We start from the raw sequence: 56,544 nt of genomic DNA on the forward strand, positions 1-56,544 counted from the left end.
AAACTTCTACTTATTTAGCCTGATCCAGCAAAGCTGCATGGATTCACAACATCCTGGTATCATTCACTTTGTACTTGAAGTGGTTTGATCTAGGCCTTACATTTTCCTGTTTATCTTCCTTCTCCTTAAAAGATATTGGCATATTAATGTAATTTAATGCTCTAGACCAGTGGTTCTCAACCTTTTTAATGCTGCGACCCCCAACTGGTCGTAAGTCGAGGACTACTCAACCGGTTGTAAGTCGAGGACTACTCAACTGGTGCAGCACTGTTTGCAGAATGGGACTTTTGGCGGGCTCAGCAGGACAGAGACAGCCTGGACAATTCCTATTGGCTTTTGAAAGCCAATAGAATTAGACTCTATTCAAGAGAGTCTATTCTATTGGTTTCAAAAGCCAATAGAATAAAAGGGAGTAGCACAGCTAAGGAAAAGGGGGGAAAATGGCGGACTGCGTTGTTTGGCAACCCCCGTGAAATGGTCATTCGACCCCAAATGGGATCCCGATCCACAGATTGAGAACCACTGCTCTAGACTCACTAGTCTTATGACCTATTCAAGTAATGTTTGTTCCTTCTATTACTTCAGACTGTAGCAAGTCAGCCCTGCCATGGGTGAAAATTCTCCTGTGTATTTTAATTGGGTTCCCAAACTTCTGCTTATAGTAATAGTATCACTATTAAATTCCACTGGAAGTAGTAAGATTTTCTCTGCTATGGCACTAAAATGCCAGCATCCCTTCTTTTAAGGGATTTGTTTTATTATTCAATAGATTTTGATGTTTAATCTGGATGCAATTTGCATCTTACAATAAGATCTGCTTCTGATTTTTATTTGTACTTTTATATGATTAGCCACACTGTGTGGTAAAGAAAAGAGAGATATGCATTTTTAAATGAATTAAATCTCCAACGAAAGCATTGATATGCAGGGCTGAAACATATATGTAACCAAAAGTAGGAGAAGTTATGCATTCTTCTCTCCAGCATGATGCAACCCAATTCAACCTAATTTTGTGTTAGCAATTAACAGTAGAATTACAGTTAGAACCACAAGAAGCTATCTCATTCAAAGTCTATGATTGATCAATAGATCTGATCAATTAGAACTCCCATCATCCAAAATTGCATGGTAAATATACGTAAGCAGATTTCAAATTACAAAGCTCCACCTGCAATGAATTCTTATGAATGCTTATGCATTCTGATAATGAATTCTTCAAATGTTGGCAAAATTTCAGCCAAAAAACAAAGCCAGGATTAATGCTATTAAACTATTTCTAGAACTTGGAAAATGAAGCATTTCATGAAAGGGGAAGGGACAAGAGAGTGTCTATGAAGATTCTCAGTCATCCAAGTCATGATTGTCCCAAAGATGCTTTTTTTTGCGAGGCAACTGGACTTTCTTGTTTTTCTTTGAAGACATTTCATTTCTCATCCAGCTCTGACTGGATGGTGGGGAATGGCAGGATTTATACTCTCTTGCAGACAGCTGGTCGTTTGCATTCTTTTAGCAAGTTGTTGAAGCCCCTGGGGACTTATCGGTGTCATTAGGGTTACCTAAGTAGTGCAAATGAGTGTGGAGCCTTTTTGGAACTGTTGAAAGGACCATGTTGTAGACTGGAGATTGATGATGTCGTATCCCTCCCCCTCTGTTGAGAGAGGGCTGTTCAGTTTTGACATAGATGGCCTCTTTGACCCCTCTTTCAAACCAGCGGTTCTCTCTGGCCAAAATGTGGACTTTGCTGTCTTCAAAAGAGTGGCCTTTGCCTTTTAAGTGCAGATGAACTGCTGAATCTTGTCCTGATGGGTTTGTTCTCCTCTGTGCCATGCATTTATAAAGTGTTTTGTTTCCCCAATGTACAGATCTGCACATACAATGCAGTGAGCCATGTGCATGTCTGTACATTGGGAAAACAAACCAGCCACTTCATAAACACATGGCACAACATAGGAGAACAAACAAAAGACAAAGGCCAAAAGCAGAATTTAAGACCTTCCTGATCTTCAATGTAACAGGGACCTCTAGATTCAGTACCCAAACATCATTCCCTTTGAAATAACAATCTGCAGGCTAAAAGGACATCTACATTTGAGCCCTCTAGGATCAAGGGCCCTCAATAAGGAATAGTATCATGTGTGTAAGAGCACTGATGAAGTTGAAGGGTGAGAATGATTCAACTTTTAATAATGGCATATAAATACGCAGGAACTTGAGTGTCCTATTTGAGAAACACTGGTTTTGCTCTGTGCTTCCTAACCTCACTGGCACATGCTCCGATAACTTTGCAAAAGTAAAATCCGAAGGTAAAAACTGCACTGTCCAAATGTCAAGCTCCAATTTTATATTTTGCTTACATTCTTTGTTTCCCTTTTTTAATTGATTTGTTGGGATGGGGCAAGGAGAGTCCCATTTCTTGTGAAGCAATTTAAGTCACTTCCTCAGCCCAAAAGGTGCTTTAAATAATTTTTACATGATTTCTACAAAGTACTTCCAGCAATTGGTCTGTTAACATATTTAAATATTCTTAGTAGCCACATTAAGCCATGATTGTTTTTATTTTATAGCAGGCCAGAGTGAGCAATGAGTTAATATTTTTAGAGTCTTCTCTTTGACCTCCATATGCACAGAGAATTGTACCATTGACCCACTCAGAAATGCAATAGCTCTAGTAAGTAAGCCCTAGAAGGATCTATGAAACCAATTAAAGAAAAACAGGCAATGCAACTCTTGCCCAAGAGAGTATACTGAGCAGCTTTAATTTCCTTTAATCTTAGTTGTGCTATGCCTTTCCTAATTTGTACAACCATGAACAATTCATTTTCACTGCAAATGCTATTTTATTTTACATCAGGTCATCAGAAAAAGGGAGAGCATGAATAATTTACATGCTATAAAGTGCATAATGAAAAGACTCTCGCAAGCTCACTTATTTTTATACCAGCTGAAGGGCACTGCCTGCTGAAATGTGTGAATGCAGTGCCTATATACAATGTCCTCCAGCATAACCATCCTGCAAACACCTAAACATGCATGTCTATTGATGTAAAGGAAGAGTTAAGAATCGTGGATAACATGGAAATTGAAAAGAAAATTTGGGAGAGTTAGAGTAGAAGCCTATAGGACCAACACAAAGGACTAAGACTATGTATAGTTCTTTGAAGGGGTGTTTCACTTTAACAGAGATCAGCAAAGCAGCTATAAGCCCCACTGGTTAACCAGACTAGGAAATCAACTCCACAGGAAGATTAAAACAACTTTATTGAGACTGACTATTATAGCAGATTCTTGTAAATCTGATTGTGCTGTCTTCTGATAGAAGAATCAGGCCTGAGTTGTTTCTGAATGTTTCTGCAGCCCATTTGCCTAACAATACCTGCATATTTCCATCAAGGTCATCTTGATCATCTTCTTTATGCTTTGCAGCACCCCTTTGAAATATTCTCTGAAGCAGTTTTAATCAGTGGAACAGTCACTTTGATTCACTAGGCAACAGTGCCTTCATTCACAAGGCATATCAGCCAAAGAAAGCAGATCAGCTCTGCCTCAACTGTTCATCAAGGTGGACCAATGTACCTCTGCAAACATCCATGTCACAATCTACTGTACAAGAGATTTTGCTACCTGAGGTAAGGCAACAAATAATCTTTTGATCTCTCTAAATAAAGATTTATTAATAGCCAAGACCTAGATATTCAGGATTAGTTGTTTTTTATTTCTTAAAAGTTTGGGGAAGAAAAATTCAAGATCATCCCTTGAGGGCAGAAGTAAAACAATGAATTGAAGACTTCAATTTTATATATAGCTTTTTAGAATTCCCTGATTATCTTAAACCAGTTCTTTGGAAAGGTAACCCCACTCTGCCTAATGGTAGAATCAGCCCTGCTAATCACACAATAATCTAGGACAGACATGTCAAACTCGCGACGTCACGTGACGTTGCGCAACATATCGGAGCTTTTTTGCCATTGCCAGCAATGGGGCGGGCGCAGCTCCGGTATGATGAAACCAGCCCGCAGGCTGGCAGTTTAACACCCCTGATCTAGGAAGTAGTGACAAGTTCCCATGTTAAGGCAAGCTTCCAAACTGGCTCTACTGCCAGTGACTTCATTGACATACCCAAATGGTTTTCTTGGGAACAATACAGTACAGAAGTGGTTTGTCATACCATCTTTCAGGATTTAAAAAAAAAAAATTAAATTCCCAGAGTAGCCTGTAGCCCCAGGATTTTCTGATGTTCTTTCATCTATCCTGCTTAGATATTCAGGTTTAGCTAGTATCAACTACATGTTGAATCAATGCAAGAATCAAAATACAATTATATATTAATTTGCATGTCTCCATATTTTTAAAAATGGTTCTCCAATTTAATTATCTAACAAAAAACTATATACAAAACTATATGTAATCCACATATAAATATATTATGGAGAAAGACTTGCAAAAATATGTCTAACAAGAACATACATAGAAAATGTTTATATATATGTTTGTAAAGAATGTTAAAATTATCAATTGATGAAATGGATAAAATTAATTACAGTTAAAATGTATGACACTACACAAAACCAAAATCAAGTTTTAGCCATAGTTTTCTTTTATTTATATTCATTCATTCATTAGCCCCCAATTTTTGGCTTAAGAAAAAAAAAAGAAATGACCCTGATCATGAACATGCCAGATATACCAAACGTGCACTTTATATGGGGTACATGACAAATCTAAGGCAATGTTGGTGGGTTGTAGAGCCTATGCCTCTGTCCTGCAGAGGCCATTCTTCTGCACAAATGAATCCACCAGTATCATCTATCACATATCATTCTCCTCGATCCACACCATCCTGGTTTGTTCCTGGAAGATGTGGGCCCGTACCACCTTTACCAGGTCCTCTGAACTGCTCCAGGACTGAGGATCTACCCATACCCACAAACAGGGCAAGGTATGGAGAACCCATTCATCTCTTTGACATTTCTTTAGTACCTCAGATTCTCGCTGCCCCGGCTTCCCTAATAGGCTCCTAGAAAGAACACAGAAGAGAAATACACCATTAATCATGTACCTTTTCAGAGACTGATGACATATTTGTTGATGGAGGCTGAGTAAAGCATATTTTAAGTCTAATGTTCTAATCCCAAGAATGGATGGTGTGATGGAATGTCCAATACATCCCAGGAAAGTAAAGGAGAAAACAGAGCTTTTAAAGAAGAGATGCCTTAGGCCAGGATAAGGGGGAAGCAGGAAAAGGACATTCAGAACAACTCCAACTTAATTACATTAGTTAACAGTTGAAGGGGAGAATTGCTTTGACAGGCTTTTAGGATTATATTGCACTGCTCTAAAAAATAAAATATCTTTCCAGAAATCCCAGTAATTCTTGTTTCCTAAGTTTGCAATCCTTGCACCGCTTAACAGATGGGCCACCATACAAATTCTTTGGCTGCTGTTAGCACCAATCATTATACTAGTGCAGTATTACAAATTATAATAATCTCGTTATTCAACAATAATAGCTGAGACCAGACAGAAGCTTTGACAAGTCAAGTACTGAAAAATCCAGAGTGTATATTTTTTACTATTAATGAAACCGGGTCATTCATAATATATTTGGGGAGGTACTTGACTAAATAGAATATATGCCCCCATGCAAGAGTATTTAACTTTTGGGGAAATGCTAGCTAATGTTGCCAATACTAAGCAAGATGGATCAGTAGTCTAATTTAAAATAAAAATAATTTTTATTTCTTATGTATTTTTTTAACATAGAGATTAAAACATTTCCACATAATTGATATACAGAAAGAATCACAGGGAGAACTGGCAACAGGGGAGAGATATTCATATAAAGTCAATATTCATACATTCAGAGCTCTAGCTAAGCCAACTGTTTCTTAGTGCTCTTTGATGAAACTGTAAATAGATCATAGCAAATGCATATTATTGAGATGGTAATTTCTGGACAAAACAAGCAAGGGGAGTCATATACTATCCAAGGAAATTTAGCTGCTCTTACTCATTGGCTAGATTCATTCTTCATGCTAACTTATCAATTGCTTAACCACAATTTCTTGATTAAGCTACATTTCTGGATTTACACTCATTAAGCCAAAACCTCCAAGCGAAGTGCTTTTGTAGGCATTTTGTGCTGAACACAGAAATCAGAAGGTATTTTTCCTTGTCAGAAATATTTGGTTCACAGCTATTAGAATCCACGTTCCTGCCATCACAACACACATTGAAAATTCAACCTGTTGGCAGTAAGCTGCCTGAACATCTGAAAGTCTGTTGCTTGGTGAATCAGTCTAGATACTGTTTGTACATTTTCGTACATTTCATGCATATTATACTCTTTTTATTCATGCATAAAATGTCATAATGCCATTTGCTATTTAAAGGACCTTTCCACATTAGTGCATGAAATTGAAGGTTTACTATATCATAGACTGTAAATGCCAGAGTCAATCCCTTTCAATCAGAATAGAAAAGGGAGGGACCTTTCAGGTCTTCTAGTCCAGCCCCCTGCTCAAGCAGGAGACCCTATACCATTTCAGACAAGTGACTGTCCAGTCTCTTAAACACCTCCAGTGATGAAGCACCCAAAATTTCCGATGGCAAGCTGTTCCAATTGTCCTCACTGTTAGGAAGTTTCTCCTTAATTCCAAGTTGCTTCTCTCCTTGATTAGTTGCCATCCATTGTTTCTTGTCCTGCCCTCTGTGGTGCTTTGGAAAATAAACTGACCCCCTCCTCTTTGGGGCATCCTCTCAAATACTGGAATACTGCTATCATGTCATCCCTAGTCCTTCTTTTCTCTACACTAGCCAAATCCAAATCTTGCAACTGTTTTTTCATATGTTTTAGTCTTCAGGCCTTTAATCATCTTAGTTGCTCTTCTCTGAACTTTTTCCAAAGTCTCAACATCTGTGGTGACCAAAACTGGATACAGTATTCCAGATGTGGCCTAAGGCTTTATAAAGCGGTACTAATATTTCATGTGATTTTGAGTCTATGACTCTATTTATACAACCAAGGATTGTATTAGCTTTTTTGGGCTGCTGCCGTACACTGCTGGCTCATATTTAAGTGATTGGCCACTAGGACTCCAAGGTCCCCCCCCCCCATAGTTACTGTTTTTGAGTCAGGTTTTGCCTAATCTGTACTTGTACCTTTGGATTTTCTTGCCTAAGTGTAAAACCTTGCTTTTCTCCACATTAAATTTCATATTGTTGGTTAGAGCTCCTTGTTCAAGTCTGTCAAGATCTTTTTAGATCCTGAGCCTGTCTTCTGGGGTATTGGCTATTCTTGCCAACTTAGTGTCATCTGCAAATTTGATGAGATCTCCTTCTATTCCCTCATCTAAGTCATGTATGAAGATATTGAAGAGAACTGGGCCTAAGACGGAACCTTGTGGTACCCCACTGCTTACTTCCCCCCATATAGATGTAGTACCATTGAAGACAACTCATTGAGTATGGTTTGTCAGCCAGCTACAAATCCATCTGGCAATGATGTTGTCTATCCCACACTTTTCTAGCTTACCAAGAAGTAGGTTGTGGTCTACTTTGTCGAATGCCTTGAAGTCTAAGTATACTATATCCACAGCATTTCACTGGTCTACTAATTTAGTTACTTTGTCAAAGAATGAAATAAGATTGGTTTGGCATTATCTGTTTTTAATAAAACTATGCTGGCTTTTATTTTTATTTGTTTCTAGATGTTCACAGATCTGGTTTTTTTTTTTTTTATCTTTGTCTTTTGTTGCAAGTCTTTGTTCATTCTGAGCCTTTGCTTTCCTGACTTCATCTTTGCAGATTCAGGCAATCTGCTAATACTGTGCCTTAGCTATGTGTCCTTCTTTCCATTTTTTGTACCTGTCCTTTTTGTCTTTCAATTTATCAGAGAGATCTTTGTGCAACCATGCTGGTTTCTTCTTGGATTTTTTGTTTTTCTTTTTCAGTGGTATTGTGCTGGACTGGGCTTTTGTGATCATATTTTTCAGAGTTTCCCACACTTCTTGAGTTGTTTTCCTTTTAGGATTTTCATCCATGGAATTTTTCTTAGGCTCCTGAGTTTGTTAAAATCAGCTCTTTTAGAGTTTAAGACACTGGCTGGATTATGTTATATTGCCTGTATTCACATTATATTGAATTCCAATATGACGTGGTCACTCTCGCCCAGAGTTCTGGCAACTTCAACTCCCTCTATCACTTCTTCTCTACTAGTAAGTCTATGATAGGTAGTCAGTTCAGTAGTATTTTTTTTGTTCCCTTTAATTGTGTCCAGTTCTTGGAGACTGCCCTGAATGCCCTGCAGTTTTCTTGGTTTTTCAGAAGCAGTTTGCCATTGCTTCCTTCCTAGGGCTAAGAGTAGGTGACAGATGTAGAACTCATCTTCTGCTGATTTCTAGCCTGATGCCCTAACCAGTACATCACTGAATATCCTGAGAACTGTTTCTTTTCTGATCACTTCCAAATGTACTGGCTGCAGACCATGGAAGATCTCTTTGAATACATAGGGTTGAAAACTAGCATGGTATCAGTGTGCTATATTTTTAATTCATCATATTCATTGAGCACTTCTTTATCTTCAACCAATACAACAATCATCCAAATAAGTCCTATTTTGGGGGGGGGGATATTGATCTAAAACTCTGTTAGAGTTTTGATGATGTACAACATATTGATTGATATTTGGAAGTAATCAGAAAGGGGTATTATTTATTTATTTATATGGTAGAATGAATTTGGCATGCAGATTTTTTTTCCCTAGCATCCATCTAATATTCATCCTTTGTTCCAAAATCTTCTTAATGGATCTTATGGTATTAGTAAAAACAAAGTAGCTCCTGTAAGATTAAATTCTGCCCATTCATCCTATGATTCTTGTTTCATAGCAGTTTCTCTTCCAGTCCATATCTCTTCCTTATATTTGGGAAGACAGTAGTTCTTTCCACCCACATTCCAGTTCTGAGAAGGGCTTTTATTCATACCTGATTCCTTTGATCTTTTTCTCAGTGACTTTAACATAGATAATGATGGGGTATATTTCACTTTTAATTAGATCCTTTACCAGCTGGACCTCCAGCTCCAGCAGACAGTGTTGGTTCTGTGAAGAAATCCAACAGGTTTAGTGATTCAGATGGAAAAGAAATAACCTATTTCTGATTAGTTATCTAAATCAAATCCCATAGTATGAAACCTTATTGCTTTTCCAATAGTAATTCTATTAAAAGATGGAATTTACAACCAACTTACAAGGAAGAAAAAAGAACTGAAGGGTAGAGCCAGTTGATATAATAGACACAGTATTTTCTATTATATGTCTACATTGGATTCAGACTATTTCAGGGACAAAGTGTCTTCTGAGTTATCTGAAGACTAAATATTCCCACAGATATATATGTCCCATGAGCTCAGAAAAGGTCAGAGAATGTAAGAAAAAATTAACCAGATGAAATTATGATCTGAACAGTGCTGGTTCTCACACACAAATCAGTAATCAGGCACAACTTAAAAGGAATTCATTGAACTTCTGCAAAGTGGTTGCCCACATTCTTATGCTTGTTATTTAATTCCATGTATCAGCCACTCAATAGGAGGATTTTAAGCAGGATAAGTGTTCTCAATTGTCATCCAGAAGTCTGAGATAGCTTCATCCTAATAAATTTGGCTTGCTCTCAGAACCATAAGATCCCTGTCACAAATAGTTACCAATCCTTTTATTTGTTACCTTCATTCAATTTTATTGACTGAATGCTGTAAGGTTGTCCAAAACCGGACCACATTTCTCTCCTATTCACACACGAAAAAAATCCTCTTGGTTTTCTCTATTCTGACAAGCTTATACTAATCTTCCTTAACTGGCATCCTTCTAATGGCTGGTGGATTATGTGAACTGTCATCAGATCTGAAAAGCATACTTTGGGAAGGCTGCTTTATACCTTCCGTTGCTTATTTTGCTGATCTTGCATTTTTAATCTACCAGAGAAGGGCCTATGGGCCATCAGTCTCTTCATTACATTAAATTTGCAACATAGACATTATGCCTCCAGCTCTACAGATTTTTTAATAGCACTTAGCACAAGCAGTATTATAGCAAAAAGTGGCCCATTTGTTAAATTTATGTAGTTCCCACACTAAAGCAAGCCCATAGAAGACATCAAGCTTGTGGTCCAAGTGCTGCACTGGTTCTAATACACAAAGGCATGGGTGCGGGGGAAGTCATTCTCTCTCAAATCATCCTACCCCACAGGTTTCTTGTTCTGGATGGGAGGTGTGTACATTACCTTGAGTTCCATAACAAAGGGTGGATATAAATCTAACAAATAAATGGAGCTGGGATCCATTTTCTTACCTTTTTAATAGCTTCCTGGATCATGTGGATCATCCCACAGTCCCTCTGATTCTGGGAGAGCCTCTCAGCATTAACAACATTCTTGGAAGAAGCACAGAATGCTCTTTGTTTTGCAAGGTTATCTAGGAAAGGAGGCAACAACAAAAGATGGATAGTAAAACATATGGAGGGGGAAAAGAGCTAAGAAGCATGTGTTGAATGCCACAAAAAAGCTTCCAAATTATAAGTTAAGACAGTCAGCCTCAATCCTCCTATGCATCTTTAATCAGAATAAACCCCACTGAATTTAATATTATTTATTTTCCATTAAGTATTCAGAGGATTAAAACCTAATCCTGCAGTCTGGAGTGGAGTCCGTCGAACACTAGGACTAAGTAAGGATAAAAAAGATGGGTTTAGCCCAAAGACATTTTATTGTCTTGAAACAAAAGGCAAAATGGCATCTTCCCACACAAGGTCAATTGGACACATATTAAAATATACAATGCAGATGATGGGATAATATCCCATCATACAACACACAAAGCATTCCTCTAAGGAAACAGGGGGATTCAGAAGAAATAGTGAAGGGAGTGGCATTGTTACCATTACCTTTTCTGTGACTGCAAAGAAATAAACTGCAGATTAGTTTATTATTCAGTACTTTACTTTTTCTCTCAAAGGATGACTCCCTTTATTCTCCCACATTGTGATCAGGGAAAGAAAAAAGTTTGTGTTGAGAGTGACAGCAAAAAGATTGCAGCAGTAGAAGAAAGCTCTTAGAAAGACCAGAATTAATAGAACACAAAGTAGTCTAGAAAAAGAATTTCTACTACATTGTAATTTCCAATATTTTTTGTAAGATCTATGAAGAGAAAGCCATTTTTCTTCAAGACCTATCCAGGGATCCTGCTCTCAGAAGGAGTTTCCTATGTGTCCTATTGTACACACAGTCTGAATATTATCTCAGTTTTCCCTGATGGATTTCAACCTGCCATGCAAATAATTGTAGCATTAGCAGATGAAGCTCTCAGGACAGAACATTTTTTGCTGCAATCTTGCAGGGCATTCAGATGGGCTGGTTTGGGTTTTATTTTCTGTCGATGAATGCAGTATCTCAGAATTCAATTTTTCTGACCCAGATTGTTAACTTTTTTCACTGTGGAAACAGTAAGCACGGGCTGAAATACAAGAGGCCTCCTTTGAAGGTTTGTTCTGCTTCTCTTCAAGATGCAGAATGGGGAGACACTCTCAGAAAGAAAGAAACTGCTTTTGTGCTCCCTGATAAGAAAGGAAGGTTACACATAGCCCTTGACTTACAACAGTTTGCTTAGTGACTGTTCGAAGTTACAATGGCACTGAAAACAGTGACTTATGACCGTTTTCACACTTATGGCCATTGCAGCACCCCCATGGTCACATGATCAAAATTCAGATGCTTGGCAATTGACTCATATTTATGATGTCCCGGGGTCACTTTTTGCAGCCTTCTGACAAGCAAAGTCAATGGGCAAGCCAGATTCACTTAACAACTGTATTATTAACTTAACAACTACAGTGATACAGCTGTTGCCAGAAAGGTTGTAAAATGGGCCAAAACTCACTTAACAAATGTCTCACTTAGCAACAGAAATTTTGGGGTCAATTGTGGTCTTAAATTGAGGACTACCTGCATTTAACTCAGAAGTTCACACTCTGGAATGCCTCTGAGTTAGACATCCTGATCTAGGACATTCAATATGTTAGCTTACCCGCTGGGATAAAGCAGAAATCCTGACGTGAAGAAGGGAGGTCCAGAAGGTTCCTCAGGAGCAGAGGGGCTAAGCATCCAGGGGAAAGCATAACGGGGCGACGGGTCTGAACCATTACAGGGTGAACCAGACTGTATGGTTTTTCAACTCCAGCTGTATGTAAAAAGCAGTGAATAATGGGAGAGACTTTGCTAGTTTTATATATGCAAGTTTAGCAAGAGAAGAACTGTGAGAGATACCATATAAGGAAGATTCCTAGGTTTCTAATACAGGTAGTCCTTGACTTACAACTATTTGTTTAGTGACTATTCAAAGTTACAAAGGCACTGAAAAAAGTGGTTTTCACATTTACGGCTGTTGCAGCATTCCCATGGTCAGGTGATAAAAATTCAGATGCTTGGTAACTGGCATGTATTTATGAGAGTTGCACTGCCCAGGGATCCTGTAATCAACATTTGTAACCATCTCAGCTGGCTTCCAACGAGCAAAGTTAATGGGGGGAATCCAGATTCGCTTAATGACTACATGATTCATCTAACAATTGCAATGATTTGCTTAACAACTGTGGCAAAAAAAGCTTGCAAAATGGGGCAAAACTCACTTAACAACTGCTTTGCTTACCAAAGGAAATTTTGGGCTCAATTATGGTTGTAAGTCGAGGACTACCTCTAGTTGTATATCATATTTGCAAAGAAGGGGTACAGCTGTTTGGCTCATGTATTGCGTAAATCACTACTGTCTAATCACTACAAATTAAATTGGCCATGTTCTGAGATTAAAAACAAATAGGCACCAAGCTGTTCTACATGCATGAAGGAGTGTGTCATACCATGAAGCAAACATCTGCACTCTGGTAACCTCTAGATATATTGAAGTACACATCTATCATGCCCAGGGAGCAGGTCGAGAGTAACAAGATTGTCAGAACAGTATATTTGGAAGGCACCGGATCTGAGAAGCCTTTGAATATGCATATAAAGACAATGTAAATTGTTGCCCTGGGGAGTAGTGTGTTGCAGGAAAGATCCTAAACTCTCAATTACAGATAGTAATATATGTTTCCATTATTATCTCCACATGCATGAACACTCACAGACAAAGATACTATACACACTGGATTTAACAACATATTCTTATTTTGGATCTTCTTCTCCCCAGTCATTTCTGATAGTCATTAGGAGAAAGAATTCTTCATCACCTGAGCTATAATGGCTCTGAAAACACTTCCCAGGAAGATTCACCTGCCCCCTAATCCAATGTCTTCCTGGTGCCTGCTGATTTTGCTTTCTATTGCACCTTTAACTTATTTTAGTGCGTTTCATACAGTGCATTATTTATATGCTGATTTTAGAAGACTCCCTGGTTTTACATTTATTTGTATATGTTAATTATTTACCAAGCTTTGAATATTTTATTGTAAGCTGTCCTGACAGCATGATTCAAAGGCAAGCTAAGAATCTTAATAAGGCATCAATTTCTAATTTCTTATGAATGTGCAAAGGTATAATATCCCAACATACAGAGTACACCTCCTGGTCCCTCAGAAGCTACTAATCTAAAATGGAAGTATAGTGTTAAGCTTCTTCCATCTATATGTGGACTGAGACATAAGATAAATAACAATTCACCTGGGCAAGAGTCCAGCCAAGGGTTCTCATCCTGTTTCTTGAGTTTCACCAGGCGAAGCTGCTTCAAGGTCCGTTTCTTCAGCTAAAAAGACGAAAGGAAAGGGAGAAGAAAGGGAAAAGAGGAATCACAAGGAAGGCATTATTCAGATGCTGGCAAAAAATACACCCATATATTTATTATTGGAAGCTAAATTTTCAAGATTGTCGAGATGTAGCTCACTAAGAAAAGTAGAACATATCACTAGTTTAAGATAGAAGAATCTAAAGAAAAAAATGTAAATCTCTAAGGGAGATGGGTAGTTAAGAAATACAAAATATTGAATGGAAGATAAACATATCAGGACAATCATGGGGAATTGGAATAATAGGGAGACGATCTAATGAATACAAATGGGCTAGCCCTTCCAAAAAAATGGCAACTAAATGGTCTTATTTCAAATAATATATATAATAATAGAGGGAGATCTATTTGATGATTTAAAAGCACTGACATGGTAGACTAGTTGGCAAAGGAAGAAAGCCAGAATAAGGCTGAAGAAAATTGGGGTTTTGATTTATTAGAGGGGATTTCATATTACTAATTAGAGGGTTAAAGAGAGAAGTTGAGATAAGGGGAATTTTGGTCATTAAATTTAAAATATTTGGAAATAAGTTGAAAATAAGGATTCTATTTATTTAATATTTAAAAATTAGATCCAAAAGAAAAAAATTTATGAATATGTTTATTGATTAACCCAGACAATATATATAATGGTTTTGATTTATTAAAGGGGATACTGTATTATTAATTAGATGATTTAATATGGTGGGAAATAGATAACTTTTAGGAAATAGAACAAGACTATACTCAAATAGATAAGATGTGTATTTTGAATATTAGAATCTGTTATGAATTGAGATAAGGGAAACTTTGGTTACCTAAAACCTGAACATTATAAATATCAGATGTTAAATTTGAATATTGATGGGAAACTAAAAATTGGGAAAAATCAATAACAGGACATTGATTTGTCTATAAAGATTGAATGTAAAAGTAATTAAGATATGTATAAGCTAAAATTTTATTGATAAATATAATAATGATGTTTTTACTTAGTTGATATAATAAGAACTGTACTAGCTTAAATATGAGATAGTAGATATTAAGGGAAAAAGAGAGGAAATATTTGATGTTGTAACTTGAGATTTGTACTAAAGATTTTTGTATGTTATTGAACTATTGATTAACCCAGCCACCATGTTGCTTTCTAAATACCTAAATGTAAAATTAGAAAATTAATAAAATATTTTTTTAAAAAAAGAAATACAAAATAAAAATAAATAAAATAGAAAAAATGAATTTGTTTTCAGCTCCAGAAAGAAAATACACCATAGAAATAGCTACTGTACAGGGTTCTTACCCCTTGATAAAATATTTTTACTTTACCAATGTGGTAGGAAATCAGCTATCCAGTTCTTTACTCCTCAATTTTAGTATTTAACACAGATAACTAATTCTAACTAATTCTAAAAAGAGCCAAGGTGGCACAGTGGTTAAAATGCAGTATCACACACTAATTCTGCTGACAGCAAGCAGTTCAATTCTCACCAGCTCAAGGTTGACTCAGCCTTCCGAGGCCAGTAAAATGAGGACCAGATTGTTGGGAGCAATACGCTGACTCTGTAAACTGCTTAGAGGAGGCTGTATAGCACTGTGAAGCAGTATATAAATCTAAGTGCTATTGCCATTGCTAATTGGCCCTTGCACCAATTATCAGGCTGATTATGAAAATGAGTTTATTTCTGTAGGATAAAGACAAAGTTACAGTTTTGACTGAGATTTCATTTGTTATGATATAATAGATACAGGACTTAGAGTAAAGAAAATGGGTTCAAATCACCCACAGTTAAATAGTTTCTTGGATGAGCTTGTGCCATTCAATCTTTATCTCAGTTTAGCCAATCTCACAGAGTAGAATAAATTTAGATAATCACATTTATACCAGTTTGAGACCCTTAGATGAAAGAACAGATTCAATTATGGCTAAGAACAGTAAGACTTTGTGCTCTAATAATATGATGTAATAATAAGAAAAAAGTCCTTCTGAACTTGTATAAAACACTCTTCTCTCACTGTTCAGTATTCAAGCTACATTTATCTGGGTTAGTGGAAAGAAGAGCAATATTTGCAGTTCACCTTTGATGCAGAATATAGATGAGTAAAATTAACCTTCTCCACCTTGGTGGCCTCCAGATATGCTGGATGACAATTCCAATCAATGATGAACTATTAGTTCTTTCTAGGTAACCCATCCATTGTCCCCAGTCTCTCACTTCCAGCTCACCTTATTCCTGCAGCTTTTCTGCCACATTGCTATCTGTATCTTCAAGAGCTGGTAAGCCCTGAAAGAATGACATCAGTTGAAAATCAGACCCTTGGCAGCCTAAAATGAAACAAAACAAATGCCAAATACTATCTAGAGGTATCCCAAGACATACTAAAGTCAAAAAAGTATCATTTTTATAATCATTTGGTGATTAAAAGCCATAACTATAGCTCTCCATTTTATATAACAGTAGAACAGGAGGTTGTTACTAACCAACTCCCGTTTCTCATAATGATGAACTAGTTCCTATTATACCTTCTGAGAAAATGCCTCTTAATAAAGACTGAGATATCTTGTGTCTTCCATGTAATAGTATTCCACAACAGAACACCTTAAATTTTCATTTTCAAAACGTAAGCATTAACTTATATAGGAGACAGCAAAATAGTTTACTCGGCCCTCCCCTCCATTCTTAAAATGCTGCCATGCATGTCACAGAGCTGGAAGTCCTGGTCTTTTGCCAGCCTTTATCCTTTGTCCTTTAGATCATAATAGAAACCATTGAGAATCATGACTGCTTCCATTTGCATAGATCTGCCCTTCAGGTGAAAAGCTGCATTTTATGTTTTCCCATAATACAATGTAAGACTGCATTAAGATAAAGAGACAAAATCCCAAACGGGATTGGAGTAAGACAGTTACCAACAAAATGCATCTGACAGCAATTCCAGCTTGTATTTACACGACAGAAGGATGAAATCTGCTGGCAAACTGCCATTTTATCTCTGCCGTGACAGAATGGGAAGTATGACAGGGCCACTATGATTTCTTCCCACCAAATGATTACCATAGTAAGAAAATCACCACATTAATCCCAGAGTAAATATGAGTTAGATAAGATAAACTTTATTGTCTTTCTTACTGTGGGCACAACGGCACACATCAAAAATGAAATTTAATTGCATTAGCTGCCTAATCCAGGTATGCCTCACCCTAATATACCATGTTTTCCTCTCACAGGGATCGCAAAACAAAGTAGTCACAGAATTTATGTTAATCTGGATTCCACTCAGATGTATGAACTGATGAATTTCCTTTCTATTTATTTATTTTTGTGTTTAAAAGATTTGTATGGCTGCCCATTTTGTGGCACACAACTCTGGCCATGATAAAAACACAAGTAAGAAAACCAATGCGAAAGAAAAAAAGGGGAGGAGGGGAAATCAAGAAAAGCCAGGATCCCAAGCCAAAACTCTTTAACTTCATCTCTTCAATTCCCAGGCTACAACCTTAAGGTCCCAGCACCTGGGGGGAAAAGCCAGATATCCACACAGAAGGCTAAGAGGATGAGGGCTTGCAAGATCTCAAGGGAAAAGATGTTCCATAGCATAGGAGACTGCCATAGAAAAGACACATTTCCCAGGATCCACTAGATGGAAACATTTGAAGGAAGGGCCTGGAGCATGCCTACTCTACCCAATCTAGCGGAATCGGCAATCTCACAGGTAACCTGGCCCTATGCTGTGTAGGACTTTAAAGGTGATAACCAGCAGCTTGAAATTGTACCCAGAAAGAAACAAGCCAGTGCAGCTTGCACAACAATGTTATAAGGTGGGTAAAACCAAGAGGTACACAGAACTGTGTGAGCTGTTTTTTTGGATAGATTGTAACTCCTGGACAGATTTCAAGGGGCAGCCTCATATATTGTATATTACAATAGTCCATCTGGGAAGTGACCAAGGCATGAATAAACTTCTTAGTGCTGCCATTGAACATGCATATTACTGAGAATTCTGAGAGTGAACTTTACAAATCCAGACAATAGGAGAACTTATAGCCCCCTATTTTGCTGGTGAGGCATCATATGATTCTTGAGCCAACTTCAGGAAACTTCAGATTATAGACCAAATCAATTCACTGTTAAATTAAATATGCATAAAAGAATGTATAATTAAAATAATAACTCTAAAGAAAATATTTTTTTCAAAAGGGTATATATATGAGAACTCAGCATTTTTAAAGAAATGCCATTTCAAAAAACACAGTGCTGCCATCTGCATTGAGAATTAACTCTGCTAAGCTCAACTCAGAAATCTGCTGCCAACGCACAGGGTTTTTTAAAAATTTATCTTATAGTACGTAATAGATTATTAAATCAATGGTTTCTTTAATAAAATGCTTCCTCAATCTGATAAACTGGATGTTTATCTATCTATCTATCCATCTATCTTTCTTTCTTTCTTTATCTATCATTTCCATCAGCAAGCTGTATACAACAGAATATGTAATCCAACGTACCTGGAAGGTATTAGGTTAGAAGTGTTAAACCTATTTTTTTTATAAAAAAAATATTAATTTATATTTGTTTCAATCATCTTTACCCAGTTCTCATTTCTTTCTCCAAAGATATATTGGTGGAAATCTCAAAACAAAAATTTTGATCATGAAAATTCCTATGGATATTTCTGACTCACTAGCATTTGAACATGGGACTGGCAAATTAAAATCTCTCCACTGAGCACCCCACTTACTCCAGATTGCCAGTTCCAGCTCTGTTTACATGTATTTATTCATACTTATCAGCCCAGTCTTCTCTAAAATTCTGATAGCAAGAAAGTAAAAGCACAATACTTAATAAAATTCTTAATCCTGAAAACCCAAGTGCATCTACAGTTATTCTAATACTACTATTGAAATAGTACGAATTATTTTAAAAACTTTTAAAACTAACATTTTTCAGAACTGATGAGAAATCCAGCAGCCTAGAGTTTAACAGCATTTAGTAGGCAAAATGTATCTTAAGATCATCATTCATTCATTCATTCATTCTCCAAATTTTTGAATTTTGTAAATCAAAGGCACAGAACCTTTTGTAAATTAAACTGGGCTAGCAGAATCTCCTTTCCCCAACAAAAACTTGCTTTCCTACAAACCTTGCATCTACAATACCCACATATCATAGCGGTGCTTTGCTTTGTAGGTTACCACAATATTTCCATTACAATAAGTACAAAATTATATAATTTTGTTATATAGAGAATATAAAGCTGGCTTAAAGGTTCTATTAAAATATTGCATGCTCTGATTTCGAGTCATGTGCACATTTGCTTCTTTCTTTCTTTACATAACTGGGGATATTAGGGGTAGAATTTGCACTCATCACACATCTTCAATGACTGAGCTACGATCAGGTGAAGAAAATGGACTGGTCTACTTTTTTCCCCTTTTGAGGCATAGAAGAGTAATTCTAACACATGAACAAGGATGATTACCTGTTGTAGTTGGGTACTGTGCCCTTGTCCAAGTCTCGAAGTGTGAAGGGGTCCACACGAGCACAATACCATTCCAACTGCCCCTTGTACAAGGTATCGGTAACATGAAGGATCTCTCGACACTTCACACATAGAGCATAAGGGTTTGAAAGCTCCAAGAGGCTCAGGTTAGTACGCACATAAAATGAGTCACCAAGAATTTTCTTTCTTGAATCCGATGCTTCTTTGAGAGGCTGATAACCTAATAAAGAGAGTTCAGAAAAGGAAAGAGTTTTAAAGGGTCCATATAGACCAGCAGCTTGCCAGACAATCAGCTGCTCTTTAGAGATGAAAAATAAATGGTCAGGTATTCATTTCTATATATTTTAATATGGTCAGCACAGATGCAGAATATTTTCAATATGTCCAAATGAATTAAAGATAAATGAACACACCATGACACCTTCTGCTTAGCTACTTACCTCTCGCATCATGTGAGAATAGAAGAGCAGATGGGTCCTTCCAGTACAACAAGCTTAAGTGAGCAACCTCCAATGTGCAGTTCTCCAAAGATAGCCCTTCTCCATTTAGCTGTGCCTCCCTAAGCTGAGAGAGAGAGAAGGAGAGAGGGAGAGGGAGAGGGAGATTCAGAATAACATTTCTGGGCTTAAATATTTTTACCTTCTTTACAACTGTAACCTAAACAAGAAATCAAAAGATTATTGATGAATGCAAGCTGGATAGGAGGTTTCCTTAACAGATCTTTGAAACAAGCTGTTTCTGGGTTCTTAGATCTTCCTTTAAACAAAGAATGGAAGTCTTGTAAACTCTTAAAATAAATAACACCTCCCATAAAGATTCCCAAACAGGTTACAAGCTTTTGTTTACTGGTGGATGCTTGCCCCATGCTTGGTTATTTCTGACCAACGGCATCATTTGAGAAAACTACATACAGGAGAAACTTGTGTATGCAGGCTACATTAACAGCAGTTTTATTTATGGCCCAAAGGCCCAAAATGTTTTACAAAAACATTTTTAAAACCTTTTGGCTATAAATAAAATTGATGAACAGCAGTGACTAAGTCAGACACAAGGAATAATCTAACATCATAAACAATTCCACTTTTATTATTCTCCTATTGTGATAGAATAACAAACAGACCTTGGAAATATGGAAGGGAAAGAAAGACCATTATAGGAGAAAGATTAAAGATTAAAAAAAGAACAGCAGGGCTGTTAATGATTTAGGGGAGGGGGAAATGTAAGAAACAGACCCAGAGTAACCCCATCTTAATTATGGTAGGTATTAATTGAGCTGAAGAATTGTTTTGGCAGGTTTTCAAGATTTTGCTACATTATCCTATTAGAACTAAAGTTTGTTCCAGAAATCCAAGCAATTATTTTTTTCTGAATCTGTCTGTCTCAAAGGGCTTGACACCTCAAGAGGCACCATCAGAGCATTCTGTTGGAGCAACAATCTAAGACTTTGCTCAACAGAAGGCACTCAAATATAGTAGAATTGACTTGCTGTATTTCTAAACAAATGAAACAATATGTATTACCATCCTAAGAGAGAGAGGGGGGGAGATAATTTAGTTCAAAATTGTATTCCTCAAGCTAGTATAACATACCGTATATGCCGGCGTATTAGGCGACCCGGCGTATAAGACGACCCCCGTCTTTATAGCTGGGCCGCATTCCTAGAACGTTGTCTTATACGCCGGAAACTACCAGTATTTCCGGCATATAAGACGACTCGGTGTATAAGACGACCCCCGTCTTTGGCGCCAATTTCAGCACTCGCAGAAGTCGTCTTATACGCCGGCATTTACGGTACGCTGAAAATCAATCAGTTGCTGAGAAATATTGAATCAGATACTCAATGAGAAGGCCAATCAGTAAGAAACATAAGCAATTTCTTCATGTTTGGTATAGTCCAATGACCAGAATCAAAAGATAGAAATTGGAAAGAAATTTAGAGAAGCTTCCTTTCCAGCATTCTCTTTTCATTATGGACAGATTATTTTATTTTATTTTATTGCTGTCAAGAATAAATCTTGAGAGTAAAATTGTCATGGAATAAAAAAGAAAGGCATAAAAGATATGTCTGCAGGAAAAGAAAGTATGAGCCCTATATGAAAAGATATTAGACGATAGATTAATCTTCCAAAAGAATGAATGGAAAGTAAATGTAAGTTAAGAGGATACGGAAGATGCCTGGAACAGAGAACTGTGTTATTGAGGACCACAAAAGTAGATACAGATATATTAATGGGGAGTTTAAAATGGATGCCTGGTGGAATGATAAAGTGAAAGAGTTTGTGGATGCGGGGGAAAAAAATCCATATAAGAAAATGATTGCTGCAGCAAAAATAAGAATAACAGTATTTATGGCAAATAATGTAATAAAAGAGAAGGAATGGTTATGAAAAAAAACACAGAGCAATTTTGATGGAGATTTTTTTTTTTTAAAGTTCTGGAATTGGGCAAAAATTCAAGACAAGGAGCCTCACTGGTGAATGAAATTAAAAATAAAATGATCTGAGATTAACTGAAAAGGTTAACTGAAAGGGAATGTCAGAAAGAGTATTTTAAAGTTGTGTAGGGGTATGTCAGATGTATGTTGAGAAGTAGAACTGAAATAAATGCTTCAAATGTTAATGTCCAAGAGTTAGTGTTTCTCTCTTTCTTATCCAACTTTTCCTTCATAGAAATTAGCCGTAATTTCAGAGTTCTATTCATACTTCTAGGAGCCGACATCCCTCTCGGAGTCCTGCCTTCTCAGCTTCTGAGCCTGGTTTCACCCACTGGACATAAATCCCAGTTCTGTTTCCTCCAAGGATGGAAATATCTCCAATCAGTCCCCTGCTCTGGAGTGCTGGAACTCTCAGGGGACTTGTATTGGACAAATGCACCATCACCGATCTAAAAGGGAAAGGAAACAATGAGAGGGATTTATATTCTGGTCTCTGCATAAATGGAGAGATGGATATGGATTCTGTTTTACAAAAACAATAAAGGCACATCCAGTAAAATGTTCTAGCTAGATTTTCTACAACTACTGCAGAGTTTTCATCTGAAGAGCCGTACAATAACTAAATTCATGACACTGCTAGAGATTCTGGTCCTAGGGAGGCAAGATATTTTTATGGTGCAGCCTAAGGACACATGAATCACAAACTTAATTTTTTTGTCTTGATACAATAGTATCTTTTTTCATAGATCTACCAAATCTCAGGTGCCAGCAAGTTCCCAGCACCTTGGGCAACAGCCTCCGTTTCTTGTGCAAGAAAAATTATTGCCAGATTTTAAGTTGGAACTATTCCAGCTTGTCACAATCTGATATTAGATGTAACAGATCACTATTCTCATCACCCCCCCCCTCAGGCACCAGGCCTATTGGAGAATATGAGAATTGCAGTGCTCATGTTAGATTGCATTTGGAAAAAGCTAGGTTAATAAAGGCTATATTTTACCTGACAACAAGGTTTGCTTTGTTTTGTTGCAATTATTTGGATCTAATATAATTTGCATGGGGGGGAGCTGTATTTTCTTTCTTTTTTAATGTGATCTGCCCTGGAGAAGTATATCTAAAAATATGAGAGGTGATTGCAAATCTGGATTCCATTTCCTTTTTTAAAAGACTGTATTCTAATAGTAGGAAGAGCCATTCTCATGATATAACAGCTTCCCTAGTTGGTGCCTGCTGATCTGAACCGTCAAGGAAGTAGAAGGTAGTGCCTCTAGGCTGCAGCATCAGGGGGATGAGATTTGAACTTTGATGGTAGAGGACAATCTTATTTTCTATGACACTTGTGTTGATAAAGCTGTCTCTAGAAACCAACAAGAAAGCCAAACAAACCTTCTGGCAAACTTTTGTTGATCACAATCACTGGAGAGGCAGGCTTCTGATTTTGCCCTGGTGTATGCACTGCTGGAAGAGGAAGGTGACCTGGCAGAAGAAGCTGTGGTGGTGGTACTTCCTGAAGGGGAGAAAGATGGAGAACAAGTTCGTATTATTCATTCTTACATGGCATGTAGAGGCTGGGGAGGTTCACGGGAGGATAAACACTGACATAAATATGGGAAGAAAACCCCAAATGGAAAAGGACTCTTTCATATACTGTACAAGGCTACTATGGCATAGGATGGGTGGAATTCAGGAAAGAACCTTCACACCTACAAGCTTGGGTCACTTAAGGTGATATCAGCCAAAAGATAGCAAGTCATGGAATAAATATGGCCTCTTTAAAGGACCCCCATATTGCATTAAAATCAGGAGTGCAGATGTCCATTCAGGGAGTCAACAGAGAAGCTGTAGGCATTGAATGATTGGGTTTGGGGCACACCTTTGGCATACTTAATATCTAAATGCAAAAATCCAGACAGATCGTGCTAAATGCCAATCTTCCTGTTAGATGCCTTGGTAGTGAATGCCACAAAACTATCTGATCTCAGGATATACAGTGAGACAGGCTCTAGAGATTTACAACCTGTCACCAAGAACCAATAACAGCCAGAAGGTGAAACATTCATCTTTTCCAGTTTCTACTTTTCTGAATCTGAATTGCATTCATTGTCTAACCACTCCCCCCTCCCCAATAAATTAAGTACACCAAACAGGAATAACCTGAGAGTCAAGCATGCATGCAGGACACCAGTGAGCCCCTGGATAATTAACCCAGAGCTAGCAACTGAAGCATAGGGCAAGTGTGCCCCCTGGTGGATGCATATTCATGCAGGTGAATAATCCCTCTAGCAGCTTTCAAGATGAAAATATTTGATAGGAAATCATGACTAGCAATACCTGTTAAGTCTTCCATGCTACCAAAGGACCCATAAGACCAACTAAAGACAAAAAAAGACATTGCTTTTTATAAAAATCAAAATCAAATCTCTTATATTAATATACTTTCATTTCTTCAAATAATTCAGAGGACATATAAAATAGTGGGAAGTTCCTTTCCAGCCTTCATTAATTCTCCACCATGTTATCGTATTATCTATATTAATAAATTGCCCTTTTCAGCTTTTTTTGTAACCTGAGCAGGGTAACTTTGTCTATTTCATTCATCCTAGAATCTAAAATCTCTTCTCTCAAAACAGAACAGTTAAAATCTCTGCGGAGCAGCTTAGAATTGAAGGTGCTCCTGTCTCTTGCCTGGCCTGTTTCTGTTCTCTGCCATGACTTCATTCCCTTCATTCCATTTCCAGAGGATAAATGCTTTTATTACCCATACAGAAAACTGATGGATTGGCAGAGAGGAGAACCTTGAGAAAGAGCAGTGACTGGATTGTTCAAATTCAGCACTGAAAGAATATCTCATGAGTTTCTGCCACTTGACAATTGGAATTAAACTAAGTCAAAAGGAGATGATCCAGAATTCACAGTAATGCTGACATTCTGCATGTCTGAGGTACAATATTCCTCTATCAGTCATACATTAATGCACTGTTTCTCAGCCTTGACAACTTTAAGATGTGTGAACTTTGACTCCTAGAATTGAAGTCCACACACCATAAAGTTGCAAAGGTTGACAGGAAAAAAAATGCATTAATGTTCAAGGAAAGATTCTTTAGCTCTTCCAAATGGACAAGCCCAAGGTTCAGGAAGCCAACCGAGAAAATTTTCTTTACAGTCTACTCTATTTGTTACCTCTTGAAAGGCGTTGGCCCATCTTCACGCTGCCGTCGAAGTATAGAACCCGCACATGGGGGGAAGGGAAAGATGGAGAGCCGGTTTATTTCTTTCTCTCTGTCTGGAGTCACTTCCTAAGGAAAGCAGAAAACATATGTTGAATTCAGACAATTCCCTACCTCCTCACCCCGTATTTCTTTGTCTCAATCAAGCTAGGCTTGATATCACTGCTTGTGATTAATTTTAATCACAACTTATTCAACAAAAGGCATGCACATGTAAACATGTTATCATCTAACTGAGGCATTGAGGTACCATTCACAGAAGTGAGGTGATAAATTTTTATTTAATTATTTCTAACCCATTTATATTTTTACAAATAACTCAAAGTGGAGAACATATCCAGCACACTTTCTTCCTATTACAGTATTTTCCCCACAACAACCCTGTGAGATGAGTTGGGCTGAGAGGGAGTGACTGGCCCAACGTCACCCAGGTGGCTTTCATGGCTAAGACAGGACTAGAATTAAGTCTTCCAGTTTCTAATTGGTGCCTTAGCCACTAGTCCTGTTGACTAACCTGATAACCTCTCAGGGCTTAGGGATGACATTTTCCAGAATTCTGAGTGGTCATAATGGGTGGAATCCAATGGACTATAAACCCAACACTTTTAGAAAATGTCAAGTTGGTGAAGGGTAGCCTAAATACCAGAACTCTAATTGGAAGCTAATCTATCCAGCTTGCATATTTAGGACAGATACAAAGGGAGGGTTCAAGTCCTATTTATAGTTTTATCATTTTGTTATCACCAGCAACTTCATAGATTAAAATTATCCCAACCAAAAAGAGAGAGAACAGAACCAATTTCAGGAAGCAAATGGGATAGAAGCCAATTTGTTCATGGAAGCTACTCCTCCATCTGGAAGCCAGCTATATGAAGAGAACATAGGCTATAGCTGACAGACTCTTTTTTTAAAGGCATACAAGTAGTTTTGAAGTTGTCTCCAACCTTCTGTAAGAGAATAGAATTACACACGTCTGCATGTATTCCAGCACATATGGAAAACACCCAAGATAGAGAAGGGCACCACAAATATATTGACATGCCACAGATCTCATTGTCATTTGTAATTTGATGTTTCCTGGTTTAACAGCCACGAAACTAGCTATTCATCTAAACCCACAAACTCAAAATTAGGTTCTCTTAAAGAAGTTGTGTTGGGAACTACTGGTTCAGTCATTATACACTGCCAAATTTTAAAATCAGTTGAATTTTCTTGATTCAAATTCACTGTAGTCTCTCAATAACTGATGGATATGGCTTCCTATAGTATTTACTTAATGTAGGAGTCCAGTACACAACAAGCCAATATTAGAGGTTGTGACAGTCTTGCCTATCTGCTGGACACAGTACAGAAGATTGCATAATTTTGTTTGTTCTGAGAATAGAAATTTCATCTGTTCTCATCAAAAATCATAAAAGAGGCTTCTCAGCAAGTTCCCATACATATGCTGGGATTGCAATTCCCAATTTAAAGCCCTCTAGATGTTTTGGGCTCTAACTTCCAAGATTGCCAATACAACTTGGGGATGGTTAGTTGTAGGAATCTAACTTAAACCCTCAACTCTGCCTAAGTATATTTTCAGCTTTGGCTATCAGTTTTTGCCACTTAAACAGAAAAACAGCAACAGTTTCTAAGAACATATAAAATTATCTTATACTATATCAGCTCTTTCCTCCAAAAAGCATCAGTTGTGTTTCTTCATTAATAGCCACCACAATATAGTCCTCCACATTTTGCTGAGCTACAACTTTTAGCATCTCTCACTATCAGATGGGTTTTGAAAATTATACCTCAGTCAAGAGTGACTACTCTCTGCCATCTAATTTGTTGTAATTAAAGCTATTACCAAAGTGAGGTCTTTCAGAATTTAAGATTGCACCTTTTTAATTCATGGCTTATGCGATCTCTTCTTACCACATCTGGCCCTACAGAGTCTCTTGGGATTACAATGTCCAGGATGTCTGGTGAATCTACAATCCCATCCTCTATTATGCTCCAACTGCTGCTGTAGAGTGAATGAGAAGAGGAACATATCTTGGGGGGCAGGAGGAGAGAAAAAGAGAGGATGAATGCAAAATACTTCGGTAAAGTAACCCATCTTTTAAGATTCATTCCTACGCAGACATGCTTAATTTTCAGACAAGAATTCTTTGTGTTACTTCATTTACTGCATTGGTTCTATGGAGGGTAAAAAGAGCATTCCTTTTCTAATTTTAGGAATCATCCAGACTGACTCAATCATTTTAGAGAAAAATTTCATTTTGCAATACCAGAAGTTATTAATATCAGGGTAGAATCCTATAAATGCAATGGGATTTGTTTTTGTTTCATTTTGATGAAATATCAAGGGCTTAAAGAAGAATCTGGGACAGTTTCGATCCTACAGACTTTAATGTAGTTTAAGACTGGAATAACTAGCTGTCCTTTTTTGCATTCTTAGTGGACAAAGAATGTTTTTTACATGTGCTTCTTGTGTTTTGATTTCTCACTCTTACAGTTATCTAGGAGATGAGGGCAAGGAAGGTAGCTTATATTGCCATTCACATGTGCCCTCTTCCTCTCTAGTGAGCTTAATTGCATAGGAGAAGTGATGGCAGAACCTGGGGGCAGAGTGAAAAGGGGAATCAGCCTAAAATCCTTGGTAGCCACAAGAGAATTAAGTCCAACCGCCTTGAGTACTTACCTAATTCTAAGCAGTTGAGGAGATCCTGTGCATAGGCTTTTTGCAATAAATCAGTTTAACTGAAACTTCATGTGTGGTCCTGGAATTTTGAGCCTGACAATTCCATTAAATTCTAGCCTCCCTTTCCAACGAGTCATTGGTCTTCTCATCTTTCTTTTGAGGGATTCTTGGTGCTCTCTGAGCTTGGTTGTTTTCTTGCAGACATTTCATTACCCAACTAGGCAACATCATCATTACTAGCCTGTGATGTTACCTAGTTTGGGTAATACAACGACTACAAGAAAACAACCAAGCTCAGAGAGCACCAAGGACTCCTCATTTCAACCCTGAGCTCCAAATATTCTCCTCTATTGTCTTTTTTCTTCCAAGCATACCTTCTTGGCGAGGCCTCTATTACACAAGCATCGCTGCAACTGTCCCTCTAGTGTGCCCTCAGCCTGTGTGAGTTTGCTCAGCAAGTCATCTCTCTCTTCCTCCAAAGTCCGAACACGTTTACGGTATTGGTCCTTCTCAATGAGGCTTTGGGAATACTGGAGCTGAATGTCATCTCGGCTCTGAATGGCCTAAAGGAAACAGTGAGAAAGGGGAACTGATGGGTGAGATTATAGGCAGAACTGTGGATAGCATGCACTCTTCTTTTCTCTAAATCACATTCTAAACAAGTTACATCCAATTTTGCACATTGCTTCATAATTTCTGCTGTTTTAGTATCCATAATCAAAAAGATAAAATGCCATGGTTCTTTTCAGCTCCCTTCTGGTATTCACCAGGCCTTTCTAAACAAAGAATTTGCTAATTGAAAGTAAAATTACAGTAAAATAGCTATTTGAAATATAGAGAAATGAGAATGCATTGACATATAATTCAATCAGTATACAATTACTTGTACAGCAACAGCAATGGAGCAGAGCACATTTAATAAAAATAATCCAAATAACCGGGAACTGGTGTAAATAAACAATCCTGGCAGACTTCTAGATGTTTCTATCTGATCTAGGATATGAGGTCATATTACACAAGTATCTATGAAGAACCACACTGAGAAACAGGATGGATTGGAAATATAAAGCAAGCATCATTCTTCCATCTTATCATTCCTACATGGTTCTGTATTTTTCTATTACTTTGAGTAGCATGAAATAGGGTAGCAAGAATATTATTACCATAACATGTGGTTTAATCTTAACTGTATACCATAATTATAAGCCAAGGAAATATTTCAGAGGAGAAGCGATTTACCTGATCTCTTTCCTTCTCTATCTCCTCTAGCTGAGAAAGCACAGTGTTCATTCTGTGCTTATACAGATCACAATTCTTCTGCAGAGTATGGAATTTCAATTGTAAATCCTCCATTTCTTGCAGATACTGGAAAAGAAATTTCAGAGATGGATTATTTTCCAAGTAAATGTTCAGATCCTAAACAAAGGCAGTTGGAAGTTTGCAATCTCTTTTCAAAAGAAGAAAGTGTTCATGCATCTGTTCTGCATCACTTGCACCCCATTTTCAATTATCAAGCATTGCTTAGGACAAAGGGAGTAAATTTAGAATTTCCAAAATAGAAAGCATGTACCTGATGTTTAAAAGACATTAGAAGAAGGATAGGGGAGATTTTTTCTGCTGAGGTCCAAATTGCCCTAATGATACTCTATGAAGATATTCATTCTAACATAGTGAGATCCAGAAATGAATAGTATTAGAATCTTGTTTTCTTTTTTATATACCTGTTTGCAGGGATGGAAGTGGGATAGCATTATCATCTTCCATTGCCTGTTTCAATTTGCAAAAGATTCCTTCCATAAGTTTTGCTGGCTTTTTTCAAAAGGGCAGAACAAAGTAAGGACTATCAGTGACCAGAGTCCAAAAATATCTTGACTGGTGCTCTGCTTTTAGCCCATGGCACAAGCATTCCCTACTCACTAATGTCTGGAACAAGGATTTCATGGCTGTTCCAATGTATCTCCAAGCTTAAATGTCTGGGGTTAAAGTTACAGCATCTTACCTTATCTCTCAGCTGTTCAGCACACTGCAGCTCATTCTGTAAGGAGCTGAGCTTCTGACACAGTTCCTGTCGGTCTGCTTGTGCTTCCTTCCAATCATGCTCCAGAATGTCTAGAAGAACCCTCTCAGAGCCCGGCACATGGTCTTCCCTTGCTTTCTAAGCAGTAAAGAAGGAAAGTCACTCATCTGTTAGGACAGAGGTCTTCAAACTTGGCCCTTTTATGACTTGTGGACTTCAACTTCCAGAATTCCTCAGCCAGCATGCCTGGCTGAGGAATTCTGGGAGTTGAAGTCCACAAGTCATAAAAGGGCCAAGTTTGAAGACCCCTGTGCTAGGACATAATAATTTCAGGATAATTAAGGCATTGGGGGGGGGGAGAACAGAAATCGGTATGCTTGCCTAAGAATATTTTAAAATATCTCCTCCAGAGTAGAGTGCTCTATCTATTCTACTCTTTGGCTACTTGACAATCTCCAGATGTGTTCAACACTCTTCATCCTCAGTTAGCCTTGGAAGGCCTTTTTTAAAGAAAGGCTAACTACTTCAATATCTATATATCTTCACTACCATCAAAAGTGAAAGATGCATTTGTGCAATAAACTTCATACCAGTGTCATGCCATTTTTAATTTCATGTCCACTTTTAAATAATTCTGAATCCTCTAGCCTAGTAGGAATTCTGAAAACTGCCAATTAGCAAGCCTGGCCCCTTAGTTTCTAAGCAAAGAATGGCTGTTAAATCTATTTGAAAGCATAAGATTGATGCAGTTTAACAGCCTTTTCATTCATTCGCAAGAGCAGTCTGGGATATTCTGCTGCCTGAGATGGAGCAATGAATGGTGCCCCTGCTTCCAAAATCAAGATACATTGATTCTAAGGTCAGTCAAGTTACTGTCTTCTAAAACAGAAAACCACACAAGCAGATCTCTCTCTTCCTTGTCAGTAGAGAAATATATTCCACAATTATATACTGGCTTCCTTTTGAAGCCCAAGAAACTTGTCTCAATATCTCTAACAGTTACTTCAGTCCTGATAGTGCTTCCACAGGCTGACTCTGTATCTCCCTGCATTAAACCAGTAAGCCACAGTAGCTGTCAGAGCCAATAATGTATAGGCAGAATTCTAGTTTTGATTATATTTAGATGAATGATATGAGGGGATCTAAGCAGTGAAAAATACTATTCTAAAGAGACAAGCTGTGTCAGACTGAAACCGTATAGTCAAAACATCATAGCTAAGCAATGTTTTATGGATGATTGTGAACATGGGCAGATAGGCTCATGTCTTCCAAGATAAGAACCTTACAATTTCATGCTTTCTGGGACGCATTCTTAAACTACTCTAGATAAAAATTATAGAGTATAATGGAAATGGCAATATTTTGCTGTGTATGTAATAGATTTATACAACTGATTGCATCCATACGCTTCTTCCTTACCAATACTTTTCTTGAAAACTATATATTCTTCCTGGTTAAAAAATTAAAGGGATTTGAGAAAAAGGAAGAATTTTAAACCAAAATATACTGTATTTAAGTAACATTCACTAAAACTAAAACAAATTAGAGTAAGTTGTACATCATGAGATAACTTATATAAATAACCAAATAATTGGAATCCACAATACAGGATAGTTTTAAATCATAAATTCAATGAAAATTTCAAAACTATATATATATTCGTATATTTCAGGGTAAAAATAGGGGTTATTTGGTAACCCAGATATAACAGGCTGTTTACATCTCCCAAACAGCTGAGAATCACAGCTGTTCATACCACCCACTGATATTTTAGCAGCATCTAAGCCAGTGCTAGAGGCCCTCTTTTTAAAATATGTTTTATTTTTAGCACTCTACCAACTTAGGTTCTAATCCAGTACTAATGCAAGAATGAACACAACTCTCAGGCAATACATAGTATGTTTATAGCTGGGTGGCAAGTCTTACACTTATTATAAAAGACTACTTTGTACTGAAGCTACTCAAGGAGAAACATTTGTCAATGTTGTGATGAGGTAATTTAAAGGGAACAAAGACTGTGATTCACAAAAATACAAGGCATTGCTGGAAAGGAAGAATAGCCTTGCTGGCATTCACCCTTTAATTGTTTAAGGTCTACATATAAATCACACATATAACTAGTTTAATGTTTGCCAATCAGATGCCCTTTAATTGCACTGGACTATCATCTGTATGCTTAAGTTCCAACTGGAAAATAGTAGTAGAAGTATAGTACTAGTAAAAAAATCATCATCACTCTAGCCATTGTCTATCCACTGCAGGATAGACATGTTTCCTACCAATACAGTCCTGAGCTTTCTTTTGCCAATTGGGCCTGCAATACTTGCTTATGTCATAGATCCATCTTGTTTTAAGTCTCTTTCGTGGACACTTTTTATCAAGTGGGATCCATTCTATGACTACCTTGGTCCACCTGTCATCATTTCTTGCTATGTGACCAGCCCATTTTCGTTTCAATTATAATAATAGTCTTTATCACTTGGTTTTAAGAAAAAAAAAAATAACAGTCCTGGAACCAAAAGACTGGATTCATACATCACATTACAGAGATTTGTTTTAGTTTGGCATAGTTTACTGTGTGAGCACTACAACTTGCAAAGCTTTGTTTATGGCTTAAATGTGATATATGAATCAATTGTTTACTTGTTTATTAAACAAACCACAACTAAAACAAATAAAGTTAGTGTGAAGTAGCAATCCAGTCACAGGCCCAGAATGAAATTCTAAAATAGAAGTTTTAATTATATGCAGATGAAATGGGTTTCCTTTAAAGTCCTCAGCAGCCTTCCCTGACATCTGGGTTCCAAATGTATAAAACAATGCACAAATTACCCCAAGCCTATTTAACCTTTTACTTGAAAATTTATGTGAAGTCCAAAACTTCTCAAAGGCACCAAGTAAGAAATCTGGACTATACAACAAAGAACTTTGGAGGGTCCATAGATGAAATCTCACAGCAGACCATCAAATAATGAGGGTCTAGCAGCACCTGATGCTCTGAGTTATGATGTTTGGGTTCCTCTACAACCAAATAATTTTTATAGAACAAGGTTGCACTTTCAAATGCTGTCCCGGTTTAAATACAAAAATGAATCCATACAGGAGAAGGTTCAGAGTAGAGAATGCTTCTACGGATTACTCTCAAATCCATGTTTTTTCAGAATGTACCTGCATTGCATTCTGCAACTCTTGAAGTGAGGCAATTAACCTCTGGTTCTCAGCTTGCAAATCAGAAATGTCAGTAAATCCATGATCCTCCATCTCCCGCTGAGGTGTCATTAATGTTTGTTTCTTCAATAAGGAACACTCTTCCTCCATACTAGCGATCTTGCATTTCAATTGATCTATCTGAAATTTGGAACAGATAAAAGACTATTACAGCACAATATTGATTGTAGCACTAGGCAAACAAGTAGTTTACATTTGTATAGGGCTTCATTTTGATTGGGAAGTTAATCAAAATAAAGTCCTACATGAAACTTTTTAATGGTTCACAGTCAATAAAATATTATAATTAAAAGGAGTAAATTGGATATAGATGAGTTCTCTTCACAATATATACCCTATTTCTTAATTTAATAATGGATTTGTGGATTGGCAAGCCAATCATTTAATGGCCACATGCTCAAAAGCATTTAAAATAATAGGTAAAAAAAACCCAGAAGATTTGACATGCCTTCTCCAATTTTATTTCCTCCAGCTAGACTTCATCTCTCATCATTTATGGCCAACACATCCAAGCAGGCTCACTGACATAGGATGGTGGAAATTGTTATTCAACATGACTGGTGGCAACTAGTTTGAGGAAGGCAGAATAGTGGTTTCAGAAAATGTCTAATCTAAACACATATATAGATTTAAAGTTAAAGTGCATAAAGAGGAAGCAGACATGCCCATTGCTCAAAGTGAAATTCAAGTAACCAAGGGGCCGTCTAATAAATTCTGTCAAGTATCTTGAGTGAAACATTATTTAAAATGGGAACTTGACATCTATTTTATACCCCTACCTGCTTTTCAATTTTTCAAATGTAATCTAACCTGGGATTCGTCTCACGAATCTACCAATCTCCAGAACAAATTCTGGTGATTGGCACTTTAGATGAATCCAGGGGTTGCATTTAATTTGGAGCAATTCTAAGACTGCTGAAAGCATCTAAAAGGAAGACACAAGGATAATCTAGCTAAACTCACATCTTAGACCATCATGGACAATGTTTGGTAGTAGGAAAGTGGAAGAAAAGCCATACTGAAGTAAAATTGATGGGTTGCATCACACACATAGGCAGGGTTGGGATTTTTCCTCTTTTCTGTTTGAGTGAGAATTATGCTTTTTTAACAGTGTTAACTTGGGTTTATGCTTTCAAGTTTCCATGTCTTTCCCATCTCAAAATGGAAAAAGAAATCATGCCCCCAATTTTGGAAATAATGTCAGAAAATTCAACAGTGTGGTCAAAATGATTTTAGGGGCTAGAATTTAAAAAAAAAGCACTACCAATTTATGTTTTAACCAACAAGAAGAAAACAATCAAGATCCCTACACAAAAGGAAAACATACAATATACTGAAACCGCAGCACACAATACTCCATCATGTTAAAGTGATCAATGCTATAAGATGAGATTCTTAAGTTTTTTTTCTCTCTTTTGTAAATATAGTCACACACTAGCTCTATTCTATCTTAGCCTGGGTTGTTCAAGGTAATTTATTTATCAAATTTATGCGCCACTCATCTCACAGTACAAGAACCATGAAGTCTGTATTTCATATTTTACCTTTACCATAAAATCAATAGTCTCAGGTAACTTTCATCTGCTATATGGTACAATAATACCAGTTTATCTGATGGTTTTAAAGATTTTTGAGATAAAGTAATGAAGATGACTATGAATTCAAATATTATATGCAAATAAATTGATATCATGCTATAAAATTGGTAGTTTCATGCTTTAAGCACAAAGAAAGATAAATGCTGAAATAATCAGAATCTAAAGCAAATCTTGAAATAACCAGAATAATTTATATGAAGTATTTCATAGCATATAAGTACATATAAATGCACTCTCAAAATTCATCCTACATTTCAGAGAGATACAGTTAACATGAAAAGATGCCCCACCTCAATTATAATTTATTTAACTTGCTCAAAAGAAAATTAGGAATAGTTCTGCCATGGCCTATAAATTAATGCTTCCCAGAGCAAACACGAAACCACTTCAAGCTCAGATCTAACTAAAAAAGGCCAGGACTGCCACCATCTATCATTTTTACAGCATCATCAATATGCATAGGGCTTTGAACAGTAAAATAGCAGGTAGTGGCTTATTCTTCAGGGACATAACATAATTGGAAAAAGAGGGGATATAATAAATATCTGACACCATATTATTAAATGCAATTATAATTTACACATATCCTTAGATAAGTTATAATCTGGAGGGTCAACATAAGGCTAAGCAAAAGAGACAAACAAAAGGCCCAGAATTTTATGTGTTAGGAAAGCAAGGAAAAACTGAATGGCTATCTAGAATTGCTGCTATACCTAGAGGCTTGCCTTGCATGCAATCTGATAGATCCATTTAAAAAGAGAAAGTCCCAAGAGATATGGGGGAGACTGAGACCCCTGACAACTACTGCCAATCAGAATAGGCAATAATGTATTAAATAGATCAACAGCCTGACTTAGAATAAGGCAGTTTCTTTTTACATTTACTGATGTCTGGGAAAGATGACTGGACATATTTGGAACACTGGGAATTTTGAACTGCAGATGAGAATATTGAGGAGGGACCATAAGTCAAGAGTTAAAGTCTTTCTTTGTATGCAACACATCCCAAATTTAATTCTGACACCTACAGTTTTATAAATATCAGATATGCAATGGTGTGGATGTGCTTTCTACATAAAATCCAACAATTCTTCCTGGTTAAATAAATTATATTAATAATTTGATAGTAGAAAACAACTTATGTTCCAAACCAAACTAACTTTTTTTTCCTGGGGATACTTTAAAAGAACACTATTTGTTACGCATGAAACTACTATTTGATTTTCATTAAGTCCCATTATTGCAAAAGAACAGTAAGCACAACCCAATCCCCACACAGCAAGGCCATAATCTTGGGTTGTTTGGCCTTTCCCATAAAGACCTTTTTGACTTAGTCGAAAGGATCATCTGAGGTTTACCATTTTAATAGGAGACATTTTGCTCACTCCCATTCATTGCTTATGTCATAATTCTATGTGTATTACAACGGATAAGTCTACAGTAAGAAAGAATCCTACACTGGGACCAAGAACTGGACTTAGTCTTCTGGCCCATTCCAACTCTGCAAGAACAGATGAATACACCAGCTACAAAAGATTATAAAGAGAGATTGCAATGGAGACTGAGTAATACTTCAAGGAATCGAAGGATGCCTTCCTAAATGGTTAGGCAGGCTCAGATTAAAACGGCAAGGAATAGGTAGACTTGCTATGATCTATAGTACTGAATCTGATACTTGTGCTTAGGGTTTATTTTTAAACTGTACATGAATAGCATCTGAAATATTGAATAACATGGTATTCTGGGTTGTTTTGGTTATGTCTATGTCCTCTTCTTTGTTATTGGTTATCTTGTTGATTCTGATTTTGGCTTTAAACCTATGTTTAGTTGCCCAAAGTTCTGTTGTGTTGGGCAGATCTAAAAAATCAAATCAATAAATAAACGTAGATATGCTCCTATGGACCCATACATACATTGCACTTGCTATTTAGAACAATCTTGCCCACCCTGGACCACAACTCCCAGGTAAGCAATTCTCAGAATTCTCACCTCTGGCCATACTGGTTGGGAAGATGTATGCAGAGGAGCAGGGAATATATCCCAGATTCTCAGTCATCCAGGTCATGGTTGCCCCAAAGGTGCTTTTTCAAAAGGCAACAGGAGTTTATTTTTTCTTGAAGACATTTCGCTTCTCATTCAAGAAGCTTCTTCAGTGCTCCAGAACTGAAGAAGCTTCTTGCATGAGAATTGAAACATCTTCAAAGAAAAACAAAGTCCTGTTGCCTTTTGAAAAAGCACCTTTGGGACAATCATGACCTGGATGACTGAGAATCTCCATAGAAATCACAACTATATTCTATCTTTCCTCTCAGAATTTACAGAAGCATAAAGGATAGTGGAAAGTCTCTCCTAGTTTTATCCCCATTACTGCAGCTCAATAACATAGATTAATCTGAGACTAATTTCCCTGGGAAATTAGCTTTCTGTCTAAGGTGATTAGGTATTTTGCAATTCAAAAAATATCTGCTGATCATACAGCAGATCTAGCAGAAATGCACAATTACACCAAAGAGAAAAACTGTTAGTTCAGAATAAATTTTAAAATATATTTATAAATCATGTTTTTGTTATTAACTTATCTAACATAAAGATTCATAAACACAAGTGCCAAACACATTTGTTCAGTCATTGATTTTCCAAGACTCTGTTCAAATCTAAAACCACAAATCTATCCTCCCTAAAAAGGACACCAGCAATGTCAAACTATGAAAGTTCAAATTTCCTAGCTAATAGGGATCACAATCAGGAAACTCATGTTGAATAGAACCTACACTCAACTTGGCACAAATACAGTTTAATTTTCAAATTTTCAAAATGTTTAACAATCTGCATTTCACAAATTTGTGGGAGTAGGGGTTTGGCATTTAGGAGTATCATCTGGGTCATGAGTTACCCTGGAGGTAAGTGTAGATTAAGTATGTTTGGGCACACTTAGGAGAAAAAACTTAGAGCAGATAGGAAGGGACAGCAGTAAACTCAGCAGAAAACAGAATTAGAAAGGTAAAGGTGAAGGTGAGAGTTCCTCCAAATGAGCAATGCAATGAAAAACTATGGAACAAGAGAAGCAATTTTATACCAGACATAGCAGAAAGTGCCAAGAAACTGAAAGCAAGATGAACTGATTTTCTGGTACTTTTTTATATATTTCTTTTTTACTAGGATTTGTAGGAGACATTTACCCAAACACTATTTTAATAACAAAATAACCCTGGATCAAGAGAAGAGAGCTTACTTTAATTTGGACATAATTCCATTGTACTGAATTGCAAATATTAGCATGCATTCATGTGTGTACATATAACGGCATGCACACCCTGCTCACCATACCCCAAGTTGCAGATCCCTACTCCTTAAGACAGCAGCGTTTTTCTCTTCGCATAGTTGTGCAAAGCGCATGGCCAGCAAATAATTTTCATCCTTCAGCCTTAGCAACTCCAGGCTCTTGGTATCCCACTCTTCTTGGAACCTCTGCCAACCTTCTTGCACTTTCTGTAATCCCTGGAGCTGTTGCTTCAACTGGCTACATTCCTTTTCTAAGCCTTGGTTTTTTATCTGGAGCTGGTGTTCTTTGGCCAGGTGCTCCTTTCGTTGGGCCCTCACCTTCTTCACCTCCATCATCAGGAACTGAGTCAGGCCTTCAGGACCCTCCTCATCTGGAAAAGGGACAGAGGACGATCATCAGATTAGTGCCACGAGTAGACAAAATGCTAGGAACCATCAGTCAGAACACCTCATGTATAATTCAATAATCCAACTTGCTTCAAACTTAATTTGCAAGCACTTAATATGTGAAATAGTCTGTTTATAAACATGCATGTATGCTTAAAATTTGGGTCAATCATCACTGCGAGCACATAGCTGCATAAGGTGCAAAAGTAGCACTTGTTCATGGTAAAACTGTTCTATAGAAAATCTATCCATCTGACACTTGTGGCAAACAAAATTCCTTTGCTCAAATCTATATGAATATACATACATTTCAACTTGTATTTCCTGAGAATTGCACCAGATTCTCTGTGAGGCCTGTTTATTGTTGCATACTTCTAACATGGAGAAGTTTCTCCAATGCATACCTATTATACACATATTTTGCATTCAGAAAACACAAACTGTATAATCACATGGTAATTTATTAAAATGCAAGCAGATTGGATTATTTTAAGAGTAAGTGAGCTCAAACTATATGTTTTGCTTTTATTTTGGGAAGAGAGCTGTTCAAATAAAAATAACATTTGTTCACAGATAACAATATAGGACTCTATTCACATATAGCAACAAAAGATATATCAGTGGAAGCTGCAGAAAAAAGGCAAAACAGTTAACCAATATACAGAAACATAATCCTGATATCATGAAGCATTCTCTATTACCACCCTGAATAGATGATATTCCTGGTAGGACAATTCTAAAAAATATCCATGTGGCTATTTCTATTTCTGCAAATCTCAAAATCAGATTGCTTTGATGACCATTATAAAGCCAGTCCTGGAGTATCTAATCCTCTAAATGACAGCCACTTTCTGTTAGGAAAGCATTCAAAACAAAATCAAAACAGGACAAATATAGACATTTCAGTACAATACAGGCCAAGCAATTTCACATAAAATTCTCAATACCAGCAGAAAGTTGAATAAGGCATCTATTTATGCATATATACAAACTGCGTTATCAAGAGCTTTGAAGGCCCTCCTTCACCCAAAGTAGAATCAAGCTTCTCTAAATCTGACTGCATACTGTGTTTCTTACAATCTCTTACCCAAGATCATAGAGCAACGCTGAACAGGTTGCTTTCCCGTCAGTCGGGTGAAATGTTCAGGGTAATAGAACTCCAAGGACTCCAAGAATGCCTCGTAGCCTCGCTTCCCTCGCCTTCGAAGGATATCCATCAGGAGTCCTGCAGAGGGTTTTTTAAAAAAATGCACACGGATAGGGTACAAATGGTGGCTTTATGTGATTAGCAACCAGAATCCTAGGTTTGGTATTTGCATATCACATGAAGCCATCATGTGCCAAATTCTGGCTCATTAAATAAATTATGATTTTTTGAATAAACAATTAGCTAGGTTTACAGTCACAGTAAGCCATAATATAGGATTTAATATGGTAGCCTATTCCCATTCTAGAATTATAAAGCCAGAAACTGTAAACTTGGTCTAACCTTTATAAGAACCTTTATAAGAACAGCAATGGCCTTTTCAATTTACAGGATATGAGAGTCAAGTCAAGACAGCAGGATTTAGGGAAATTCTTTAGGTCTTATATAAGGTTAAGCAAAAAGGAAAATACAGTCCTCAAAAGTTATAACCATAATGGAGTCTGCCCATCAATGGTTTATTATGGATGCAATTTTGCTGAAAACCAGCAGTAAATGTGGTGATTCACTTAATGACCACAACTAAAAAAAATGTTGTAAATTCACTTAATGATCACAATGCTTGGCAACTAATTTTCTGGTCACAATGCTTGACAACTAATTGTAGATTTATGTCAATGATTACATTAACATACTTTTGCTATGGTCAACTGACTAATCAATAAAGTTATACAATACTATACCATTCTCATGTTCCATCACCCTCAACAGCAAAGGGAAATAAAAAAAATCAATAACAGAAACTAAAAAGAAAGAAGGTGGATTTTGTTTTTCTTTTTGCTGGACTTTGAGAACATCTAAGTTAGATTTCAGTTCCATAAAGCCTTAAGGTAAAAAAAAAACTGCTGAGCTACATGGAGATTTGGTCTGCTCTAGCATGACTTTTTTAAGGTACACAGAGCCACGATGGGATCCCTTCCTTTCATTCAAGAGCCAACTAACTCTCTATATTGTACTTTAAACAAAAAAAGAGACTTTTCACTGATTTCTCCTTCATGCAAATTCCAAACATCTCTCACCTGTTCGGTTGCTCCTGCATGGGAATCGATAGGCACTCAGCACCTCCTCTTCGTCTTGCTCATCTATCACACGACACTGACGTAAGTAGGGTGTCAGCTTTTCTGGATTCAAAGAGCGAGTTAGTTGGTGTCGCACACTCTCAATCTTCTCCCACAAAGCTTCCTCTTCTTCTTCTTCTTCTTCAGAAAGACTTTGGACCTGGATGATATCATCTTTAGGTCCTATGAACACATATTAAGTGGTACTGAAATTAAGGACATTAATTTCCTCAAGTGCTTTTAAACAGTTTGGGAGTTGGATTTTTCACATCATTTTAATAGGGCTGTTCTTTATTGGAGACTGAGCACCACAAAGTATATTTATTTTTAGACTCTGGGCAGCTTACAATATTCAATAAACACCTAAAAAATATAACTATTAACAATCAAAGCATCAAAATTACAGAAAACTGAGCTAAAGTTAAAAAAAAGTAGGTGAAGGGATGTTAACAATAGCAGAACCACCTCACTAGCTCACCGATCCCTGCAGTTGCCAGGCCTGCTGACACAATCAAATCTTGAGGAAGTCTCAGAAGCTCAGAAAAGATGAGGCCAACCTCATCTCAGGTGAGCAGAAAATTCCACAATGTGTGGGCTGCTGCAGAGAAGGCCCACTTCCTAAGGCCCATTAAATATAACTCCCTAGATCAGTGCTTTTCAACTCGTGGAACACGTACCACTGGTGGTATTTCAGCACCTGAGAGGTAGTATACATATGACAGGTTGAAAAGCACTGTAAAAAAAGGGTGTAAAAAAAAGTGTAAAAGTATAGTGGTGGGGATGAGCTGAACTGGCGGCAATGCCGCAGAGGCCTGTGGGAGAGTCAGCTGGAACTGTGGTGTTGCCAGGGCTCTGCTGAGCACCCAGGATCTGCATGGGGCTCCAGCTGATTGGCGCTTCTGGAAGCAGCTCGCAGCCTTGGGGAAAGGAGAGCTGCAGCTACACCAAAGAGAAAAGAAAGAGGGGGGGGGAGAAAGGAGCTGATATAAAAGGTTTTGGAGGGAAAAAGAGAGGAAAAAACCAATGTGGAAAGAGAAGGGGATGGAGAAAGAGAGACAGAGAAGAGGAGAGGCTTCTTTGAGTCAACTAGAAGGAGAGAAGGGACTAGAAGAGTGCAAAAATTAATGTCAGAGAAACAAGCACAAGTTTCCCATTAATAGTGTGGTTAAGTGGGTGTACAGAAAGTCCTCAACTTACAACCACAATTAAGTCCAAAATTTATGTTGCTAAGTGAGAAATATGTTAAATGCGTTTTGTGCCATTTTATGTCTTTTCTTGCCACATTTGTTAAGTGAATCATTGCAGTTGTTAAATTAGTAACACAATTCTTAAGTGAATCTGGTTTCTCCATTGACTTTGCTTGTCAGAAGGCTGCAAAGGGGGATCACATGACTTTGGGACACTGTGACCATCATAAATATGAATCAGTTGCCAAGCATCCGAATGTAAATCACCTGATCCTAGGGGTGCTGCAATGGTCATAGTGTGAAAAATGGTCATAAGTCATTTTTTTCAGTGCTGTTATAACTTCGAGCAATCACTAAGCGAAATATTGTAAGTTGAGGATTACCTGTATTTTATCATTTTTCTTTTTTTTTCTTTTTTTTGGGGTCATCAAGTTTTTGACACCTTGCTAGGCAACTGGTGATACTCAAATATTGCCATATCCTAAAACTGGTACAATCTGTGAAAAGGTTGAAAAGCCCTGCCCTAGACCACGGAACCTGTGACGTGCCCTCTCTGCTGGATCTGGTGAGATGGCAGATGAAGTTGGAGCAAGGCAAGCCCTTAAATAATCTGGTCCCATGACAAGAGCTACATTCTGCATGTATATAAAATTAAATTTGAGTGGGGAGTCTTGGGGAATTTCTTTGTTTTTTAAAACTATAACATTCTTATTTTAAGGCACACAAAATAGTAATGACCATGCACAAGCTCAAGAAAAGATGTAGCTGCTTTAACATGTTCCAAGAATATGCTGTCTACCTACAAAATCTCTAAATCACAATTTACCTTTCAAATGCAAATCTCCACACAGCATAATAATAATAATACATAATACATATTAATTTTCCTATGCTTTTCATCTCAAAATGACAAGAACTATTAAAGTCAGAATTAGCTCCAAGGGTTGTAAAAAGAGAAGTCTGGGACCACATTTAGCATGGTCTGCAAATTATCAACTCTTGAGAAACAATTACCTGCAAATAAACACTATCAACAAGGATGACAGAGACATAAAAACAATTCCACATTTTAATGCACTTCAGATGGCTGTACAAGCTGGAGATTAGGCCAGTTTAATTGAAGACATCTATTATAATTACCAGATATATGAAATCTTGGAAGTAAGTCCCTAACCAAACATCTAAATTTTGTGACTATTTTTTTCTGTTTTTAATCTATTTCAAACCCATTTTTATGGTGAAACCTTTACTTCTTATTCCTGTCTTAAACATGGAATAATTTAAATGCAGTTCTTTGGCTCAAGTGATCCATGCAATTTTCAGCCCTTAGTTTAATTTTTGAAACTCTCAGTATCATCCAAGCCTCCAAATCTATTGTTTCTCACTCTCTTTCTTGTACCAAGTCATGATTTGCTGGACAAACTATAATGGTGGCATTCATACAATTTGCTACACCAAATTCAAATAAACCCCACAATAGTTTAGCACATCATACAACAGCAGAAGGAACAAAAGGCCCAAAGTGGCATGCAGAAAGAAAATAGTCATACAGTCTGACAATGCTGATCTGACTCTGATTGACTGTAGCCTTTATTGGCTTTGATAATAGTCAAAATCCTCCCAACCGCAAGATAAAGCAGAATTCTGGGAACTGAAACCCAGATCTCTTAAAGTGCCCAAGGTTGAGAAACACTGAGCTAATACATACTTATTAGAGACCATCAGTTTGATCAAACCAAATAGAATGGGAGAGCATTTTAGAGTCTATACAGCTCCACATAGAAAGAAAATCCAACTATTCAATAATGTGAAGAAGGCTTCAATAAACAAACAACAGTATGCAAATTATTCAATGCCAAAACCTTAACTATCCCAGTCAATAAGGAGAACCATGTTGGGAGCCATAGGTTCCCTCTGCCCCAATGTCCCTAATATTAAGCAAACTACAATTATTATCTCCACTAAAAAAAGTTAGACTTTACTCCAGGGGACAAAATTACTAGGAATTCATGCAGTCACTCCCTCAAATAAGAGCAAAGCTACTAAGAAGTTGCCAAGCAGCAAGATAAGCTGTTCCATTGCCTGAGCAGACTTCCTGCTATTTTTCTTTTCCCACTTCAAGGAGTTTCCACAGCCTTCTCTAAAGCACTGAACAGTCAAGTAGATTAGCATATCCAAAGTCTTCAAAGATATAGATCCAAATAGTTGGTTTTCTACCAAAACTATTTTAGCAATTTCAGTGATAGCCAGTAGGAATGGATACATTGTACAAGTGTGGAAACAATGGTCACTATTTAATTCTGAAGTCTAACTTTTAACTGCCTTCCCTTAACAAAGGGAATTGGAATTTGACAAGTTACTGAGAACTCAAAAGACAAATTACTAGGAAGCTTGTACATTATGGAAGTTAGTTTAACAACTTTCTGAATAACCCATAACTACTAGGTTCACTCAACAGATGCAAAACCCAGTTAAGCACATTTTGGCTTAGCACAATGTGAGAATACATAATGTAATTCTCAGAGCAAAATTTACTAGTTCAGAAATACTACTAATCTTCACTGAAGATTCACTGGTTGGAATCTTCAAATTCCAACCAGAATAAGAAAGTATTGCAAAAATTTCAATTTACCAGCAATGTGCAAAGAGATCTTAAGCTACATTTAAATGAACAAAAGAAGCAGTAGTGAATGCTTCAGGAGTCTGAGTTCCACAACAGCTTTCCAAATTGGTTGCCACTCATAGTGCAGGGTTTTTAGGAACTCTTTAGTTTAATACATCTGGAGGAATTTAGGTTGGGGAAAAATTGGTTCATACAAAGTTTAATTTTATAGGATAATCTTGTTCAATCAAACTATCTTGCTATAGCAATTTTTTTGTTGTTGTTGTTAAACAGAAGCAGCAAAGTGAAGATAAAATAATACGGTCTACTCTGTTCATGTCACAGAAGCAAAAAGGCAAGACAGCTAAAAAGATAAATTCAAAATATACAGACCAGCTTGTTCTGTGTCCAAAGTCACTGGAATGTTCCATCTTCGGGGAGAATCCATAGCTTGGAATTATTGGGATAAACCAACTTCAATTTTGAGTAGCAGAATTTCTTGAGAGCAACCACTAATCATAGAAAATGGAAGTAAGCTACAAAAATCAATTCTATGATATAGTATAAGGAAGCATCATATATGCATAGATTAAAATCAAAAGTTTATCCCTTACTCTGTCTTCCATAGCAGGAAGAAGTGGGACAGAGGTTCTCAATAAGGTACTACATGGTAAATAAGATGTCAAAGACAGAAAAACAGAAATTGCTAGGTCCCTATCAAATGATACCTGTCCTGTATCTTTCCCTCATACTCAAATGGTTTATGGGTTTCATCATGATTTGATTTTAGCTTACTATAATGACTGAACTTTCCCATCATGCTTTATTGTAAGCCAGATCACTTGTTCAACAGATGGCTTGTTTAACAAATTATATAAATGTAGCTAAGCCACAGAAATAGTCTGGACTTACAAATCATATTAATACATGTTCTATCTTGCTATAGTTTGTTTAATCATAATCCATAATGGCTGGGAGTTCACAATATACTAAGCTCAAACCACATTGTAAGTTAGGCATTTCCATGTGAGATCTTAGTACTAGTTCTTATTAAGGTCGCAATTTTTCCAATCTCATGTTTCTGCCTCCTGGAGCCAAATCCATATATTGATGGCTCAACTGATGTTTTGCTGAAATGGCAGCATTTATCAGGAGTCTACCTTCTCACTAAAAAAAAAAAAAAACATATTTCCCTAGCTCCTCGTTCCCTTTCATCTATCACTTCCCCTTCTGTCTCCATAGAAGGAGACAGTGTTTCAGTGTTTCAAGCTATGTAGAACTGAAATCAGTGGCAGATCGTCTTCAGACCAATTGGAATGGATGGGAAAATAAAAACAGAGCAATGACATATATGTATACAAATATTCATGGCATGATCTATGAACTAGTTACACCAAAACACAATTGGGTTCTTGGGACTTTAACAACTGCTGGCTGATATTTACCAACATTGTCAGATTGGAAAAAGCCATCTCTGCCAAATGATTGCCTAGAGCAGTGAAAATGACAGTCATATTCCTCTATGAGCTAAATGTGAGCAAGTTCAGGTCTTCAATTCTCCCAAGTCCAACTACGATTAAGAGGAAAGGGCCAGAATTCTAAAGAAATTTTTTGAATCATCAATCCCAGACATGCAAACATGTTGCTGATTCATAGCGCATAAATCTCATCACTTACACATAGTTTCCTTGGGGCTATGTATTAGTAGCATTAGTCGTCTGCATAAATTCTGTATCCAAAGAACTATGTATCTATTTCTTGATGGTGAAAGTAACAGATTCAAAATCACACATTCATATAAAACTAAAACATTTAAAATAGTAATTGAGATTAGATAATAGCCACCACATTGTCCGTATTATCTTATTTGCTGTGCCACAGAGATCTTAATAGTACTAAACCAAGTTTTCTTTTGGAAACCTTTTGAGTTTACACATTATCCTCAGTGCGAGAATAAGCATCTCTTGTCTATTAAGCTTCTCAGGGAATTTTGAGTATCCCAAGTAAGTCTGAAAAAGCACAATATCTTGTCTCAATATTACAACACAATATTTGCCTTTTATCTGATTTGCCAAATACTGATGCTTCTTTTCATCCCTATATAATTAAATATCCTTCTTGCCACACCTTTCTCTCTCCTGAAACTTGGTTATTTAAAGTACACATAGTTTGGACTTTGTCATATAATAATATGAATCAATTATAAGGGATAGGTTATGGATAATAAAACTTTTATCCCACCTTAAATGACCTTGTTATTCAAATAGAAACAATGGCCTAACACAACACTGTGGGGGTAGTTTAAGGCATCTGAAATCACAGGTGGTTTTATGTTAAACGACTAAGGGCTTATCCTCAGAACTAAGACCTGATGCCACAGCTCAGATCTGCAAGTGTGAGAGAATTAAAAAGAGGAGACAGCTGTCCAGGTACAGTGCTATTCCTTCACAGCAGTAACTATAGACAAACCTCTCCATCTTCATGGGGGGAGGGGCAGAGGGAGGAAAAAAAGACTGGCTTCATATATCACTTTTAGCCACTGTTTGTTGAATAAATCACAATGGCTGGATTCTGCAAACATCCTGAGTTAGGGACAAAGGTAGAGCAAGCTTTTCCAAGCTATCTTGGGCCTCGTGCCTAAGTCACTTGAGAAATATCATATTTCCCATGCTTATTACAAACTGTATCAGTCAACACTGAAATAGCACCATCTAAGATCCATGGCTCTTTGCAAAGAAGTGGGACAAGGGAGAGAAAGAGAAAATAAAAGACAAATATGGAATCACCTGTTTTACATCCTTGGCCTTAGTTGCTGCAGGATTTGTTGACATCTGCTCAGCAGAAACAAAAGACCCCTAAGCCGCCTCCAGCACTGGAAAAACGCACCGCTTCTCCCGCCTCCCTCACAACTCGTACCACGAAGGCTCGCGTTACCTTAAACTTTTCAGCCGATGGGCTAATTCCAGAGGGAGAAAACTCCCGAGCTGAAGGGGTCCTTCTTCGCGCTTGCCTCCCCTTTGCCCACTTCCCTTCCTCGCCCTCTCCTCCTCCTCACTTACTCCCTCTCCTACTCATCCTGCCGACTTAAACCGAGATGCACACCTGACGGCCGCAGTCACAGCCGCTTGCTCCCGGGCCAAAGAGGTGGGCGGAGAGGCAGGCAGAGACAAATTTACAACTGAATGAAGCATTCGAGGTGGCTTGAGCCAAACAAGTCCCAGCAACCCCTCGGCCTGCTCAGGAATGCGCGCGGCTGGATTCCATTCCCGGAGGGGGAGAAACTCACCCCCGCGGGCGGGGATGGCAAATAAAAGCGGAAAAGAACTCGGAGGAGGCCCGTCGCCAGCTAAGCGGCCCAGGGACCCTCGACCTAATTCTCTTTGTCGAAAGGGGCAGCAGAAAGGGTGGCTAGGCGGAATTTTTATTGTATATCCCAGCGCTTTTCACGCGTTCCTTGTATACACGTTAACCGCAACAGCTTAGCGGCATCGGCGGTGTGGTCACTGCAAAAGCAAAGGAGCTTCGCGTGAGGGTTTGCGGCTGGGCTGGCAGCCGCGTTTAGTCATAACTGCGATAGCTTGTGATTTAAGAGCCTTGTTTGATGGTTTCGTGGGTAGTATAAACCTAGCCGGTTGTGCTTATGCACGGGAAATTTACTTGCAGAGGAGCCTCAGAACCGTTCCTGGGGACAGAAGTCCAGGCACCTGAGGCGCAGCGCTAGGACTGCATTTCGCCATCTGAAAAGCGACAAGTGATGGAGCAGAAACGAAGTTTGGTGATGCTGCTAATACACCCGAGGGCTTGGTCCCACCTCCTGTTTTGTATTTCTTTTTTTTTTCTTTTTTTTAAAGTTATCCGGCTGCGCCTCTACATAGTTAATGATGCTCCTTTTGATTTGTTTAACTCTAAAATGTAACATATTTTTCTGGAGCAAAATAGTACTTTTGACAAGTAAACCATGGGGCTATTTAAAGTAGGACTAGAGTTCCAGAAGACTTAACATTATCATTATTTTTAAGTTAAGTACAGTGTACACAAACTAGGGTGACCCAATAACTTCTGTGTAGGTTCATTGTGTATACAAAGACCATGCCCAATTTAGATCAATGCCACCCTTGCATATTCCTCCAATGCCATTGGGTTTCAAAAGGTCAATGACAGGGATAGCTTTCAGTCACAGGAGAAATGTTCCAGCATAAATAAGCAGCCTTTCTTAGAAGCTTTCATAAGAATATCTGTCCTTACTTTTTCCTTCCGGAAGCCAAACCACGAAAACACCTTCACTTCCTTCTATCCTTACCTGTTGAATGACAAAATTTTCCCACATGCCTGACAGTGGCCAGCATGCCTCCCTGCTTCTCTTAATGCAGAAAGTGAATACAACAATGTGAAGAGTCTGGGTGTGCCATAATTTTCTCCTTGTTTTTCCACTTCCACATATGGGTACCACTTGCAATGCAGAATGCAAAGCAACTACTGTATATTGCTAGTGTTGTAGTCAGTAACAAACATAGTCCAGTGATCTGAAAGTACAGTAAATGCCATTAAACCTATTGGTGTTTAACTACACATAAATTAACCAAAGATTTCCAGATAGCTTCTATTGAAATTGCCAGAGTGAATTAAGGTTCCAGTTTAAAATAAAGGTATATTGTTTTTTACTTCCCTCATTCCTGAACATTTTGGCACAAACTTGAGTCCAGCTTGAAAATCTTATCACCTGATTCATTTGCCTGATTAAGCATTTGGATAAGTAGTGTTCTTATTCCTGCTCTGGAAAAAGAAAACCTTGAGCTGTACTCCCAAACAATGTCCTTCCATTGATTATCATGTTTGAGAAAAGAAATTGCAAAAGACAACCTGTGATGATCTCTATGCAAAGCTTAAGTATTACAGTCAGACTTTGAACTATATGCCTGTGTAGTCCATGATAGTCTCTCTTCTGACTGGCAGAGGCTCTCTGGAATCTTCAGCAAAGAAAAATATTTCTCTGTTTTTAACTGGGGTTAATTATGATTATCCTAGAATTGGCCATCTTGGAATTGAGCACAAAAGCAACCTAGTTTTTCTTACTTCAGTCACCTCCAAAGCTGCATAACAGGAAAACAAAATCAGACTAACCAATGGAATCAATATTTTATTGTTCTGATTTTATACATTTTTAATAGTTAGCATAGGCTAATGGTTAGTGTTGGCTATAAATCTTTTTCCTATGCAAAACAAATGAAGAATTTAAAGAGCTTCTGAGTCTGCAGCTATTAGGAAACAACACAAGGAAGACAAATGCCTCCCCTGTGTGCATAAGTGGGGCAACAGGAAGAAATCTACAGTGGTTTCTAGGGAACACTTACATATCAATATGCAGCAGTAGCAGTCCACGCATTCTGTACCCAAGGCAAAAATATATATATATATTGGTGTATATCCTTTGGTTTTTTTAAAAAAGCTATATTTTATTAAGCTGAACTTTTGTTGTATTTAATAGAGCAACTACCCTATCTTCCAAATCTGATCTATAAAATGGGACACCTCACTCCAGCAAATGGGAAGATTGGTCACAGCAGGCGTGAAAAAGTGCTATTCATTATGCATTTTTTTATATTTAGGAGTTGCATTCTGGCTAACATACAAGGCAGCCCTTAAAAAGAAAGAGGAAGAACATCAAAGCAACAAAGCCAATTAAAATATTTAAAATATTAAAAGGACAATTGAAACAATAAAAACAACCCAATAGCATTAACTATTGATAATGCTCAAAAACTAGAACACTTTTAAAAAACCAACAAATTAACCATTAAAAATACATAAAGACGAAAATATTTAAATTTAATGAAAATCTAGTAAAGCTTGCAGAAGACGGGCAATTGCAGAAAATGGAAATGAGTGTGAAGCTGAGAGATGGCAAACACAAGAAAATGAATTCTTGTTGTTTGTGAAAATAGGCCCTTGAACTAGACAAATGCTGCCTTGGGCATATAATCCTTTCTCCTTAGTAGATTCTATTAGTCACTAGAGTTTGAAATTATGTAATATTCTGTCTTTATTTTAGTTCATCTAAACTCAAGGTTTATTTACCTTTGCTTGTATTTGAAATTACTTGCCATAATAATATTAAAAACTAGTTTATTGCTTCCTAAATCTTTCATCAAATAACTTTAGTACTGTATACAAAATTGCTGTAAGACTGAGTGGTAATAGCTTTGCATTGCAAGCAAGGCTGAATCTGGATTCTCAGGGCATTCAGTAAAACCAATTGGTGACAGGGCTGTGGATAAAAACATCCACATGGTAGCCATAGTGGTACAATAGAAGTTTCCCTTGTTTCTCATGTGTATCACACCTTCTGCCATAAGAAGTATAACCAGCTACAAAGCATTCACTAATCATATTGCTTCTTGCTATCCTCTCTTGCAGCACATTCCTACCCTCACTGCTTTCCTTTCTTTGGGCAAATGTTCACATTTCCAAATAAAGCCCTGTGCTACAGTCACCTACCGTGTTTATTTTCTAATCATTCTTCTGGAATTCATTGAAGGCCTTGAAGCATTCTTGAGAATAAAGATGATGATGGAGATGCTGCTTTCCAGAATGCCCAATTCCCATTTCTTTCTTTAAAAATTAAATTAATGTTAATAGCATGTGAAAAAGTCAGGTGTGTCATGGAGTCCATCAAAGGCCAGTGAAGTTCTGTAAGCATGCTGGTACCCCTCAATACAACACTGCGGAACTTGTTATTAAGCCATCATGTGGTTTGATTTATTTTGTCTTAGCGCACTGTGCGAATCAGATTTACTCAGGGCTAGTTCCAAGCAATTCATGGTTAAAATGAATTTTGGTCTGCCTGTCTTAGATATTCTTCTTTGAACTAGAGTGCCTGCAATTTCCCCAGTTAAGAAAAGAATCTCCTTGCTGCAATCTCTAGGAATGAAAAGCAGTAACATTCTTCCAGGTTGGGGAATTAAATAGTTACATTTAATCAGTAATCAGCATCTATGGAAGATACCATAATAAAGCATTAAATCAAGGTGAAGTGATGGCTGGCAGCATTGTGTATGCTTGGCATGTACAAATTATAGTAAAAATTTTCTTGTACTTAGACAGGAAATGAGAGAGATATGTGAAAGGAATGAAAGGCATGAAAGCTGGTTGGGCGATTTTGGGCCAGTCACTCTCCCTCACGACAATGCATTTGCACGGTTGTAGAGAAAATAGGAAATGAGAGCAGTATATACATGACTCTGATTTATACAAAATAAAGCCAGCATATAAATCTAATATTTTTGTTATTGTCAAACTGAATCAATCTACTACAGGATGAGGGGCTTCTTCACTAATTACAGCATATAAATTCCATACATTATGGAATGTAATTTATCACTCTAGTCCAGTTCAACATGGTACAAGCTAATTTTTTTTTTTAACTTTTCAGTCTGCTTCAAAATCATCCTGACAGCTTCTGTGTCTAAGGAAGGACTACAACCTAACCACTTTACCATACTGGCATTTACATAACACAAACACCATGACTTGGACAATGATCATTGTGCTAAAAGATAAAATATGAATTACATCATCAGTAAAAAAAAAAAAAGCAAAAGCAAATTTCAAATATAACTGGATAAAATAATCCCATAAATAGTGCAACTCTTCATAAAAGTCTTCATAAAACACACACACACACACACACACACACACACACACACACACACACACACATATATATATATATATATATATATATATATATATATATATATATATATATATATATTGTATTAGATCAAATGTAAAACCTCATTTCTTCTACCTGCTACTTAAGCTTGCAGAGGCTGGTCCCTTTTCCAGCCTTCATACAAATATTCAAAAAGGCAATAGAAATGTTAATCTCCATAAATGGATGCCATTATTGTGTATCTTAGATATATCACATTGATATATTTATTGTGTTCTTCAGTGAAATACCAATAGACGTTTACCCAGAATTTCTGCCACTATTTTCAGGAAAATAAATATAGACTTCAGTCTGGCATATTGTATGGCACCCTTTTGGGTTTACTGCTCTTATTTATTGAATAAAATGCCCATCTTAAGTCAGCACAGCCCATGGAGGGCATCAGGTTAGGAAATACTATAGAAACTTGGGTATCTATTGGATCATGTTACAATGTAAGCCATATTGTGTTTTATTTTCTATGTTTTTAACATGTTCCATGAAGCCAGCTATGGGGTTTATATGCTATAGCTTATGGTTTAGCTAATCTATGACTAGTCATCTGGGGCTATTTCAACAAATCATAGTTGAGTATAGTGATTTTATATAATATGTATTCCAATCTGATCTTTAGAAGATTATCTGCTCATAGTGTTTGCAGCAGACAATTCCTGCAGAAGGGAATTATCTGAATGTGCAGCTTTTCAAGTGAGAAAGATGAAGACTTTTTTCAGCTGGAAATTTATATCTATATATTTTAAATCCCTTATTTCTTCATGTTTGTTTTACTTATTCTATTTCTATGTTTGTTTGGACATTGAAAATGGATTCGGACCGCATGAGTATGCTTGGGAGGATGTTGAGTTTTCGGGCCTGCCTCATCTATGTTTCCTGGTAAAATACATGGGAAAATCCCTTTGGGGGGGCAAATGCACTTAGGGTTATGGTTAGGTCTCCATGACTTTGGAGAACAAAATGGACATCGTCAACAGATTCACAGTTCATGGATATAACTTATGAGGGCAATTCATTTTAAAGCCCGCCTTGCCTACATTTCCTTCTAAAATACATAGGAAAATCCCATTGGGGGGAAATCTACTTAGGGTTAGGTCTCCATGAATTCAAAGAGCAAAATGGACATTGCCAATGGATTCAGAGTGCATGGGTATGCTTAGGAGGGGGCTCACTTTTTGAGCCAGCCTTATCTTTGTTTCCTAGTAAAATACATGAGAAAATAGGTCTCCCTGAATTTGCAGAGCAAAATAGACATCACCAATGGATTCAGAACACATGGACATGCTTAGGAAGCCCTGTCTTTTCAAGTCTCCTTATCTACATTTCCTGGTAAAATACATGGGAAAATCCCATTGGGCAGAAATCCATTTAGGTTTAAGTCTCCATAAATTCAGAGAGCAAAATGGACATCAACGTATTTGGAGTGGCTTTGACTTTTTATCACCTCCATAGGCTGTCACAGGCAAGATGCTGATGCCAAATTGTTGGCGATGTCCATTTTGCTCTCTGAATTCATAGATATCTAACCCTAACCCTTTGTATATTTTTCTTAATGCTTAATAAAGAAAATAAGTATTACAAAACTAGCTCCAAAGTCTGGCTTAAGATATATGTTATCAACTAAAAAAAATGAAGATTTTTATTAAAAAAAATTCACAGCTGAAAAAGATCTTTACCATTGTCACTTGAAAACCTGCATATTCAGATAATTCTCTTTTGTAGGAATTGTACATTATGTGAAATGTTTTTGACTTGTAGTGATCACGTACATCACCTAGATTTTCTCCTATATTTTCTCTCCCTAACTCGGTCTTTCAGATCTTCCATTTGTGCATTAAAGTAAACCATGGATAAAGTTTGAGAACCATGGTCAACACAATATAAATCACCTAGTAAAATTGTTAAGTTGTAATAAGGGAGGTTTTTATAGTTTGCAGCTACCTAGCTGGAATGTACAGAGTCTGCAATATCAATAGCACTTTATTTGTGGCATTTCTCATCCTATAGGTCTTGCCACAATTTTATGCTAGTTTTCTTTATGTGAAAAGCAGAATACAAAGGGCCGAAGGGCTCATTTCTCCAAACATATCAGATTCCAAGTGACCAGATAAAAAAGACTCAACTATATAGGGAAGTCTAAAATTGAGACTTACTGGCTATAGTGCAGCATCTATATCAGTTTACCTCTACTCAAGATTGGTACACTTTTGTCATCTGTTCTTTTAGTGATGTTTCATATCTGATAGGCCATGCCCTCCTACTGGAAGGCTTATGGAAGGCTTCTCCTATAGCTAATATCTGATCATTTGTTAGTATGGTCATTTCTTCCTGGCTTGTTCATCCACAGATAAATGCCTTTGTTGGTGGGACTTCTTTGCTGGTGCCTCTTGTAAGTTCTTGAGAATTCCTCTCAGCTTAGTCTTGAGATCCTTTGGATATCTTCCTTCTCTAGCCTCCTGGTGACCACCACAATTCGTGACTGGTTTTGCATAAGGGTGGAGAATAAAACAAGAAGACTCTTACTATCTCTCTTCTATGTGATATTGTAAGACTTTACTGCTTTTGCTTCAGCCAATTTCTTCTTCTCCTCCCTTCTTTAAAAGATCCAGCTCTTTACCTTACTGGTGAGAAGAGGTAAAAGTATATTGATATGTTATCATACTCTGCACAGAATTTCTACTAGTCAAAGAAAATGATTGTGGTGCATTTCCTGGAGGATACAAATCCTACGGTTATGCAAAATCAAAAATTGGAAACATTTTATGATAAACCAGTTGGTTTTTAATAAGGCGTTGTAGGGGAAGTGGGCACAACAGTTCCAAAGATAAGTAATGAGTACTATAGTTAAGTTCCTGCATGTTTAATTCCTACCTTTCTCATTGATTGCTAAGAATACTCTGAACACTGTATCAAAAGATTGTCCTAAACAACTAGATAAAATAATTGTAAACTTTCAAACCATTCATAATATTTCCTTGCACAAACTGCATATTATCCAGGTAATTTAGACATTTCCTCAGGTTTAGTGGAAAATAGCATAAAGAGGAACTTTTGAGCTCTGTTTCATGTACTTTGGTATCATTTCTTTGTCATTCCTAATTAACTGCACTGTTTTTGTAATTAAATGGTGGGGAAAAGGCTGTAGCAGTCATCCTAATAGTTGTTCTCTTTTATAATAACATATATTTTGATGGGCTTAAACAAATCTTCTTTGCCAATTGGCCCTGGGTTAATATTATGCAGCTCTGAAAGCTGTACTATTTTGAGTGTTTGAAATGCTGAGAAATGTTCTCTTGTAGAAGTAGGTAACTAGTTCAGCAGCTGAGGTACAGCTGATTAAGGTTACCATATTTGAAAAGCTATGATTGGTAAAGTTGAAGATATATTCCTTGAAGCCTGCTTTCTGAAATGTACAGCTTGATGCTTGAAATAGCTGTTTTTGTTTTAAAGAGTAGCAGCTGCTGTTATCAATTAGGAGCAAATAATATATGAGCTTTCCTCACAAAATGCACATGAAGGAAAGAAATGACAACCTGTTGGAGAAAAGTATATGAATTTCCAGATCTACTAACACTAGCAGCTCCAACTAGCCTTTAGGTCAGAATAAGAAGGGCCTCATTTGCCAGGATATTATATTCACCTGGCCACAGCACCCACTAAAGAGTAAGTTCAATACTTAGCCTACATCTGGAACAATATTTAGAACAGAGAGCACCTTTGTCATCAGCTCTAATTCTTATTCCAGCTCCACCAGTGCCAGGGGTCTTCATACTTCTGAGTAAAAAGAGCCCCACTTCATACTTCTGAGTAAAAAGAGCCCCACTTGACTTCCTGCACTGCCAAAATTGATAGGGGAAGAGATTGCATTGAGGAAGAAGAAAGAAGTGGCTTTAATCAATTGATTCATGCCATCAAGTCAGTGTTCACTCTTTGCAACCGCAAATCTTCTTCAGAATGAACTGCCCCCAGTCTGACTGTTAGATTTCCCTGCACATATCATTGCAAGATTGAATTTATCCATCTTGCTCCTAATAATTTTCTTCTTCTCTTTCCTTCCATTCTTCCCAACATTATGAACTTCTCTAAAATGTGATAATATGAGCCTAGTCCAGTGATAGCGAACCTATGGCATGCGTGCCAGAGGAGGCACTTGGAGCCCTCTCTATAGGCACATGCATTGTTGCCCCAGCCCCTCCTCCCCCCATGGCCCCTTCCTCACCAACAGCCCCCCGGAGGAGAGTCGTCACCAGGCGCAGCCTGCGCAGAACAATGCGGCCAAGGACATGGCAGCTGGGCAGCAAGGACAAGACTCTGCCCTCATGCCCTGTCATGCACAGATGATGCTCCGGGGCACAGGTGGAGGGCGTGGCCGCCATGGTTTTGCAGGGGTGCCTGGGCGATCTGCGGTGGGCCGTGGAGGCGGTGGGTGGCCCTGTGGGCTGGCGGGGGCGGGACAGAGTGGGGGTGGAATGGGCGGGGTGGGGAGTGGAGTGGGTGGGGTGGGGAGTGGAGTGGGGGTGGACTGGGGCAGGACAGTTTTTGGGCACTCAGTCTCTAAAAGGTTCGCCATCACTGGCCTAGTCATTTGTGACTTGAGTGTGAACTCAGAA

General features: G+C 37.5%; 1 protein-coding gene across 7 annotated transcripts; it reads right to left on the minus strand.

Annotated features, from left to right (window-relative positions):
- Window positions 1-4,571: 4,571 nt before the first annotated feature.
- Window positions 4,572-47,458, minus strand: CARD10 (caspase recruitment domain family member 10). Of its 7 annotated transcripts, XM_039333620.1 has the most exons (23): window positions 47,143-47,458; window positions 46,995-47,039; window positions 44,602-44,720; window positions 40,381-40,602; window positions 39,245-39,382; window positions 37,816-38,141; window positions 32,832-33,011; window positions 29,646-29,801; window positions 28,886-29,011; window positions 28,021-28,209; window positions 26,878-26,997; window positions 24,917-25,032; window positions 24,068-24,108; window positions 23,123-23,243; window positions 22,005-22,185; window positions 19,743-19,866; window positions 19,282-19,522; window positions 16,028-16,085; window positions 13,704-13,785; window positions 12,076-12,228; window positions 10,346-10,467; window positions 8,982-9,097; window positions 4,807-5,014 (listed from the first exon to the last, which is right to left on the minus strand). In XM_039333620.1, exons 3-23 carry the CDS (start codon window positions 44,654-44,656, stop codon window positions 4,807-4,809), a joined length of 3,075 nt encoding a protein of 1,024 aa, XP_039189554.1. In that variant the 5' UTR covers window positions 44,657-44,720; window positions 46,995-47,039; window positions 47,143-47,458. The 7 variants fall into 7 exon arrangements, with proteins under 7 accessions (XP_039189558.1, XP_039189554.1, XP_039189555.1 ...); XM_039333624.1 differs by having other exon boundaries at window positions 4,572-5,014; window positions 46,995-47,457; XM_039333621.1 differs by lacking the exon at window positions 46,995-47,039.
- Window positions 47,459-56,544: the final 9,086 nt, after the last annotated feature.

This window comes from Crotalus tigris, unplaced genomic scaffold, assembly GCF_016545835.1.
Source record: "Crotalus tigris isolate CLP2741 ecotype Arizona unplaced genomic scaffold, ASM1654583v1 scf7180000024506.7606697, whole genome shotgun sequence".
Classification (NCBI taxonomy): domain Eukaryota; kingdom Metazoa; phylum Chordata; class Lepidosauria; order Squamata; family Viperidae; genus Crotalus; species Crotalus tigris.

Bases quoted from the DNA above. Each gene is read 5' to 3' on its own strand.
- CARD10 (XM_039333624.1), bottom strand. From the start codon at position 44,656: ATGGATTCTCCCCGAAGATGGAACATTCCAGTGACTTTGGACACAGAA. The intron at 19,867-22,004 runs GTATGAATAGAA...TCTCTCTCTCAG, and splicing joins AGGGATGTCGGCTCCTAGAA to CTTAGGGAGGCACAGCTAAA. The intron at 19,523-19,742 runs GTAAGTAGCTAA...TCTCTTTATTAG, and splicing joins ATTCTCACATGATGCGAGAG to GTTATCAGCCTCTCAAAGAA.